Source organism: Chrysemys picta, chromosome 21 (genome assembly GCF_011386835.1).
Source record: "Chrysemys picta bellii isolate R12L10 chromosome 21, ASM1138683v2, whole genome shotgun sequence".
NCBI lineage: Eukaryota > Metazoa > Chordata > Testudines > Emydidae > Chrysemys > Chrysemys picta.
In genome coordinates this window covers 23,454,059-23,523,831 of record NC_088811.1, presented here as the reverse complement: position 1 = coordinate 23,523,831, position 69,773 = coordinate 23,454,059, and the positions used below count along the sequence as shown (strand labels likewise).

The window sequence follows — 69,773 nt, the reverse complement described above, 5'->3', positions numbered from 1 at the left end:
AAGAATGTGTTTAGCGTTTAGACTGCATTAAATGCATGTGAGTTGCTGCAGCTTTAATCTAATGTATAACATCTGTATCCTATATGGCAAGGTAGTATTTGAGCAGTTATATTGTAAGCCTCTGTAACTGTATAAATCACCCGACTGGAGAGAGAGATTAACTCGTGTGATGGACGGATCTGCAACTGAAGGTGTTACATCCTGCTTAGCAAGAAAGGCCCATGGACACCAGATGGACTATTGTGGAACATTAAAAAGGACAAAAGACTTTGTTGCTCTGCTCTTCCCCCCCCCCCCCCCGCACCAATGAAGATGAGTCATGCAATTGGATTCGTCACATCAGTAGAGTTTGCAGCTCAGAGCACATGAGAGGAGGAGGATAAAACCCCTAACAAGGAGGCGCTGATTATCTTTGTGCTGCTTGGAGTCTGGGGGGCAAGGTTTGTTAGGCGTAAGCAAGAGATCACCAGTTGCTTAGTCTTAAAGGACATATAGAGCTTGCTTATTAGAGACTTCTATTACCTTTTGAAACTTATGATTGTAACTCATTTGTGCGTGTATGTTTACCTGCTTTAACCTTGTAAATAACCTTCTAGTTTCCCTTTCCTATTAATAAATCCCTATATAGTTTATTATAGGATTGTCTACAAAGGTTGTCTTTGGTATGAGATTTAAGGTACAACTGACATGGGGTAAGTGACTGATCCTTTGGGACTGGAGTAACCTGAATATTGCTGCGTCTGACGAAGTGGGTATTCACCCACGAAAGCTTATGCTCCAATACATTTGTTAGTCTTAAAGGCACCACAGGACTCTCTGTTGCTTTTTACAGAATATTGCTGTGATTCTTGGTGTAAGGGACCATCTATCACAAGGGTGGCTCATCTGCGTGGCAAGACAGATTGGAGTACCCACGGGGACTGTCTGTGACTCCATGGTTAGGCTTTTTTAGCGCCTGAGGAGTTTGCACTTGATGATTGGCTGGTGAAATCTAAGTGGAGACCTCACAGCCAGTTTGGGGTTTGTGCCCTGGGGTTGGTACACACGCTCTTGGGGCCCGGCAGGCAGCATGACAGAGATTAGCTGTAGGAGTAACAGTTTACAGAGGTGCTGAGACAGGTTTTCTAACCTTAGCAGTAGATGGGGCTGTGACCGCAGCATGGCTCAGCCCAGGCATTCGAGCACCACTAGTCAGCCTGGCTTCAAAACCATGAGATTTTTTTCCTAAAGTTACACCTGTCTCCCATCCCGTAGTGTTGGAGCATCCCCCAGTCTCTACAGTATTTACCCTCACAGCACCTCGTGCGGCAGGGCTGGTATCCCCATTGGACAGCTGGGGAGCTGCGGCTGAGAGAGACTAAGGCCCAGATGCTCAAAGGTGTTTAGACTCAATGGAAATTAGGTCCCACAGGGAGTCTGTGGCAGCGCAGGGGCCTGAAGCCGGTCTCCCTGTGTCCCAGGCTGGAGCGCTGACCTAGGCCCACCACCGCTGTCTTTTATTTGCCTTCTGCTTTTTGTACCTCGAGGGGTCACGTTTCAAAGACAAACGACAGCCGAGAGTCCCCTGGGATCACAGGAGTCTGGGTCCTGGGTCTTTAAGCAAAAACACCAAAATCACGAGCTGCCCGTGCTGTGACACTAGTTTTGTAAACTAATAGACCCTCTGGTGACGTCTTCAGTTGGATTCTCACCTAAGCTTTGCCCCTGTTACGATCCCGCGTCCCAGCGATGTTCTTACACTACGTCATTGCACGGCTGCCCCGGGGATCTTCTTTAAAGGGTTAAAAAAGCCATTGCCACTTTGAGCTGAACCGCCCCCTTCATTGCTTGGCTGCAGGGCTGTGCGCCACAAACCCTGCCGGTGCCCGTCCCGCTGCAGCCTTGTTTGCACTATTGCTACCGTAACCCACAGTCACATGGTGTCTCTGTCCCCCTTTAGTGGCCAGGCCATACACAGCGGTTTGCGTCCCCTCCAGCGCTCCAGCTGGCTCCTTTAACATGAGCAGCGGCCGATCCTGCTTTTAGAGCCAGAGTCTCAAGTCCCTACCAATGGTGCCCCGTCCAGTACATTGGCCCTGCTCTGATCTACCTCTCTCGGACGTCAGCTGCGGACGCTGTTTGAAGCGCCCGATCCATGATACCTACTCTGAGCAGGGACAGCTAACACGGTGTCTAAAAAAACCCTCAAGCTCCCACGGCCGCTATGACCCATGGGGCTGGCCCGGTGCTGGTGCTGGTGGGAAGTGTTTGCAAACTTTCCCTGGCTTAGACAGAGTTAAGGAAGTTCAGAAACCAGGATCCTGACATGAACGTAAATCCCGACCCATTGCGACTTAAACACACTCCTTGCAAAAACGTATTGGTGACTGGGGGAGCGGAAAAGCCCCCGACAGCTCGTGCCCTCACGGCTAACGGCTGCTGCATACGGACCACAAAGGCAGCAGGCCCGGAAAGAATTTGTACCACCAGTGTCAGAGATCATTGCATCTGGGAGGCAGCAATGCCAGCAGACGCGCTGTATTTACACAGGCAGTCACTAGAGGGCGCTGGCGCCATTGTATTGTTGCCTTGAACCTGTTGCCCAAAGCACCTTGCGCTTAGGCTGAGATTCATTTTTACCATTGCCACAGGCTGGGTCCTGCCATTTGGGCCCTGTAGTGAGTCGGTGTGGCTCCCCTCCTGCCCAGAAGAGGGAGCCCACGTGCAGGCACCAGAGTGGGTGGGACCACCACCGCCTGTCCCCGCCCCCCGGAAGTCAAGGGGCGGGACAGGAAGTATAAAGGCCGGCCGCCAGGGCTCAGTCGGTGGCCAGCCACCACAGGGAGCAGACCATCGAAGACCGAGGCCTGGACCCTAGCTGGCCTGAGCTACCCCGGGCCCGCTACGAGGAGGAGCCGCTGGAGCCCGTTCACGCCCGCCACTGGGAGAATCCCTGGGAACCGCACCCCACTAACCCTGAGGGTGGGACTGGACCCGAACCCCTTCGCCCCTGCTGCTATCCAGAGGAGCTGCCTGAGGACCATTGGCCGGACTTCCCGGCAGAGCTACCGGACTTGCCGCCGAGCCCGGGCAGAGAGGAGCCCATGCAGATGGACTGGCCCGATCCTGGCGCAACGAACGAGGTAGGCTTTGAGGGGGATCATGGAAGCAGCCCGGGGGTAGCCGACCCCGGTCCGGCTGTAACCGAGTGTGAGCCTATGTCAGTGTGTTGCGGTCTGGATACCCCACTGACCAGCAGCGGTAGCAACCGCTGTTAGGGCCCCGGGCTGGAACGCAGTGGAGTGGGTGGGCCTGCGTTCCCCCCTGCCACCCTCCACTCACGGGTGGCAGGCTTCCCCCTCACCCAACGCTCGGCTACAGAAGCCTAGGCGTGCCTTATTTGAACTGTCTGCTCGCTCAGCCCCTGTAAACAAGGGCCTGAGCCTAACTGTGTTTGCCCCGCCCTGAGCCAGGGCCTGGGCTTTGAACTATTTGCTCGCTCAGCCCCTGCAAACAAGGGCCTGAGCCTAACTGTGTTTGTCCTGCCCTGATCCAGGGCCTGGGCTTTGAACTATCTGCCCGCTCAGCCCCTGCAAACAAGGGCCTGAGCCTAACTGTGTTTGCCCCGCCCTGATCCAGGGCCTGGGCTTTGAACTATTTGCTCGCTCAGCCCCTGCAACAAGGGCCTGAGCTAACTGTGTTTGCCCTGCCCTGATCCAGGGCCTGGGCTTTGAACTATTTGCTCGCTCAGCCCCTGCAAACAAGGGCTTGAGCCTAACTGTGTTTGCCCCGCCCTGATCCAGGGCCTGGGCTCTGAACTGTCTGCTCGTTCAGCCCCTGCTACAAGGGCCTGAGCTAACTGTGTTTGCCCCGCCCTGATCCAGGGCCTGGGCTTTGAACTATTTGCTTGCTCAGCCCCTGCAAACAAGGGTCTGAGCTAACGGTGGTTGCCCTGCCCTGATCCAGGGCCTGGGCTCCTGAACTGCTTGCTCGCTCACCCCCTGCAGTCCAGGGCCTGAGCTTTAACGGTGGTTGCTCCAACTCTGCACCAAAGAGCCGGAGTTTCAGGACTAATTGACTGCTTGTTCCCACAGTAGTGAGTCGGTGTGGCTCCCCTCCTGCCCGGAAGGGTCGAGCCCCGGCAAGGACATATTACAGGCCCTGTGCTGCGTCGGGGCTGTGCGGGGCTGTGATGACTGTGATGCCGGAAGCAAACCCCTCCCACACAGCCTGGCACGCAGCACGCTCCCTGCACCATCCAGTGCCCACAGTGCCCCTCTGCAGACCAGCGGGAACAGCCAGGACCCTGTCCCTCCCCCACACTAGGTGGGGGCTGTCTACTACGTCCATGTGCCTCTAGGGGAACAATCTACTGCTCTAAGCCATTGTTCCTGGCAGCCTCCTCCTCCAGGAGAGGCCAATGGGCAGCTAGTGACCCTGTGCTGGAGGAGCTGAGCTGGCCGGTGGCGGCAATGCTGCGGAGTGGCAGGGATGGGGCTCTCAGAGTCTGCTGCTCTGCTGGTCAGTCTCTCCAGGGGAGCAGAGCCGTGGACTGGGGACCTGGCTAGCAGGGGCGTAGCCAGGTTCTAGGAGCAGGGGGAGCGAACACACACAAAACGGCGCCACCCGCTGCCAAATGCTTCAAGATGTTCAGAGAGAAGCATACGTACAAAGTACTATCATGAAGGACCCGTGTCATCTCCTTGTAAGTGCCCCCTGCTGGTCACCCGCTAACATTGCTGTGAGGGGCATTCGAGGCTATGAGCGCTTTATCCCTGGGATAAAGAACAGAATCCAGCCACTGCCCCAATCTCGGGATCCCTGGGCCCACCCTTAGGGCACAGACTTCGGTGCATGTTGGAAGCTGCTATCCAGCTACCTAGTCCCTCTGGTTGCATCCCTGACCCCTCTGAGTTCCTGATATTTAAACACACCTCTCTCCCAGAACTCCAAACGGTGTGATGCATCAGTTTTAGCATTGAACCCCTCGGGGGCATGCAGTAGTGGTGAAGAGCGAGACACTTTCCTGAGACTCTAACACATTAATGCACTTTTATACTTCATCACGTAGAGCACAGGAGAGCGCAGATCATACAAAACAATCAACACGAAACTCATGTTCCTCACCGCTCCAGGGCATTCTCTGGGCTGGGGTCCAAGTCCCTCGGGTTGTCTGCAGGCCTTGGGCTCAGGAACGTGGGTAACAGTAACTGGTTGCTCCCAAAGGTGCTGAAGACACAATGGAAGAGAAAATCCTTTGGCCTGGATTGAAATTATTCCGACTGAAAGTGAATGAGAGAAAATAGGTCCAGAGTTCTCTTCCTAGCAGCAGAAAATGTAGCGATTGATAGAGGTTCAGGTCAGAAAGGACCATTATGTGCATCTAGTAGCCCCTCCTGTATAACTCAGGGCCTAGAATGTCACCAAGTGGTTCCTTCAGCCAACCATAGCATGGGACTGAGCCAGAGCACGTCTTTTGGAACGACATCCACATGCAGGAGAGCCAGCTGGCTACCAGAAAATCTCTCTTCTGCAGTGACGTGGGGTTAAGGGACATGGTGGAAAAGACATGGAGGCTGTGACTAAACTTAGAGCAGGGTGGGAAACGGAAACGCAGTTGGGACCTGTCTACACTACAGGTCTGTCGTGCGTTTGTAATCTGCTGACCCCCACATGTTGTTCAGAGCCTATGGACAACACGGCTCCTAAAGGTACGTTTGTTCTGTGCTTATCCCCTATGTACCAGCAGGGCTGGACAGCATTTCTCACTGTGATGTGGGGAGCAGGTCCTGGGTATTAAGGATCTGAAGAAGCTCTCAGGGACTAATTTTTTAAAATAATTGTTATCAATGACTTGGGAGAAAACATACAATCACTGCGGATAAGATTGGGGGGTGACAAAATACAGGCAGAGTGGTAATTCCTGATGGGGAGAGGGCAGTGATACAGAGCGATCTGGCTCATTCGGCCAGCTGGACCCATTCAAAGAAAACAAGTTTGAGCAGAGCCCAATGCAAGGTCCTATACGTGGCAACAAGGCACGCCGGCCACACCTCCAGAATGGGGACGTGGATCCAGGAAAGCAGTGACTCTGAAAAGGATTTAGGGGCCAGAGTGGAGAAGCCACTCAACATGAGCTCCCAGTGTGATGCTGTGGTGAACAGGGCTAAAGCCATCATTAGACGAAGGAGCAGAGCCGTGAGTAGGATAGGGAGGTGACACAGCAGCAGTGAGACTGCTATTGGAATACTGCCTCCAGTGTTGGTGTCCTCCTTTGAAAAAGATGGTCTTAGAAATTGGAGCTGGGGCAGTAAAGAGCCAACAAACGTTCTGAGGGCTGGAGAAAAATGCCTTCTAGTGAGCTATTGAAAGAGCTCAACCTGTTTAGCTTATCAAATGAAGATTGAAAGGTGACTTCACTGAAGTGTTGAAATGCCTTAATGGAGAGAAAATATTGGGTATTAAAGGGCTCTTTAATCGAGCAGAGAAAGGCAGAACAAGACCCAATGGCTGGAAGGTGAAAAGAGACAAATTCCTATAACAAATAAGGCACAAATATTCAACAGCGAGGATGACTGAACAGAGGAAGAAGCTACCAAGGAAAGTGGTGGATTCTCCATCTCTTGATGTCATTAATAAAGACTAGATGCCTTTCCGGAATGTGTTTGCCCCAAAAGTAGCTATTGTGGTAGACAGGAGGCCTGTGATATGCAGGGGGTCAGATTAGATGCTCTAACTGTCTCTTCTGGCCATAAAGTCTACTCATTTCTGAGAAACCAAGTGTAGCATTCGGAGCAGCTTGTGATGTTTTACTGTCTGGCCGGCTTAGTTCCTAGATTGAACACTCATTGAGCGGGGTGATCCACAGGGAGTAGCTCAAACCTCCAAAGGGTCTGTCCTGCGGCAGGACATTAGCACTGCAGGGGAGGGGTGGGTGTGGCAGTGACATCACAAAGGCCTTTTGCAGGACCTCAGCCTATTGGTCAAAGGTGCAGGGGAGGTGGTGACCTCACAGAGAGATGCTGACATCAACCAGGCAGGACAGGGGCGCAGGGCCAGGGAAACCTCAGAGACCCCTGTGGCTTTCCTTCAGCAAGTCTCCTTCTCGAGGTCTCTCTTTGAGGTCTGAGAGAGTATTTGGGTTCATGTACGTGAGCACCAGGAGGAACCTCTTTTGAGTTTTCTCCTTTTTTTTCCTGATTTCACTAGAAAACTGATGTCCCTGTTTAGAAGGTAAGAGCCTCCGAGAGATTTGGAACCTGTTCAGTCTGATGCATCTGGCGCCAGCTGAATTTTAGGCATGGAAAACACTAGCTTAAGGTGGCCAAATTTTATTCCCCACCTGGGATTTTGTCCCTTAGAATCACTGGGGACATTAGGGTTTGTCCTTTTTCTTTTACCTTTTCCTCCATCCCTCCCTCCCTTCTCTTACGTCTTCTGTCCTTTCCTCTGTTCCCCTCCCACCACCAGGAGGACTCTGTGCGTGTGTCGTGGGGGGTGCTCTGCAGTGGGAACAGGGACAATTCTCCAACTTTGGGCAGTCGAGAGCCTGGGTGAGATAAGTGGCGTTAAAGCCCTTTGTGAAGGAGAAAGGGGAGTTTCACGGTATTGAGCACCAAGGAATTCTAAACTTTGCTAAAACACCTAGTCTGCAGAAACCAGAAATGGTCGGGGCGAAGAGACGGGAGAAATTCGGAGAGTGGTCACTATTGGGCAGGAATCGGAGGAGCGGGAGGCAGGTGGGGGGATCCTGCTGGCTGTGTGGGGCCCTGGCTGTGTAATCTCCTCACTGGGAAGTGTCAGTGTGGCCCGAATCTCACACACTCCTTTGTCTCCTTTGGGTCTCACAGGAGCTCATTGAGGAGCTGCCTGATAACTCTCCACCCGGCGCCGTCCTCGCCAACTCCCTGATTGCTGTGGGCAACCTCAGGTACCGAGACCCTCCCGCCCGGTTCCCCTAACCCCAGTGCTGCTCAGGCCCAGGGCTGGGAGTCACTCCCCCTCCCACTCCCAGGTCACCGCCCAAGGGTGGCTCCTCTGGCAGAGGTGCGGGGAAGGGTCACTCTCTCCTGGCTGGGCTGTTCTTTTCACTCCAGTAAAATTGCAATGGCTTTGGGGAGAGGCTCACTCTCAGGATCAGATACAGGAGGGGCAGCAGGGTGCAGGGAACAGGGGCTATTCCTGCCCTGCCACTGTCTGTCTGAGAAACCTTGGCCTTGTCATTCCCTGGCTCGGTGCCTCAGTTTCCCTTCTTGCCAGCCTGTGCCTATTTCGCTGCAGTTTCACCTGAGTGTTGGTGCCAGTCCCATCCCCGCACTGCACAGTCTAATATCGGCTCCTCTCTCTTGCCAGCACCATGACGCCTGCCCTGAAGCCAGAGCTGGAGACCCACCTCCTCCGAGCTGCCCTGCACGCCGTCTTCACCCTGGGCATGGAGAAGGACACCACCCAAGTGCAGGTAGATCATGCTAAAGTCATGGATTGAAGAGCCAGCTGTCATCCTGCCATGAATCCTTGCTAATTGCCTGCAGTGGGATGTGAATGAGAGAGGCCAGGATATGTGTTTGGGGTCTCACCAGTGCTTCCCAGAGACCCCACTTCTCATCCTGTGGCAGATGTAGCCCCAGTTTCCCTAACTCTGACCCATGGCTCTCCCTTGCTTTCAGGATCTGCCTAGGGTCTTGCCAGACCTCCTGGACGCCATGCTGGGGAACCTGCTGGCAGAGTCCCCAGACACCGACAGGCTCCAGTACATCTTGGAGGTGAGCCCGACGAGAGGGGTGGGGACAATTTTACCTTCACTCTTAGATCCATTTTCCAGTCTGTCCTCCTAGCCGGGCCCCCAGTGGGCATCCTTGGTCAGGGCAGTCAGTGCAATGCCTCCTTTCCCCACAGCACATTAACTACTGGATCGTGTCCAGGGTGCCGCGAGAGAGAGCCAGGGCCGTTAAGAGCAGCACGGCCCTGCTCAGATCCACCATCACCCTCCCTGAGTTTGACGTAAGTGACCTCTGACCCCAGCTTCCTGACTCCAGGGGTAGGTGGGCTGGCTCCGACGGGCTGTAGGATCTGCTGCTGCAGGGGCTGTGGGTTAGGAGTGTTCCTCTTGGGGAGGCAGAGTCAGAGCAGAGAGTGAGCCTGGCTTGAGTCAAGTTCTTCTTGTCTAGTTAAGTGGTGACTCTGGGCTTTTAAGGGGACTGTGCTCCAGGTTCATGCCTCCCTGTCATCCTGGAGCAGCTGGGGAAGCAAGTCCTCATGGAGGGCCCTGCTCACAGCCCTCTGCTCCAGGCTTCCTTGGGGGCAGAGGAAATTAAGGGTCTGGCTCTAGCATCTCCTACAGAGGGGCTGAGGGGAAGGAGAGTCCTGGCCCGGGGGGGACTGGGAGCTGACAGGAAAATGCTGATGGAGTCCCCTCTCTCTCTCCCGTCCATTAGAACTCAGCGGAATTCCCCAGGATGGGTCACCACATGGCACAGCTGGCTCTGTCCGTCAGTGACCCAGCCAAGGACATCAGCCGGCAGGCCAGGGAGGGGGTTTACCGGCTCTACCAGCTGCTGCTGCACCAGAGGGGTAAGGAACCCAGCTGGGAAATGGCACCCGCTAGAAGAGTGAGACTGGGACCCCAGCCAATTTCTCTCAGACTGACCCCGGCTGGAGGATGAGTCTCTCTATCTCTTTCTGTGTTCCACACCACGCCCTGCAATTCTGTTTGGCCGGGCACGCAGCGAGGACTCTGCCACTGTGCAGCCACCAATGGGATTGGAAGGACACAAGCCCTGCAACCAGAAGGACAAATGTGTGTGTGTCTCTCTCACTGTCACCTACTCCCTCCTGGGGGAAACCCAGCAGCTGATGGGGGGACAAGGTGAGCAGCTGCATTAGACTCAGGAGATTGGGGCGGGGCCCAGGCCTCATTCCCATCCTGTGGCCATTCGCTGGCCTGGCACAAGGAGCCTGGTGGGGAATGAAAGGGAGAGCAGGTGCTCCTGGGAAGGGAGATGAATTCACCTCCATGAGCAGGAGCGAGCCAGCTTGTCCCCGGAGCAGCTCCACCCAGCTCTTTAGCCAGGCTAATTAATGACAAGCTTTGCCTCATCCCAGACTTATGTTCTCAGGACACGGTGCTATCGCTCTTGGGAAAGGCAGGGGAGTCCCCCAAGTGCCCTCTGCGAGACTCTCCTGTCCCACAGGGCTGCACCCAATTCCTAGTGGTCTGGTGTCTGTGTCACCTGAGCCACCACCCAGAGTTGCTCCCATCACTGGCAGCCTGGGAGGCCAAGGACTGACGGGTGATGGCGTCTGACCAGGCAGGGCTGAGGCACATGGGGAGGGGACGCTTGTCCTGCTGCTGGTAAGGCTGGACCCGTTCTGGAGAGAACAGGAGGATTCAGTCAGCAGTAGGGTTACCATGTCTAATAAATAAAAAAAGAGGACCCTCCACGGGCCCTGGCCCCGCCCATTTTCCCCACCCCTAGCCCCGCCCCAACTCCGCCCCTTCCCCACCCTAACTCCGCCCGCTCCTCCCTCCCACTCCCAGCCATGGGGAAAGGGCTGCCCCAGCGCTACCGGCTTCACGGTTTGCCGGGCAGCCCCCAGACCCTGCACCCCTGGCTGGCGCTTCCCCCGAGACGCCGGAGCAGAGCAGCTGGAACCGGGAAGGGAAGTTCCTGGCCGGCGGCTGGGGGTCCGGAGGCGGGGGGGCTGCCCGAAGCCAGTAGCGCTGGCTCGGGCAGCTCGGCTATTAAAGTCGGAGAGGGGAGGAGCGGAGCAGAGCAGCCGCGGGAGGGGAAGTGCCCGGCCGGCATTTTCCCGGACATGTTTGGCTTTTCGGCAATTCCCCCCGGACGGGGGTTTGATTGCCGAAAAGCAGGACATATCCGGGAAAAACCGGACATATGGTAACCCTAGTCAGCAGGGGCTGCCGATCCGTCCCATTCACCAGGGCTGCCATCGTGCGGCTTCCGCATTAGTGGCTGGGGAAAGGGAAATGGGATGGGGGTGACTTGGGGAAAGGTCTCAACCTCCCCACATCCCACTTCACTGCTGCCAGAATCCCTCCTGCCCCCCCGCTACAGTCCCCTCCCTACCCAACCTGGGTGGGGCTGGAGGAGAGGGGTCTGAGAACTTGAGCTGTGGATTGGAGGTGGAACAGCTGTCAGGGGCACTGAGGGGGAAGTGGCAGGAGCTCCCCGTACAAGGAGGGGGTTGCCACTGGAGGTCACTAGGAAGGACAACAAGACTCCATCCTGGGGGTCAGGAGGGGAAATCCATCCCTCAGAGGTGGGCAGGGGCTGGGTGGAAATGCTGCTGGTTCCAGGGGCCGTTAATCCCCCCTGATTCCTCGGAGGTGTCTGAGTCTCAGACAGGTTCTCGTTCCCTTGCAGCAGGAGGACGTCACGGCCAATGTGATGCGCCAGCTCCGTATCATGCGGCACTTGCGCCAGGTGCCCGAGGCGCTGCAGGGCCTGTGCCTCTGAGGCCACCAGCAACTCCCGCTCCCTGCTGCAGGTACTGCTCTAGCTCTCTGTAAATTGGGAGCTAGTGGAAGGGGAAATGGAGCCCCCTGGCACTCACAGAAACCCTCTCCCCTCTCTGTGGAGCAGGGTCCTTTCCTCTGCCCCCAAATTCCTTCATCTGGGACAGGAGCTCTTTCCCTCACACCCATTCCCCTCCCCCCTTTCCTTGATCTACCCCCATCCCATTCCCCCTGCACCCAGGCAGAGCTCTGCCTGCCCCATATGGTGCAGAAAGGCCTGTGATATGCAGGGGGTCAGATTAGATGCTCTAACTGTCTCTTCTGCCCATAAAGTCTACTCATTTCTGAGAAACCGAGTGTAGCATTGGGAGCAGCCTCTGCTGTTTTACTGTCTAGCCGGCTTGCTTCCTAGAATGAACACTCATTGAGCGGGGTGATCCACAGAGAGTAGCTCAAACCTCCAAAGGGTCTGGCCTGCGGCAGGACATTAGCACTGCAGGGGAGGGGTGGGTGTGACAGTGACATCACAAAGGCCTTTTGCAGCACCTCAGCCTATTGGTCAAAGGTGCTGGGGAGGTGGTGACCTCACTGAGAGATGCTGACATCAGCCAGGCAGGACAGGGGCTCAGGACCAGGGAAACCTCTGAGTTCCCTGTAGCTTTCCTTCAGCAAGTCTCCTTCTCGAGGTCTCTCTTTGAGGACTGAGAGAGTATTAGGGGTCACGTACGTGAGCGCCAGGAGGAACCTCTTTTGAGTTTTCTCCTTTCTTTTTCCTGATTTTACTAGAAAACAGACGCCCCTGTTTAGAAGGTAGGAGCCTCCGAGAGGTTTGGAACCTGTTCAGTCTGATCCATCTGTTCCACAAGTCCTTCAGTCCAATCCACTTCCCTAACTAATTTCCTTAATTTTTTAAAGTTAGCACTTTTGAAAAAAAAAAAAACCTAGTCACAGATCTATTTTTGTTTACCCTTCCATTTAGTTTAAACTGAATTAGCTCATGATCGCTCAAACCAAGGCTGTCCCCTACAACCATTTCTTCTAAGAGATCTTCACTACTCACCAAAACCAAATCTAAAATGGCCTCCCCTCTTGTTGGTTCAGCAACTACTTGGTGAAGGAATCCGTCAGCTATCACATCTAGGAAAATCTGAGCCCTATTATATTACTAGCACTTGTCCTCCACTCTATATCTGGGAAGTTAAAGTCTCCCATGATAACACAATTCCCATTAGTATTTACTTCATTAAAAACATTGAAGAGGTCTCTATCCCTATCCAAATCAGACTCCTGTTCTAACAGACAGCAACCCCCCCCCCCCCCCCCCCGAAAGGCAGAGATAGAGCCCAGGAATCGAGATGGTGGGGAAATTTCATTGAAACCGTTTCTGACCGAAAATCCTATTCAAACTAAACCAGTTTGTTTCTTGAAGTCATAACAAGTGGCAATGAAAATTCTTTGTCACAATGTGTTAAATTGTCTCATCGCACTCAAAGAGGAGACACTTAGATCTCAAAAATTAGATAAGATGCTTCAGTCTGAGTTAAGTAGTTGCTGCTCTTAACAATTGCAAAATAACACAATACAAATAAAATAAACTATTTCAGCCATTCTATTATGTCCTAATCTGATCTGAGTAAACATGATAGGACACCTCATCTTATACACTGCTCCTAGTGACACTCTCCAATAGACCCAGCAGTCCTTATTTCCAGGCCCCTTCACTAACCACTGCTGCACACTCCCTCCCACAGCTGGCAATTACAACCAGGCCCTCATGTCCGGTCCCCCTGCTTTGAGAGGGAGTGTGCTCCGCTGGAGTGATTGGAGGAGGGAACTGGGAGTCAGGACTCCTGGGTTCCATTGCTGGTTTCCTATTGACCTGTGGGACTTGGGGTAAGTTGCTGCCCCCTCTAGGCTCTGTCCACAGCAGTCAAATGGGGATTTCATACTTTCCCACTATTGGAAAGTGCTGAGAGAATCCCCCAGCAAAAGCTGCTCTGACAGTGCTAAGCAGCATCTGTTTGCTTGTGAGAATGTCCTATGGGACTGTGTCAAAAGCCTTATTAACACCAAGATAGATCACATCTACTGTTTACCCACCTCCACTAGGCCCCTAACCCTGCCAAAGAAGGAGCTAGGATTGGTCTGGAATGATTTGTTCTTGACAAGTCCATGCTCACCAGTCCTAAGAACCAAATTGTCCTGCAGGTGCTGACAAACTGATTGTTTAAAAAACAGAGGCTGTTCCGAATGCTACACTCGGTTTGTCAGAAATGAGTAGACTTTATGGACAGCAGAGACCGTTAGAGCATCTAATCTGACCCCCTGCATATCACAGGCCTCCTGTCTACCACAATAGCTACTTTTGGGGCAAACACATTCCGGAAAGGCATCTAGTCTTTATTAAATGACATCAAGAGATGGAGAATCCACCATTTTCCATGGTAGCTTCTTCCTGGGTTCAATCATCCTCGCTGTTGAATATTTGTGCCTTATTTGTCATAGGAATTTCTCTTTTCACCTTCCAGCCATTGGGTCTTGCTCTACCTTTCTCTGCTCGATTAAAGAGCCCTTTAATACCCAATATTTTCTCTCCATTAAGGCATTTCAACACTTCAGTGAAGTCACCTTTCAATCTTCTTTTGATAAGCTAAACAGGTTGAGCTCTTTCAACAGTTCACTAGAAGGCATTTTTCTCCAGCCCTCGGAACATTTGGTGGCTCTTGGCTGCCCCAGCTCCAATTTCTAGGACCATCTTTTTCAAAGGAGGACACCAACACTGGAGGCAGTATTCCAATAGCAGTCTCACTGCTGCTGTGTCACCTCCCTATCCTACTCACGGCTCTGCTCCTTTGTCTAATGATGGCTTTAGCCCTGTTCACCACAGCATCACACTGGGAGCTCATGTTGAGTGGCTTCTCCACTATGGCCCCTAAATCCTTTTCAGAGTCACTGCTTTCCTGGATACACGTCCCCATTTTGGAGGTGTGGCCGGCGTGCCTTGTTGCCACGCATAGGACCTTGCTTTGGGAGAAATGCCGTCCAGCCCTGCTGGTACATAGGGGATAAGCACAGAACAAACGTACCTTTAGGAGCTGTGTTGTCCATAGGCTCTGAACAACATGTGGGGGTCAGCAGATTACAAATGCACGACAGACCTGTAGTGTAGACAGGTCCCAACTGCGTCTCTGTTTCCCACCCTGCTCTAAGTTTAGTCACAGCCGCCATGTCTTTTCCCCCACGTCCCTTAACCCCACGTCACTGCAGAAGAGAGATTTTCTGGTAGCCAGCTGGCTCTCCTGCATGTGGATGTCGTTCCAAAAGACGTGCTCTCTTTATGCCCGAGGGGCCGGAGCCTCCTACTGGAAACGCTCTCAGGAGTCCAGGTTCGAGGACGTCTCTGGGGAGCCTCTTCTTAGGAACAAAACCAGGGTGGCACGATGATGGAGGCGTCTCTCTCCCAGAGCTGGGAGCCAGGGACAGGGGAAGCTCCCAGCCAGGCTGTGCATCGAGGATCCCATTTCTCCACCAAGAGACCCACACGCCCCAAGGAGTAAATGGCTCTTACCTCCATGAGAGAGCAGGGTCTCCCATCTGAGCCTCTCTGACCCCCAGCATTGCTTGCTTGGATGGGACGAGGTGACCTGTCCCCACTGCTCCCTGACGTGGCTCAGCTGCAGGCTGTGCCCGTCTGGGAGGCTGGGCCAGATCCCAGGGCCTGGCAGACAGCTGGGAATGAGGCTCCAATTCCTGTCACGCCCAGAGACCCCATAGAAGGGCCAAGGGGAGAATAAAGGGCAGGAGGTGAAGCTAGCCCTGAGCCTCTGTCCCACCCCCACCTCCTCAAAAGTGGAGCTTTCCGAGCTTCAGTGGGGCTAGGGGTGGGGCCTGACACAACGGCCTTTCTGCACCCTATGGGGCAGGCAGAGCTCTGCCTGGGCGTAGGGGGAATGGGATGGGGGTAGATCAAGGAAAGGGGGGAGGGGAATGGGTGTGAGGGAAAGAGCTCCTGTCCCAGATGAAGGAATTTGGGAGCAGAGGAAAGGACCCTGCTCCACAGAGAGGGGAGAGGGTTTCTGTGAATGCCAGGGGGCTCCATTTCCCCTTCCACTAGCTCCCCATTTACAGAGAGCCAGAGCAGTACCTGCAACAGGGAGCGGGAGTTGCTGGTGGCCTCAGAGGCACAGGCCCTGCAGCGCCTCGGGCACCTGGCGCAAGTGCCGCATGATACGGAGCTGGCGCATCACATTGGCCGTGACGTCCTCCTGCTGCAAGGGAACGAGAACCTGTCTGAGACTCAGACGCCTCCGAGGAATCAGGGGGGATTAACGGCCCCTGGAACCAGCAGCATTTCCACCCAGCCCCTGCCACCTCTGAGGGATGGATTTCCCCTCCTGACCCCCAGGATGGAGTCTTGTTGTCCTTCCTAGTGACCTCCAGTGGCAACCCCCCTCCTTGTACGGGGAGCTCCTGCCACCTCGACCTCAGTGCCCCTGACAGCTGTTCCACTTCCAATCCACAGCTCAAGTTCTCAGACCCCTCTCCTCCAGCCCCACCCAGGTTGGGTAGGGAGGGGACTGTAGCGGGGGGGGGCAGGAGGGATTCTGGCAGCAGTGAAGTGGGATGTGGGGAGGTTGAGACCTTTCCCCAGGTCACCCCAGCCACTAATGCTGAAGCCGCAGGATGGCAGCCCTGGTGAATGGGACGGATCGGCAGCCCCTGCTGACTGAATCCTCCTGTTCTCTCCAGTAGGGCCGGCTTTAGGAAGGGCGGGGCCCAATTCGAACATTTTTGGCGGGGCCCCGGCAGGGATGACTAACAAAAAAAATAATGTAAAAAAAAGCCTTTCATTTCTTCCATGTATTATTTACTTTCCATAACTATATAAATAATAAAATTCTATATTATGTACATTGCATCATATATGCTGTTGATCGGTTATTAATGAGCTCCGTTTCACGTGTGTGGGTCCCCGCCATTCCCTGGGGGTGTGCTAGGGTGACCAGATGTCCTGATTTTATAGGGACAGTCCCGATTTTTGGGTCTTTTTCTTATAGGATCCTATTATCCCCCACCCCCTGTCCCGATTTTTCACACTTGCTGTCTGGTCACCCTAGTGGTGTGCACATGTGTGGGTCCCAGCTGCTCCCTGCCCCCCTCATTGAAGCAGGTGGGCAGGGTTACTGCCCTGGGAACTGCAGGGCACCAGTGGACATGGGACTAGCTGGAGGCAGGGCAGGGGCTCACTGGAGGTAGGGTCTGGTTGCAGGCAGGGCAAGGGGTGCGGGGCTGGCTGGAGACAGGGGTGTGTGGGGCTGGCTGGCTTTGGGCAGGGCCGTAGGGGGGTGCAGCAGGGGTTGCCTGGAGACAGGGCAGGGGGTGCGGCAGAGGCTGGCTGTGGGCAGGGGGTGCAGGGCTGGCTGCAGGCAGGGCAGTGGGGCGGGGCTGGTGCGGGCAGAACACGGGGGGCGGGGCTGGAGGTAGGGCAGGGGTGCAGCAGGGGCTGGCTGCGGACAGGGGGTGCAGGGCTGGCTGGAGACGGGGCTGTCTGCGGGTAGAGCAGGGGGTGCGGGGCTGGTGCGGGGACAGGGTGCAGCAGAGGCAGCTGGAGCCCCGGCCCTTTAAATAGCCCCCGAGCCCCCCGCTATCCCAGGGCTCTGGGGGCTATTTAAAGGGCCCAGGGCTCCCCTGCTTCTACCGCCCCGGCCCTTTAAATAGCCGCGGGAGCCCTGGGGAAGCAGCGGGTCTCCAGAGGCTATTTAAAGGGCCGGGGCGGTAGAGGCAGCGGGAGCCCCGGACTTTTTAAATAGCCCCCAGAGCCCCGCAGCCCTACCCCAGAGCTCCAGCAGTGGGGGTCTGGTGGCAATTTAAAGGGCCTGGGGCTCCGGCCCCTGCTGGGAGCCCTAGGTCCTTTAAATTGCCCCCCTGGGGAAGCCGGGCCACCCTGGTACAGAGCACCGGCTCTTGCCGGTACACCGTACCGGGGCTTGGGCCCGGGGCCCGATTCAGGGGAATTGGTTGAATTGGCCTAAAGCCGGCCCTGGTGGGGGTATGGCCACAGAGCCGCAGGGAGGGGAACCCTGAGGTGTGGGGGCTGGGTGGGTACTGGGAGTTCCTCCTGAAGGGACAGGGGTTGGCCAAGGTCACTCAGCCCCGGGGTGTGGGAGGGGGACTGGCTGAGGGCATTCAGAGCCCCAGGAAGTGGGGGGGGGCTGAGGGGAGGGACTGGCCAGGGGCACTAAGAGCCTTGGGGGGGGGAGCTATCCGGGGGGGGCACTCAGCCCCAGGAGGTGGGTGGGGGAGGGGCACACAGGATTTCAGGGATTCCCTGGCAGTGAAGAGCTGCTGGCGGCAGGGAGGAGCCAGCCGTGACAATCCCCACTTGGGATCCCTGGCTGGGCTAGTGGCTATGGGGGCCCGTGGCCAAGCTGCAGCGGAAGGTGACCTGAAGGAAATGCCTCGGCCTCGGCCTCCGGCTAGGAAGGGCCTGGGCCAGACAATGACCCACCGCGCAGTGTCCCAGCTCCCTGCCCCACACCTGCGGGGCACGGCCCCTCCTCTGTAGGGAGGTTGGCATGTACCTTAGTGCTGCTTCCTCCATCCCCAAAGGCCTCTCCCAGCCAGTCTCTGGCAACCCCTGCCGTTCAATACGCACATTACCCTGCTGTGACATACCGGGGGGGGAACCCCTCGGGGATGGGGGGGCTGTCACACAGCTGGGCAATGTAACCCAGCTGGGCCGGGGTGACTGTCTCCCTGGAGCTGGGGTCTCAGCCCAGGTGTCTCTCTGCCCTTCCCCCTAGTCGCCCCCGGGCGAGGTGGGAGTGCCCCACGTTGCGTTCCAGCCCCACATTTGCACCCACAAGTGCTGGTGGGTTCCAATCCCAGCTGAACACGCCCACCCGGCCCTAGTGCGGAGCAGAAGGCCCCAGCGCTGCCCCACAGACCCTCTGGCTCTCCGAGCCCGCTCTTACCCATCACCGCAGCACGTCTGGCCCAGGCTGAACGCTGCTGCTCTGTGCAGAGAGGCTGGCACTTCTCGCTCCTGCCGTACGAGGGGCAGGTGCTGCTACCGACTGCTCCCCCTAACCCCGCCCTGCTGCGCTCTGGGGATGCTGCCCTGCTGTGGAGCTCTCAGGTGTCTTGAACTGGAATTTGTTTGGAGAGAAACTGCTAAGGAGCCTTATCAGCCCCGAGCAGAGAGTACCTGGGAGCCTGCCTGGGTCAGGCGGGTCTGGTACAGCCTCCCCCAGATAAGGCTCTTCCCTGGACCTGCCACCCATTGGAATCTGGAACGATTCCCTCTGAGGTAACACCCGGGGCAGCCAGGGCAGGGCAGGGCACGGCCTGCTCCCCGGGAGCGTTAGGGCTTTCAGGAGTCAGAGGTGTCAGCGGAGCAGGTTGTGGTTGTACGTTAAAGCAGTGAAGAAAGTTGGGGGGGCAGAGGAATTGGGTGCTTTGGCCCCCCCATGCCTGGGGCCTATTTGAAATGCAGCTGTCACACTGTCCCCTTTATCGGGAGTGCCCACTACACCCATCTCATGTAGTCCTCGGCACGGGGAGGGGGGAGCATGTTCCCAGCTGAACGGCGTTCGTCCAGGACTCACTGACCCCTATTCCAGGATGGGGGAGTGACCTGAGAGAGAGGTCACCATGTAGCCTGCAATTATCAGTGGCTTCTGGATTTCTCTGGGAAAGGGTTAACCAGGGGCTTAGTTTAGTCCACACTTGGCTTTCTCGGCAGTGCTGGACTCTGGTGGCAGGGAGGGGTCCAGCTCGCACCCTTTCACCTGGCAGGGAAAGTGCCCTAAAGGTTAGGATGTTCTCACAGGCTATCATAGTTACTGGGACCTTGGCAGGGAGGATTGGTGGCTTGTGGGGCATCGGATACCTCCCCTCCTCCTAGAGCTGTGCAGTAACCAGAACATTACCCCTGCGAGGAGAAGGTTTCGGGGACCCTGGGATCTTGGGAGCCAGGGCTTCTCTCGGCAGCCTGGAAGCCCAGGCCCCCCATCAGCCTGTCAAGCAGGTGGGCAGGCGGGCAAGCTGGCAGGGAGCCAAGCAGCTTTCCGTGCGAAACCTGCCTGCTTTCTGTCAGAAGGTTTGTCCAAATCGACGTGTTCCCACGAAGCGTTTGGATTTTGACAAGCTGGCAATTTCTGATGGAAAAACAGTTCCACTGGCAAATTCTGACCAGCGCCTCTCCTGACCGCACAGCTCCCTGCATCTTTGCTGAGCGTGGAATCCGAATGGACTTGACACAGGTGTTTGTGCCCTGGGATGCCATCTCAGGCCAGCTCCCCCAGTGCTCCGGCGCTCACATTCTCCTAGTGGTGACGTCTGACCCTGGGGAGATGAAAGGCCTCTGCAGATTGTTTCCAGCAGTGTGAGCTTTGGCTGCAGGCTTCTGTCCCCAGCCATGGCACGAAGGAATCTGTCTAGCCAGGCTGGGCGTCCTCCCTCATCTGTGGTCAGAGCTCACACGGGCCCTTCCAGTGACAAGGTGGCAGCATCTGGCCCTGGGAAAACAGACATCTGCTGTGTGCTCACCCCAGAGATTTCTTTCTTTCTGCAAACTGAAGAGGCCTCTGTCCTGTAGCCTCAGGAGAGGCTGCGAGGAGGCCAGCAGGCCCTGTGGCCCCCCGCAGACTGGGGGAGGCCCTGACCAGTAGCTCTAAAGGCCCCACAGGACAGGTGGGGAACGGGACTGTGACGTTACGTTGCTGTTCCATGGTTCCTTTCTCCTCAGCTGAAGAAGAAACTGAGCCCTGAAGCAAGGCACCAGACTGGCTTGTCCGTGCGGCTGACCCAGTATTCACCAGAGTGGGGAGAAGGAACAGTGAGGCTGGTGGGTTCCTTCTTCTAAAAAGAAAACAAATCAGAGCATGTTTTTACATCCGACTTTTGACTCCCCGGCCAACGGGTGTGAGCATCCCAGGTAGAAAAGTCAGCCTGTAATGCCCGGCTCCTGCTGGCTGCCCCGATGGAGACTCCACTTCCCCTCTCCTCCCCGTAAGGCAGGCGAACTGCCAGCCACTGCCTGGTACTGTCTGCACCCAGCAGCAACACTCCTCTGCCTCCCGCCGCCCTCTCCTCTGCTGAGGTCCCCCGTGCCCTGCCCTGGCACCCTCTCTGCTATGGGGTCAGACACGTGGGGAGAGCAGGGCAGGTCTGTGCCCTCAGCCCCGGGGCTCTCGCACAGAGCTCTGCCCGCAGGCCCAGCCCTGAACATCACGGCGTCAAAGGAGCTTCTCCCACTATCACGGCAGCTCCTCCTGTTGGTGCCCAAAGCCCGGGACTCGCACTCAGCCCCTGAAAGCAGGGCCGGCTCCAGGCACCAGCCGACCAAGCACGTGCTTGGGGTGGCACCTGATAAGGGGTGGCCAATCTTGGGGTGGTGGGGATTTTTTTGGGGGGGGGGGAGTTTGGTCGCTGGGGGTGGGGTGGGTTGTTTTTGTTTCGTCGGCTGGGCGTGTAGGGGGCACTGGGGGGTGGGATTCGGCAGCAGTGCTCCGTGGGGGGGGGGTGGCGGCACGGCGGGGCGCTCCCACGGGGGCGGGGGCGCTGTTTGGCAGCACGGCTCAGCGGTGGGGTGTTTGGCGGCGCTCGGTGGGAGATATGTGTGGCGGTGGGAGGCTTCAGCAGCACGGCGCGGCGCCCCGCGGGGTGGGGGGGGGGGGTGGGTGTTCGGTGGCCCTCGGTGGGGGGGTTCGACGGCACGGCATTTGGCGGCGCTCCGCGGGGGGGGGGGTGTTCAGCTCCGCGGCACTCCGCGGGGGGGGGGGTGTTCGGCTACGCAGCACTCCGCAGGGGGCTGGCGGGGTCGGCGGCGCTCCGCGGAGGGTGGGTGTTGGGCGGCACTCTGCGGGAGGGGGGTGTTTGGATGCGTGGCGCTCCTTGGGGGGCTGAGGGGTTCGGCGGTGCGGCGCTCCGCGGGGGTGGGGTGTGTTAGGCAGCGCTCTGCGGGGGGGGGGGTGTTCGGCGGCGCTTCGCGGGGGGGCGGGTTCGGCTACGCGGCGCTCCGCGTTGGTGGGGTGGCGTCGCGGTGCTGAGGGCGTGTGTTATGGCGGCGCTATGGAGGGCGGCACTCTTTTTTTTTGCTTGGGGCGGCAAAAAAATTAGAGCCAGCCCTGCCTGAGAGTTGGGAACGTGGCAGCACGGCCCAGCCCCGGCTGCTGGGAGAGGAAGGCCACCCCACCTCCCTGGCTGGGAGAGCTGCCATGATCCCCCCATCTGCCAGCCCCAGTTGTTCCCTATGAATTTAAAGATGCGTTAGGCTCCTTGATTTCCTCTGCAGGAACAATGTTCTCATGAGTGTGTGCGCGCGTTCCCCTCCCTGACAAGCATGCAAAGCTGATCCGTCCACGGCCGAGTTCTCAGAACAGTAATGTTCTTCTCTCTCTATTGAGCCCTGATGTATTAGAAGGTAAAACTCCTGTGAAAGGTGCGCTAGTAATGTTCAAAGCCGGCCGGCAATGCAGGTACTGCCACCAGGCTGCACGGTGATTCATCTCAGAGACATCTCATTAATTTAGCAAATACTGCCTGAAAGGAAGAGAGCGCCGGCCACCCAAACTGTTCACACAAATAAAATCCATATCAGACGCCGCTCACCTTTCCGAGGCGGCTTTGCCTTCCCCTCCCCTCTCCTCTGAAATGTGCGTGGATATAGGTGAGTAAGCAAAGGCGCACTCACACACAAACACACCGTGACACATCTATAATCATACAGTGCATCACTCTGTTCCTAGGATCTCAACAAAGTTCACCTCCGCTCATTAAAGGTGACATGCTAAACAATTGGGTTTGAGCTCTTATTTTTTTCTTCTTTATGGTGGATAAAGAAAGCATGAAAAGGCTTTTTTTTTTTTAATTGTTTCTTTCTTGTTTTTCACTTTAGACATACCCAGTCTTAGCTTCCCTGTTTCTGCTGGTGGGCTCCAGAGGGAGTTTTCTAATCCCTCAAACCAAAGGAGCATGACCACTGAATATTTAGCAAAGAGAGCTTTTCTCCCTACTGTGTGTTCAGCATTTGAGTGAAATGGGTGCCAACCAGAACAACCGACCTCCTCCCCATGCACCTGTTTCAAGCAGCCTGACCAAAACCCCTTCCTTCCTCCCTTGATCACTCAGGTTTCATATCCTTGGTACTTGTGAGAAAGCTGTGCAAATCTGTGATCACACTGAGTGTACTGTGCACGTCTTAGTATACTTCTCTGTCACCCTGTTTGGACTGTAAGTTCTCTGGGGCACAGACTGTGGGTGATAGTTTTGCTTCTCTGGCACAGTAGGACGCTATAACAAGAGACAGGTTTCAGTGTGGTAGCCATGTTAGTCTGTATCAGCAAAAACAACAAGGAGTCCTTGTGGCACCTTAGAGATTAACAAATATATTTGGGCATAAGCTTTCGTGGGCTAGAACCCACTTCATCAGATGACTTCATTAGACTGACCTCCCACTTGGTAAGACAACTCCCATCTTTTCATGTGCTGTGTATATACCTGTTAGTCTCTAAGGCGCCACTAAGGACCATCCCAAACCGCCCCACCATCCGCTCCAATGCAAGGCATTTCTTTACAGCGCCTTCTCTGATATACACACACACACACGTTGCTGTGTGTGTATTATTAAAAAGCCCTCTTGATCGGGCACACTTCTCACCCTTGGGAGAGGGCAAGGGAACAAATATGTGATGGGTGTTAGTCATGTAGCGTAATGCACCACTGGAAGGTGCTGTGATACTGTGATGAGAACGTGGTATAATGACCTGCACAGAACAGAATAGCACGGGAGTGACACTTGAGGTACGTCTGTACAGCCCCAGCAAAAGTAGGGCCCAGCTGATAATGGTCTTTCAGCACTACCATAGAGCCAGCCACGAAAAAAGAAGGGTGGACAAGATCTGCATTTCTAATGTAAAAGCAAATCAAACCCCACACGGCTTTAACAACAACTACCCTTTATTCATCAGAAAGAAGCCAAAAGGAACGTGCCCTGTATTTGGTTCCGAGCACAGGTCCCCGTTTGAAGGATGTGCTGACCTCAGGATAGCCGTATAGGTTTGGTTGAGGGCACAGGCCTGGGCGTCAGGACACCTGGGTTCTATTCCTCACCTGCTCTTTAGCTTTGGTCACTTCTGTGACGAACTGGGACTGTTCTTACTGTGGTGTGTGAATGCTGACAGGGGAGTGTGGCTAGGATAGTCTGCATTGGGGGATGGGAGACTGCCCGAAGGCGAATACCTGAGCGTGTAACATGAGAACCCAGGAAGGGGTTGGAGGCCAGGTGACACCTTGGCCCGGGAAACTGAACAAAGGCTGTGGGAGGGGTCGCTGAAGGCAGAGTGTTGGAAGTGGGCTGGAGAGATGGCTGGGAGGCAGAGATGGCTCTGACCCCCCAAAGGGGGGGGGGCTGGGATGCCCTGGGACCCCAAGCTGGACCTCACTGAGGGGGGCCCTGTTGTCTGTGCCTGTCTTGGACTGTATTCCTGTCATCCAAATAAACCTTCTGCTTTACTGGCTGGCTGAGAGTCATGGTGAATCGCAGGAAGCCGGGGGTGCAGGGCCCTGAGTTCCCCAATACTCCGTGACAACTTCATTTCTCCGTGCCTCTGTTTCCCCACCCACTTTTTGTCTGTGTAGACTGTAGGCTCTCTGGGGTGGGGCCAATCTCTCATCATGTGTTTGGACAGCGCCTAGCACCAGGGGGCCCTGGTCTCGTTTGTGGCCCCTAAGCCCTACCGAAATGCATTACCTAGGGAGGTGGTGGAGTCTCCTTCCTTGGAGGTTTTTAAGTCCCGGCTTGACAAAGCCCTGGCTGGGATGATTTAGTTGGGAATTGGTCCTGCTTTGAGCAGGGGGTTGGACTAGATACCTCCTGAGGTCCCTTCCAACCCTGAGATTCTATGATTCTATGATTCTATGACTGTCCTCTGCGCACAAACCCTAGCCTCTCCCCTGCCCCCCACATCTCCCTGAGCCTCCCTCCTGCCTCCCTTAGCCTCCTTCCTGTCCCCCCTCAGCCTCCCTCGGCTCCCCACACCCCGGCCCCCTTAACCTTCCCCCACATTCTTCTGCCCCCTGCCCCCACATGCCCTGCACCTCCCTCAGCCGCTCTTATATCCCACATGATCACCTCCAACCCCCTCAGCCTCCCCTCTGCCCCATCCCCATTCCCCCCTCAGCCTTCCCCCTGCCCCCCACACTCCCTGGCCCCCTCAGCCTTCTTCCTGCCCTCCACACCTACTACCCCTGTCAGCGTTCCCCCTGCACACTCTGTCTCCCTCATGCCCATATCCCTCTGTCCCCCTCAGCCTGCCCCCTATCCCTGCCCCCACACCCCCCTGCAACCCGCTCAGCCTTCCCCCCACATCCCCTCACAGTCCCCATGCGCTGTCCAGGCCCTGAACCATGGCCTCAGCCAGTCTGCCTGTGGGCTCGGCTTCAGCCTCCTGGAGCCCAGCGGGAGGTGGCAGCCAGCGTCAGGAGGGCAGCCTGCCTGCCACATGCAGACAGAGCGTGGGGACGGGGCGGCCCTCGCGCAGGCCTCAGCCCCGCTGGCAGCAGTGGGAGATGGCGCCATTTTGATGAAGGGACAATTGGCGCCTTTGGCCACGTTTCCATGGGACAGGTGAGAAGCCCCCACAATCCCGAGTCACAATCAGAGCGCGAGGGTGGCCGCGCTGCTGCCCCTGTTGTGCATGGGGTCAGGCCAGCACGCCCAGCTGATGGGGGTGATCCTGTCACGGAGTGTGGGGGGACTCAGGGCCCTGCACCCCCGGCTTCCTGTGATTCACCATGACTCTCAGCCAGCCAGTAAAGCAGAAGGTTTATTTAGACGACAGGGACACAGTTCAAGACAGGTCCCGCACAGAAAACAGGACCCCCTCAGTTAGGTCCATCTTGGGGTCCTTGGGCACCCCAGCCCCTTGGGAGGTCAGAGCCCTGTCTGCCTCCCAGCCATTCCACCAGCCAGCTCCTGAAACTCTCCCTTCAGCGACCCCTCCCACAGCCTTTGTTCAGTTTCCTGGGCAAAGGTGTCACCTGGCCTCTAACCCCTTCCTGGGTTCTCATGTTACATGCTCAGGTATTCTCCGGTCAGTCTCCCATCCCCCAATGCAGACTATCCCAGCCACACTCTCCTGTCAGCATTCAAAGACCACAGTAAGAACAGTCCCAGTTCATCACAGATGCGTAGCCAGAATCAGCCAGAATCCACTGGAAGCTGCTTTACCAGTTTGTTGGGGCAGCCAGACTTATGGGGCCGGCTGCAGCTGGCATTCGGGGTGTGCGGGCGGGGGGGAGGAGGCAGCATGAATTGCATGTGGGAGATTCATTCGTTGTTTGTGTGACAGCACAAACTCCCCCTCATCCCAAAACCTGGTCCCCAAATGAGCAGACTGGAGCACATCACACTAAGCAAACTGGTGCCACGTTCAACAAAATAAACAGGTCCCATCTCGTGTCCTTTGTTGCACATTTCGATGGCGTGTGCCAGGTGCTGGCAGGTTGCAGGGTCGAGAAGCGTGCATGCGGGTGAACCGCCTGGGTGCTCTTTTCCAGAACTATACGGACGTGGAGCTGTTCCCTCTAATGCACCAGTTCCTGCCCCCTGTATCCCAGCCAGAGAGCTGGGACACAGAGAGCAGCTGCCTTGACAGTCGCTGAATGAATCCAGTTTGATCCTCTTCCCTGTGGGACAGATGCAGCAGCAGCGCAGTCTCGCTCCAGCCCATCCCACTCAGGTATCTCCTCACCCGGCCATGACCTGTCGGGACAATGGCGGGAGCGGGGGTTCAGTCTCTGTAACCCCACGTGCTAAGCAGGGGTTAGTGATACCAAATGGAACTGAAAGTCTGAGGGGGGTGGGGAGAGGGGTTCCCACCGGGTGTGTGGGTTTGGTGAAAGGCGCCTTCAAAACGTTGGGTCTGCCCAGTGCTTAAAGACAGAGCTGACTGGACTCAGCTGGAAGTCCTGGTTTCTTCTCAGTGATCCCTAGAGCTGAAAACACTGTGAAGCCGGTTTGCCTGGGCACCATAGAGCCGGTGCTGTGGTGAAAGACAGTACAGGGGGGAGCAGCAGCGAGGTTCCCCCTAGCCAGGGAAGTCACTAAGAGCTGGACTCACTCCGGACTGGAGGCCCCTCAGAGCATGGCATCGCAGCTCCAGGCAGAGACGGCAGCATGGAGCAGCAGCGGTGCAGAGCAGAGGCAGAGGCATCCTTGGCCCACCCCTTCTCTCCCTGGGGCAGGAGGCGAACCCCCCCCCCTGAACCCTCCCTGAACTCTCAAACTCTGCTGAGCTGGGCCCGTAAACCGGGTAAGGGGACAGCAGAGGGAAAATGGGAGGGGTGTGCCAAAGGGACATTCGTCCATTGGACTCTCTCATCCCAAGCTGGGAAACTGAGGCAAGGGGCTGCTGCCCAATGGACTGTAGAGCGGGCGTTTCACTCACAGTTCACATACTGCTGAGTCACTCTTGTGGTGGTTTCCCCAGTTCATGCTGCGTTTCTTTCTCCTCTAAATAAAAGTTCTCGTGTGTTAGACACAGACTCAGCGCTCGCGACGGGGGAACAGCTGCCTGTTAGGGGCGTGCTGGTCAGTTTCCCAGATTTCTGGGAGGGGCGCTCCAGCTGGTTCTGCTTTGCAATGCTAAGAGGAACCCCGAGATCCTGATTCTCGTCCTTGTCACTGCCAATACCACCTGGCACAAGCATTACACCCCCATCGCGTTCTGCACAACCCCCGTTCCTGCCATCTCCTCTGGCTTGATCCTCTCCATTTAGTGCGTCCTTCGTCTGGAAGGCCGATGATACGGTAATGCCGCAGAGTGCCACTGAGAAATTAAATCCCTGGCTCACACCTGCCCGGCTTCAGAAACGTTGGCATTCTCGGGGAGGAGGGAGGGAGCCCAAGAAATCTGGTATCTGCGGTAAATAAAGGCTGGGCAGACGTTCCGGAGGGGGCTCCCTCCCTGCCCACAGGCCAGGCTTGAGGCCAACGGTTGAAAAAGCAAGATAAGCTGGGTGTGGAGTGGCGCTTTCCCCATAAAGGCATGGAGCCCCGGCTCTGGTTTCTGATGTGGAAGTGGGGGACGCTTCAGGTTGCTAACTCGCCCGCTCAGCTGCAGCCTCGGGATGGGTGAGTTTTATTGAAATGCCCAGTATTTCACACAGCCTGGAGATGGAGGGCCAGAGCCTGGTGGTGGGCACCAGAGCCCCAGGCGGTGTGGGCACGTGGGGGAGGTGCAGTGGCAGGGCATGCTATGTGGCCCCTGTGGGATACCATGTGCCCTGAGTGCCCGGGCACAGGAAGGAACGTGCCCAGACAGACGCAGTAACTACTGCATAGAGAGGGGCAGCCTGCACTCCTCTCAGTGCCGTCCCTCAGCCCGGGCAGGTGCACAAGGGGGAGGGGAGCCCTGGTGCATCCTCTGCTTTCCCGACCCTGCCTGGCCGAGGCACAAGGGATGGGGGCGCAGTGAGGTACATGCTGCTTTTCCTTTGAAACGGAGCAGCATTTCCCCCAGCAAGTGCATGCTGCAGCATGAGCCTGGCTAGCTAGGAGTGTGGCAGTGCCTCCTGGTGGGTAAAGAGTGCCCCCGGGGCCATGGGGTACCAGGAGCCTGGCGTGGATCCCCTGCCCAGCGCTCTGCTGGACCCTAGGCAGGAATCCTCCCGCCCTGCCCCAGGTACCTTTGGGCATTGGGGCCAAAGTACTTTAGAACACAAAGGAACTAGCATAAGCCATGTTTTAAAAATGGGGAAACTGAGGCATGGTGCAGTGTAATGAGTTTTCCAAGGTCACAGGTTGAACTCAGGCCCTCTGTGTCTTAGACTATTACAGTGTGTGAACGGCTGCTAGCTGGCAGCGTCCCCTCTCCTCTGGGGCGTCAGGAGAAGGGGAGGCGTGTTTTCAAGGATGAGTGACTCCAGATTGGTATTTCACTTCAGTTCCAAACATTGTAGTTCTGGCTTGTCAGACTCACTGAAATCCTTCTCCTTTAAAGCTTTAACCCTTTGCCTGCCATGGGGTTATGCCTCTCTCCTCTCTCTCACAAGGATACCTGAGATTGCTGACAGCGTGTAATAGTTACTTGAGCTGTGACTTTGTCTGAAGAATTTGGGGTCCAGGCAGCTCCAAAAAGAAGGTGTTTCCAATGAAATCTGTCTGGGGATCATGTCTGGGCAAAGTGTTTCCATTGCAACAGTGTGTTTCGGTGTGTCGTTTACACGGTGTTCTCTCTCTCTCTCTCTAATTCATTTGCACGTTTTGGGGTTAGCTGTGGACTTTCTAACTTTGCAACACCACATGAATACAATGATGGCTGACAGAAAGCATGGTGCCGGACTCCAGTGCGGCTTTAGCCGGTTCTGGTTTGACACACACACACAACCTATTTACCATTGGGGGCTGCATATGCCGTGCTCTGCGTTATGTGGGCTGTAGCTACACAAGATGTAATACCAGGGCCGTGATAGATATACCTGGGGGGCGGGGGGGTGAATGAGCTGGTTTCTGTCCAAGAGTCTGGATTGCTCTGGGCTGCTGATCCCGGCAAGGTCATTGTGAATCCCTGCGCTGAGTGCTGAAGGTGGCCTGGGAAAAGCATGTGTGGGGAGGGGGAGGGGTGTCTATGTTAATCCCGGCTGAAATAAATGGCCATGCCCTTGCTAGGGCAGCGCTTACAGTGCACCCCTCAGGGACCCGGCTCCATTTTGAACTCTTTTTGGCCAGGACTGTGGCCCCTGGCGACTCTGCCCACTTTAAGCCTGGCCTGAGCTGGGCCCACAGAACAGCTGCAGTGTCAGCAGCGTGTCCCCCTCTGGGCTGCTGGGCTGCAGTGCAGGGGGCAGCATGCCTGACGTGGGGCACACAGCAACTCTGTGCCCTGGGCCCCTCTCACCTGGCGCTCATCTGAGGGGGGCAGAGCCCTGCCGGAGGCTGCCCAGCTGCTGTCTCTGTGTGGGTGAGCGGGCACTGCCCTCCGGCTGGTGGCAGTGACTGTGGACGGCGGGAGCTGGGACAGAGGGGGTTGCTCCGAGCAGCACTCCCCTTGCAGCGGTGCAGCGCGGGGAGAGAGGAGGCAGCTCCTTCCCCACCACAGGGAGCGCTCCAGCCGGCCCTGACCCGCCCAGGTCCCGGGAGCCAGGCCATCGGAGCCGCAATCTTTGAATGGTTTTTACCATGCAGCTGGGTCCCAGCTGTGTGCTAATCGGGCCGGCTGCAGAGACGGAGACAGTGGCCGGGCCGGGGGAGAGGTGAATGGTGGGCTTCACCCTGTCTCCAGAGACTTGGGCCCACCCCCATGCTGAGCCCCTTTGAACATCCAGCCATGTCCTGCGGTGCCTACCTGGGAGCTGAGCTCTTCTGAAAATCTGGCCCAGTAGTTGAGCCCTCTGAAAACTCTGGCCTTAGCGTCTAAGGGTAACATTTTCAAGAGTGGCTAAGTCACTTAAGTGCCTAAATCCCAGTGACTTCTAGTGGGATTTAGGCACTTGTGAAACTCTCTCCTGGTCTCATGTCCAGCGGTTTCTGTCCCCTGCAGGGTTCCAGTCCAGCTCTCTCCTGCTTCTGTCTGCGCTGTCCATGATGGCGTTCCTTTGCGTAGCCCCCGTGCAGGGCAACGGGGCCCTGGCCCACAAGAAGGTCGAGAGGGGTGAGTAGAGAACCCGTCGGAGAGCTTCTATCATCTACCATATCCGAGATCAGGGCATCGTGGGCCTGATTCTGCTCCTCTCCCCCATGCCGGGGTCACCCCTAGATCCACTTATCCACTGAATGCACCTTCCAGCCCCCCCGCCAGCGCTGGGCCCAAAGAAACGCTGAGTTCTCCGAAGGGGATCGCAAGGCCGGCCTGCGCTAGTGAGCCCACTACTCCCATTCGGAGGCCTCCTGCGCCTGGGAATGGGCCAGCTGGGGTGGGGGAGGTGCTGCTCGACTGGCTGTTTGCTTTCCACAGCTTCGTTATCCCTTTCTCCGGTAACGGCTGCCAAGCCCCCGGCAGTGACTGAAGAGCGCTGGTGCCAACCGCAGGGCAGCGTGTGGGAACCAGGCACCCCCCCCAAATTGGCTGGGAGTTCTACCCTTCAATCTCACCAACTCCTATACTAGGGCTAGCCCCGGCTAACAGCTGGGGATCTCTCGCTCATGCCTAGAAGCCTTGCCCCCAGAGTCCAGGCAGCAGGGAGAGCCAGTTCCTCCTTGTCAGGGGTTTTCATTCCCTTCTCCCCACACCTCCAGCGGCTCTGGGAGCTGCTCAGGGGCTTGCCCAGGCAGGCCAGGGGCCGAGCCAGCTCCAGAGGTGGCCCTGAGCCCCTGCCCCCTGCAGTACTCAGCAGCTCCTCCCCCTCGGCTCAGCTATGGGGGAGGGGCACACAGGGGGATTGTCTGGGGGGTAGGGGAGCTGGGGAGCTCAGGCTCGAGGGATGACCCTGGGGAGGGGAGGGGCAGTATAACCACAGTGCTTTCATTCTACCAGGATAGTTCGGGACAATTTCTGCCCCAAAGACAAGCCCCTCGATAGGATGTCTGGAATTTTCAAAGGCGCCACAGGGAGTTGGGTGCCCAAATCCCACTGAATTCCAATCACAGTCGGGTGTCAAACTCCCTTAGGCTCTTTGAAAACTCCCATTTAAGTTGTCACTGATGGGTTTCATAATTAACATTCGCTGAGATGGATCTGGCAGCGTCTCCCCCACCCTCCCCAAACGATTTCTTCAGCAGTACGGACTCAGGAAGGATACAGAGCCTTGGTTTACACTTGATTCATCTCTTCAAGGTTTCTTCAAAACCAGCAGAGCAAGAAACTATTCTTATTTTATTTTATTGGTAAAATGAAAGTGTAAGATCTGGAGCCGGATTCTGTGGCTGTAGTATTGTGAAATACACAGGACCTGCCTCTAAAAACCCAGCCTCCAGTTACCCCAGGCTGATTTGATCGAGCTAGCTAGCGCTCTTTCCCCCCCTCCCCCCCGCCCCCTTAACCTGGTGTTCGTGGCATTTCAGGGTTCCTCAAAGACTGCAGCAACATTCCCAGGGACAGCCCCAGCGGGGTCCATGTCATCCAGCCAGCAGGCTCTCCCCCTCGAGTGGTGTGGTGTGACATGGACACCGAAGGCAAAGGCTGGACCGTTGTCCAGAGAAATTCTTACAACACAGAGATCACCTGGAAGGAGTCCTGGAGCACCTACAAGTATGGCTTTGGGAACGTGCAGCAGGATTACTGGCTGGGCAACGAGTACCTGTCCCTGCTCACGCGGCAGAACATCTACAAGGTCCGCTTTGTGGTGGAGGACAAATCCAACAACACCCGCTACGCAGAGTACGACATCTTCAGTGTCGAGGGTGAGCCCAGCGGGTACCCGCTCAGGCTGGGAAGGTACTCTGGGGACGGCGAGGACTATCTCACCACCTACCACTCCGGCCTGGGGGGCATACACGACAACATGAAGTTCAGCACGACTGACAAGGATCAGGACCAGACCAGTGGGAATTGCGCAAGTAGCTATGGAGGCTGGTGGTACGACAAGTGTCAGAACGTCCTGCTCAATGGGAAAGGCTACATCTACTGGGCAGGGTTCTGTAAGAGTGGGGAGTGCAAGTCTTCCCTCATCCTGGTTAAGCCAACAGACGTGTGCTGGGTCCGGCAGGAGGAGCCCATCCTCCTTGGGAGCTGGCGCCGCTGAGAAGGGGAGACAATATTAGATCAGACAACGCGCCATCCCCCACCTAATCAGTGCAGTCCCTGCAATGCCTCCACTCTGCTCACCCGCTTCCCTGTTGGCTTCTGCACGGTAAATCCCCTGGAATAAATGCTGAGAGCCGACCCCGCCGGTGCGTTCGAATGACATGAAGAGTGTGATTGGTGTGTATAACTGGACTCCCACTTCCACTCTGCCTCGCTGGAAGCCATGTCACTCACTACGACTTTAGACCCACATTAACCTCTGCTTCTCCCAGCCCTGCCACTGCCCCTTGGCATTAGTGATCAATGAATCATGACACTGGATTTCTAGCAACTGTCATTGAGCATTTAAATGGGGGATGACTCAAAGCCAGGACTTTACATCTGAATCCTGCATGTATTAGCAGTGGTGAGTTTGGGTTCAAAAACCTGCCCTCTGTGTTTTTAATAAATATGGTTATCACATGAGAAAACATTGCAACAGTAATTAGTTGCTGATAAACCACTGAGATTAGATAGACGTGCAACGAAACCGCACAATAAAGATATTGGTGTCCCTCTTCAACCCAAGGGGCTAGTCAAAGTTTGGGGCCCTGGGGATGTTCCAGTGGGGAGCAGAAATTGGCAGTGGAGTCTGGTAATTTTTTGATGTCTTGTTTATTGACAAGGAACATACAGAGTCCTGCTTCTCCAAACACAGCAGGAACCAACAGCAGGGATTAGCCTCCCTGCTCTCAGCTCCAAGACTCTTTAGCCAGCACCTGGCCCAAAAGCTCTCTATGCTCCTCCCAAGATCACACCATGCTCACAGGCTCTGCTCGGCTTTCCTGCTCTGCCTCCGTGTCCTGGCTGCACTGCCCGGCTTGTCTCTGTCACACACGCACCAGCTCAGAACGATACTCGGTGGCATCCTCTGCCCACCTGGGGCTAGTTTCTGGGCACACGCTGTTGTACTTAAAGTACTGCACAGGATCTTTTCAGGGGGAATAAGACAAAACGCCACATTTATTAGTAATACATGCATTCATTAACACTGTATTATATGCATATAATATATTACACTCACACACACACACAAACACACTCCGTCTTGTTGTTACCAATTAGTTGCTCCCCTTAACTTCACTGGCCAGGTGAGTTAGATGGGGGGAGGGGGTAGAGCCGGGCTTCTGCCGATCCGGATCGATGCTCCCATGTTGACAAGACGAGACCCGGGGTCCTCTGCAAGACACCTCACTTTTATAGCAGCTTTCCTCTTATGCAAATCTATACCAGATTCAAACTCTGTGTCTGTGTCCATTGGTCCTTTGTGCTGCTTTCTTTTGAGTGTTGTCCCAATGCTGCAAAGAGGGTGTTTCCAAAAGAAGGTGCTTGCTTCTAACCCCCGAGGCCATGGGTATGTCTGCTTGTCTTTAATGAGCCCACTTGACACGTTTTATTGTTCTTGGGTCTGGCTCCCAGCCCCTCTCCAACAGTTGAGGCTGTCTGGAGGTGCTGCCTTCCATGCCTTGCTCATCCACACCTCATTCATTCAATAGGGCAATTGATTAAGAGTGTGTGGGGGGGGAGAGCTCTTGTTCTACTGCTAGCAAAAAGAAATTTTTCTTCTATCTTATTCTATCCTTAGGGGCTATAATATTATACCAAGGGCAATGCAAAGTTTCTATATGAGGCTTTGATACAAAGTTCCATGAAAACAGAGATCACAAGTGGGTAGACCCACCACAAGGTTATATGAAGAGGCACAATGTAAAGTCATATGAAAATTATCAGAGATTGATCTACATTGTCCCCCTTTTACAGTGTTAATGAATACATGTATTACTAATAAATGTGGCGTTTTGTCTTATTCCCCCTGAAAAGATCCTGGGCAGTACTTTAAGTACAACAACGCCATCATGGCTTTTTCTACACGAGGCCCCCTTACCTGTTGCTTCCAGCTGTCTTAAATGAAGAGTGCATCCTCACAGCTGTGTCAATGAGATTTTAACTCCACCCATCACATGGTATAATCCAGCTCCTAGCAGTGTATTTATCTGTCAGGCTGACGTCCTCTGAGCATCTCTGAGCATTTCCTGCCTGTTTGGCTTCAGTCACTTCAATCAAAGTTCATTGTGACCAGATGCTGAACACCATTAATGCTAACAGCCAGGGGCAGGAGCACCCCGAACAGGGAAAGAACAGGCTAAAGAACAAGTCAGCTGGGCCTGATGAAGTTCACCCTCAGGCAGGGCTTCCAAATCGTGGGCTGTAGCCCAAAGATGGGCCATGACGTAGTCCTGGCTGGTCCACTGGCAGGGGTGAAGATGGGGGGGAATGTGAAGGGGCATTGCCCCCCCCCCCCAACTGCATCTTTCCAGTCCCCTCCTGACCATGGCCCTTCAGTGCATCCCCAGGACACAAGTCCCTGTCTAATTGGCCTTCCTGACAGAGCCTGCATGGAGAGCGTGCCTAGGGGGGAGTTTGGGGGGCAGGTTTGGAAAGAGGGATGTTTTTAGCGGGAGGGAAGCTGGGAGCCGCTGAGGTGCAGCTGGAAGGTTTCCTCCTCCCTCCTCAGCATCTGGGGTGCAGACGGGGGGGGAGGGGGTTGCTATTTTGCAGTTGGGAGTATCAGGGACCCCGCCCCCCCGTGCACTAAGCTGTCCCCTCCATCTCGGTTGCTGGTGGTGAGGTGGGGGTGTGCTGTTTTGCAGTGGGGGAGCGGGGGATCCCCCTGCCCAGGGCACTGACCTCTCCCCTTCCCGCCTCCCATCTCCACTGTCCGTGCTGGGAGCCCCACCCCCACTCTGCCCATTGCAGGCTGCGCTTGGTGCCCTCCCCAGCCAGCCATCCCTCGCCAGGCTGGAGCATGACGCTGCAAGCGGGGACATCCTCAGCCTGTCCCGGGCAGCCAGCTTGCTCAGCCGTTTTGCTGACTGGGGGCTCCCTGCCAAACCCAGGGTTCCCCTGCACCATTCCCCCCAACTTGGGGTCCCACCCACACCCCAACTCCCCCATGAACATGGCTACCCCTTCCCTTCCAAAACAACCTGAACTCTTCATACGCCACAGCCCACCCCCCGCCCCTCCCCATGAGCCACCTGGCAGCAGTGCCCTCCATCGGACCAAACTGCTCTCCGTGTCGCCCTCCCACCCCCACCCCCCAGGGCCAGGCTGGCGCTCTCTGGGGCTGGACCCCGGCTGTGACTGGGGTTTCAGCACTCCTGCTTCACAGATGTATACAGAGCACTGTATAACCAGAGTTGTCATAACTATAAAGGGAAGGGGTAACAGCTCTCCTGTGTACAGTACTATAAAAATCCCTCCTGGCCAGAGACTCCAAAATCCTTTTACCTGTAAAGGGTTAAGAAGCTCGGATAACCTGGCTGACACCTGACCCAAAGACCAATAAGGGGACAAGATACTTTCAAATCTTGGTGGGGGGAAGGCTTTTGTTTGTGCTCTTTGTTTGGGAAGTCATCCTCTCTTGAGACTGAGAGGGACCAGATATCAATCCAGGTTCTCCACATCTTTCTGAACAAGTCTCTCAGATTTCAGACTTGTAAGTAAACAGCCAGCAAGGCGTGTTAGTTTTTACTTTGTTTTCTCAACATGTAAATGTACCTTTTACTAGAGTGTTTACCTCTGTTTGCTGTACTTTGAATCCGACTTCTAACGCAGCGTTTTGCTCTGGCCTATTGCTCTTTAAGTTTGATTACCCTGTAAAGTTATTTTCCATCCTGATTTTACAGAGATGTTTTTTACCTTTTTTCTTTAATTAAAAGCCTTCTTTTTAAGAACCTGATTGATTTCTCCTTGTTTTAAGATCCAAGGGGTTTGGATCTTGATCCACCAGGAGTTGGTGGGAGGAAGGAGGGAATGGTTAATTTCTCCTTGTTTTTAGATCCAGGGGGTTGGATCTGTATTCACCAGGGAATTGGTGAAAGGTTTCTCAAGGCTTCCCAGGGAAGGGAATCCACTTGGAATGGTGGCAGTGGACCAGATCTAAGCTGGTAGTTAAGCTTAGCAGTTTTCATGCAGGCCCCCACATTTGTACCCTAAAGTTCAGAGTGGGGAAGCAGCCTTGACAAGAGTCTAGTGACTCTCTCACCCTGGGCTCTCCCCAGTATAGACTCTTGTTCACACTAGTCAAATGATGTTCAAATGCTGAGAAGGAGCAGGGAAGAGGCACAGAAATGACTTGTGGCCTGGCCAGCACACCTTCGAGCAGGCAACCCAAGGGGGCTGCAGCTAGTCAGCTTGACTAAGCAGTTCTGAGCTGTGTCATTAAGGTCTATAGTCACCCAGCAGGAGGAGGTAGCTGCATTTCAGGTTTTTGCTCTAGCAGACAAAGGTGTAAGGAGAGCTGGCAAAGCTGATGTTAGAAAGATTGACATTGGAAATCCATGTAAGTGTAGAAGAGTGACGGAACCAATCGTGCGGGGACGTGGGAATTCACTCTCACCTGGCCTCTGGGGCTGGAGGCAGCACGTGGCTGGCACTTCTCGCTCCTGCCGTATGAGGGGCAGGTGCTGCTACCGACTGCTCCCCCTAACCCCGCCCTGCTGTGCTCTGGGGATGCTGCCCTGCTGTGGAGCTCTCAGGTGGTCTTGAACTGGAATTTGTTTGGAGAGAAACTGCTAAGAGCCTTGTCAGCCCCGAGCAGAGAGTACCTGGGAGCCTGCCTGGGTCGGGCGGGTCTGGTACAGCCTCCCCCCCAGATAAGGCTCTTCCCTGGACATGCCACCCATTGGAATCTGGAACGATTCCCTCCGAGGTAACACCCGGGCAGCCAGGGCAGGGCACGGCCTGCTCCCCTGGAGCGTTAGGGCTTTCAGGAGTCAGAGGTGTCAGCGGAGCAGGTTGTACGTTAAAGCAGCGAAGGCAGTTGGGGGGCAGAGGAATTGGGTGCTTTGCCATTGCACTTGATCAGCTCAATTGGAAAATTCTTTCAAAGGAAATCCAGTGTATACATCTGACTGGGGTACATGTACACACATACACACGCATACTCACATGTGCACACACTCATGTGCACATACACGTACACACATACATACGCACATGTACACATACATATATATACAGACGTACACATACACGCACACACGCTGTCCCTGGAGCGCCCTAGGATGCCGACTGACAGGGTGGTTGGCTATTATGGAGGCAGAAGGGGTTTGGGAGAAATAATCAAGAAGAACTTTTGCTGAAATGCAAACCTAAGCTGGAAATCTGTGCAGGGCTGGGCTCAGCGAAAATGATCTTTAGAGCTGCTCTTATTAACCGTGGTCCTGTACTTCCTGGTTTGCGTCGGACCCAGGCAGGAGACTGGGCTGCTCTCAGCTGTAGAAGCCATTGGAATGAGCCAGGTCGGAATGAGCCAGGCCCTCAGAGCCTTCTGCCACCAATCGCCCCAGCAGTCACTGATCCACACCAAACCACGTCCTTCCAGTCAGGCAGTTTCATATGCACACGTCAAACCCTTGGTTTGCCACTCAGACACCACGGTGATGGGCACAGTAAGGACCGAGAGACGCTAAACAGCAGACAGACAAGGAAATAGTGGCCCTGCCTACAGTGTGTGTGTGGTGCAAACGGATGAACACCAGTTGCTGGCTGAAGGCACAACCTTAATTCCCGCATCTCCTGTCTGTCAGCTATCGTTCGCTTGGCAGCCTGAGCTCCGATTTCTAACGCAGCGTTTTGCTCTGCCTATTGTGGTTCTCATGTCTGGGGGCGCCTTGGCCCCTGGTATCAGGAGCGGTGCTAAGGAGGCTGCTTTTCAAAGGTCCTTAAGTAGAGTTGTCAACTTTCTACTTGCACAAAACGAAACGCCCTTGACCCAACCCCTTTCATGCCCTTCCCCAAGGCCCCACCCCCACTCACTCCAGCCCAGCCCACCTCCCTCAGTCGCTCGCTCTCACACTCTCACTCACTTTCACTGGGCTGGGGCTGGGGGTTGGAGTGCAGGGAGGGGTGAGGGCTCCGGTGGGGATGCGGGCTCTGGGATTGGTCTGGAGATTAAGGGTTTGGGGTGCCAGAGGGGGATCCGGGCTGGGGCAGAGGGTTGGAGTGCGGACTCTGGGAGGGAGTTTGGGTGCGGGAGGGGGCTCAGGGCTGGGGTAGGGGATTGGGGTGCGGGTGGGGGTGTGGGGTCTGGGAGGGATTAGGGTACAGGAGGGGGTTCCGACCTGGGGCAGGGGGTTGGGGTGCCGGGGTGTGAGGTCTGGGAGGGAATTTAGGTGTGGGAGGGGGTTCTGACCTGGGGCAGGGTTTCTGGGTGCGAGCTCCGGCCAGGCGGCGCTTACCTCAGCCGGCTCCTGGTCAATGGCACACCGGTGCTAATGCAGCCTCCTGACCCCTGGTCTCCCTCCGCTGGCAGGCTCTGAGCAAGGCCTGCCCAGAGAACATGGATGACGAGCTCTCCATCCTGCTGACAGCACCCCCCAGCACAGACAAACTCCAGCACATCTTGGAGGTGAGCAGAATGGGGAGGGGCAGCAGGGGTTTTACCGTAACCCTGGGGACTCCTAGAAAGAAGAGACTGGAAAATCCATGTTTCTATTGGATCCTTCCGAGTATGCATTTGTGATATAAACTCACTGGGTGACCTTGGGGTAACTCACTTCCCCCTTACGGCATCAGTCTTCTCCACTATCAAATCTACACTGGGGAAGAAGGACAGAAGCCCCGACAATCACCTTCACCTCTGGGTGTCTGGTCCTGGGAGCCGAAACCAACTGGACTATCTGCCCCATCTCCTATACTGCCCTGTCTTTCCCTCCTAGGGCCTGGTCCTTAGTGCTCAGCCTGGCCCCTTCCCAGCTTGTCCCTGACCTTTAAAGGACTCTCCAAGCCCCTCCCATGCCTGCTTCCTTTGGGGTCTCTCTCCTGGCTGAGCACAGGCTGCCCTTCTATCTCTCAGCAGGCCTGGGTCCTAGTCACAGGCTGCGTCTTGTCACGTGACCCCCACACTTATTCCCTTCGCCCTTGGGAGCTGCATCACCTGGGCCAGGTGCAGTTGAGCTCCAACCACTTTCCTGGCCATCTCACCCTGGGACAGGTTGAAACTGGAAACCTGTGGGTAACAGTAACTGGTTGCTCCCAAAGGTGCTGAAGACACAATGGAAGAGGAAATCCTTTGGCCTGGATCGAAATTATTCCGACTGAAAGTGAATGAGAGAAAATAGGTCCAGAGTTCTCTTCCTAGCAGCAGAAAAAGTAGCGATTGATAGAGGTTCAGGTCAGAAAGGACCATTATGTGCATCTAGTCGCCCCTCCTGTATAACTCAGGGCCTAGAATGTGACCAAGTGGTTCCTTCAGCCAACCATAGCATGGGACTGAGCCAGAGCACGTCTTTTGGAACGACATCCACATGCAGGAGAGCCAGCTGGCTACCAGAAAATCTCTCTTCTGCAGTGACGTGGGGTTAAGGGACACGGGGGAAAAGACATGGAGGCTGTGACTAAACTTAGAGCAGCAAGGCCAGGATAACTGGGGCTAGGTCCCAGGCCTGGCTATCAGATCTGCTGTTTTCTATTCCTGGCTTTGGGACCATGAGCGAGTCTCTGCACCGCTGGGTGCCTCGGTTTCCCCAGCTATCAAATGGAGCTAATCAAGGTTTTGTTTGTTCTCCCCATTTTACAGGGTGGGAAACGGAGACACAGTTGGGACCTGTCTACACTACAGGTCTGTCGTGCGTTTGTAATCTGCTGACCCCCACATGTTGTTCAGAGCCTATGGACAACACAGCTCCTAAAGGTACGTTTGTTCTGTGCTTATCCCCTATGTACAAGCAGGGCTGGACAGCATTTCTCACTGTGCTGTGGGGAGCAGGTCCTGGGTACTAAGGGTCTGAAGAAGCTCTCAAGGACTAATTTTTTAAAATAATTGTTATCAATGACTTGGGAGAAAACATACAATCACTGCGGATAAGATTGGGGGGTGACAAAATACAGGCAGAGTGGTAATTCCTGATGGGGAGAGGGCAGTGATACAGAGCGATCTGGCTCATTCGGCCAGCTGGACCCATTCAAAGAAAACAAGTTTGAGCAGAGCCCAATGCAAGGTCCTATGCGTAGCCACAAGGCACGCCGGCAACACCTCCAGAATGGGGACGTGTATCCAGGAAAGCAGTGACTCTGGAAAGGATTTAGGGGCCAGACTGGAGAAGCCACTCAACATGAGGTCCCAGTGTGATGCTGTGGTGAACAGGGCTAAAGCCAACATTAGACGGCATTAGCCATCATTAGAGCAGAGCCGTGAGTAGGATAGGGAGGTGACACAGCAGCAGTGAGACTGCTATTGGAATACTGCCTCCAGTCTTGATGTCCTCCTTTGAAAAAGATGGTCCTAGAAATTGGAGATGGGGCAGCAAAGAGCCACCAAATGTTCTGAGGGCTGGAGAAAAATGCCTTCTAGTGAGCTATTGAAAGAGCTCAACCTGTTTAGCTTATCAAAAGAAGATTGAAAGGTGACTTCACTGAAGTGTTGAAATGCCTTAATGGAGAGAAAATATTGGGTATTAAAGGGCTCTTTAATCGAGCAGAGAAAGGCAGAACAAGACCCAATGGCTGGAAGGTGAAAAGAGAGAAATTCCTATGACAAATAAGGCACAAATATTCAACAGCGAGGATGATTGACCACAGGAAGAAGCTACCAAGGAAAGTGGTGGATTCTCCATCTCTTGATGTCATTAATAAAGACTAGATGCCTTTCCGGAATGTGTTTGCCCCAAAAGTAGCTATTGTGGTAGACAGGAGGCCTGTGATATGCAGGGGGTCAGATTAGATGCTCTAACGGTCTCTGCTGCCCATAAAGTCTACTCATTTCTGAGAAACCGAGTGTAGCATTGGGAGCAACTCGTGATGTTTTACTGTCTAGCCGGCTTGCTTCCTAGAATGAACACTCATTGAGTGGGGTGATCCACAGGGAGTAGCTCAAACCTCCAAAGGGTCTGGCCTGCAGCAGGACATTAGCACTGCAGGGGAGGGGTGGGTGTGGCAGTGACATCACAGAGGTCTTTTACAGGACCTCAGCCTATTGGCCAAAGGTGCTGCGGAGGTGGTGACCTCACAGAGGGATGCTGACATCAGCCAGGCAGGACAGGGGCGCAGGGCCAGGGAAACCTCAGAGACCCCTGTGGCTTTGCTTCAGCAAGTCTCCTTCTCGAGGTCTCTCTTTGAGGTCTGAGAGAGTATTTGGGTTCATGTATGTGACCACCAGGAGGAACCTCTTTTGAGTTTTCTCCTTTCTTTTTCCTGATTTCACTAGAAAACTGATGTCCCTGTTTAGAAGGTAAGAGCCTCCGAGAGGTTTGGAACCTGTTCACTCTGATGCATCTGGCGCCAGCTGAATTTTAGGCATGGAAAACACTAGCTTAAGGTGGTCAAATTTTATTCCCCACCTGGGATTTTGTCCCTTAGAATCTCTGGGGACATTAAGGTTTGTCCTTTTTCTTTTACCTTTTCCTCCATCCCTCCCTCCTTTCTCTTCATCTCTTACTTCTTTTGTCCTTTCCCTGTTCCCCTCCCACCACCAGGAGGGGTGTGTGTGTGTCGTGTGGGGTGCTCTACAACTCCCATTGTGGGAGGTCCACCGAAAAATGTGGGGCTGAAATAGTGCTCAGACTGTGATCCCCAACGGTGACCTGGGCCATCCTTTGGGCTCTCTGGTGAGAACCCTCATCCTCCCGCCCCTCGGTCTCTACCCTGATTGGCTGAGCAGGGGGTTATTGACAGGGAGGAGACTCAGGTCCCTGTTGTTTTCTTTTAAGACCAAGTAAATAGTCATAACCAGTCATATGTTCGACAAATTTTGCTGCTTCTCTGCAGTTCATTATTTTCTCTACCATTCCAGTTCTCCTAAAATACTTGCTGAATAATTACTATGAACTCTTGCTGGTCTGGAACTCACTTGAGAGCACTTTATTCAGATCATTCAATATCTGAAATTCAAGATCCGATGGTTAGTTTGAAAATCAGGGCTCTTGGGTCCTATTCCCAACTCTGCCACGGACTGGCTGTGTGACCTAAGACAAGTCAATTCTCCTTTCTCAGCCTTAGCTTCTCCCTCTTTCAAGTAGGGATAACAATCCGCTCCTACCTACCTCCCGGCCGGTGGAGGATGGGGATCTATTGGAGAGTGTCACTAGGAGCAGTGCATAAGATGAGGTGTCCTATCGTGTTTACTCAGATCAGATTATGACATAATAGAATGGCTGAAATAGTCTATTTTATTTGTATTTTATTATGTTGCAATTGTTAAGAGCAGCAACTACTTAGCTCAGACTGAAACATCTCATCTAATTTTTGAGATCTAAGTGTCTCCTCTTTGTGTAGCTCAAACCTCCAAAGTGTCTGCCCTGTGGCAGGACATTAACACTGCAGGGGAGGAGTGGGTGTGGCAGTGACATCACAAAGGCCATTTGCAGGACCTCAGCCTATTGGTTGAAGGTGCTGGGGAGGTGGTGACCTCACAGAGAGATGCTGACATCAGCCAGGCAGGACAGGGGCGCAGGGCCAGGGAAACCTCAGAGTTCCCTGTAGCTTTGCTTCAGCAAGTCTCCTTCTCGAGGTCTCTCTTTGAGGTCTGAGAGAGTATTTAGGTTCACGTACATGAGCGCCAGGAGGAACCTCTTTTGAGTTTTCTCTTTTCTTTTTCCTGATTTTACTAGAAAACTGAGGTCCCTGTTTAGAAGGTAAGAGCCTCCGAGAGGTTTGGAACCTGTTCAGTCTGATGCATCTGGCGCCAGCTGAATTCTAGGCATGGAAAACACTAGCTTAAGGTGGTCGAATTTTATTCCCCACCTGGGATTTTGTCCCTTAGAATCACTGGGGACATTAGGGTTTGTCCTTTTTGTTTTACCTTTTCCTCCATCCCTCCCTCCTTTCTCTTCATCTCTTACGTCTTCTGTCCTTTCCTCTGTTCCCCTCCCACCACCAGGAGGACTCTGTGTGTGTGTCGTGGGGGGTGCTCTGCAGTGGGAACAGGGACAATTCTCCAACTTTGGGCAGTCGAGAGCCTGGGTGAGATAAGGGGTGTTAAAGCCCTTTGTGAAGGAGAAAGGGGAGTTTCACGGTGTTGAGCACCAAGGAATTCTAAACTTTGCTAAAACATCTAGTCTGCAGAAACCAAAAATGGTTGGGGCCACATTGTAACCATTGTCTTTTTTAAAGCCCATTGAGGGATGTGAGTCCCACCCTTTTAGGTATCTGGGGTGCTGGGAGAAGAAAAGAGGTGCCTGTCTCCATTTTATGGCCTCAACAAACTAAGTGCTGTGCCCCAGTTCTCGTCAGAGATCCCTGAAAAAGAACTTCTTCCCATCCATTAACATACCTGGAAAGATACTGGAACTCCTTATTAAACAATCAGTTTGTCAGCACCTACAGGACAATTTGGTTCTTAGGACTAGTGAGCATGGACTTGTCAAGAACAAATCATTCCAAACCAATCCTAGCTCCTTCTTTGGCAGGGTTACGGGACTAGTGGAAGTGGGTAAACAGTAGATGTGATCCATCTTGGTGTTAATAAGGACATTCTCACAAACAAACTAGGGAGATGTGGTCTAGATGCAATTAGTATAATATGTGTGCACAGATGGTTGCAAGCCCGTACTCCAACAGCCCAGAACCAAACAGCAGGAAGCAGATCATGCAATGAACTCCTGCCAGTGCGTGTAGATTGCATTACATGCACCCCTGTGCGGGGAGGAGGAGCTGCTCTGGCTGGGGCAGGGATGGGGAGGGACCAAACAGGCTGATTAGTGAGAGGCTGCCTTGACCCCAGACTCACGCCCGCTCCCCGCTCGGTTCCAGGATGGCCAGGCTCCTGAGGATGTTCAGGAAGAAGGCTCTGCAGGTGGCCCCAGAGCCTGAGGGAAGCAGCTGCCATCTTCCCCGGGAGCAGAGCGGCTCCTCCGTCCCCACTGGCGGGGAAGGAGCTCCCGGCCAGGCCAGGAGGTGGAAGTGCCCAGCCTTCTGGCGGAGAAAACCCGCTCCCAGCGCAGGCGCCGAGGTGGGAGAGGCCAGGTCGAAATGGAGCTGGGCCAGGCTGCGGCTGGGCAGGCAGGACCCAGCGCAGGAGGGGAGCCGGGCAGGGTGACTCTGGGGCATGTTGTGTGGGCAGCAGCAGCCCCAGGAGCCCAGCCCTGATTCCCAGCAGGAGGCATCGCCCTGCCCGGTCACTGAGGACCTTCCAGCCTCCCCAGGGCAGGAGGTGGAGGATCCCTGTCCCACCACCAGCAGCTCGGCCCGCTCCCCATGGGACAGCAGCAGTGACTGGGACTCAGGCAGCAGCGAGGCCGATGGGCGCTGCAGCTTTGTTCCAGGTGAGAAGTCATGCTGGGCTCCGGGAGCGGTGAGGGCGGGGCTGTGAACACCCTGGGCCCAGGCCCTCGATCAGTGCTATGGGGGCGGGTCCCCAGCCCAGGGGTTTGGCCTGAGCCACATGAACCCCACTGACACTAGATGCTGCCACTTTGGTCCTTGGTGCTCCAGTTGGGGGGAGGCACCTCTCAGGGAGTCCAGGACAGTCTGGGGGGGTCTCTTTGCTATGGGCTCCTGAAGGAGTTGGCTTTGGGGAGAGGCTCACTCCCAGGATCAGATACAGGAGGGGCAGCAGGGTCCAGGGAACAGGTGCTATTCCTGCCCTCCCACTGTCTGTCTGAGAAACCTTGGCCTTGTCATTCCCTGGCTCGGTGCCTCAGTTTCCCTTCTTGCCAGCCTGTGCCTATTTCCCTGCAGTTTCACCTGCATGTTGGTGCCAGTCCCATCCCCGCACTGCACAGTCTAATACCGGCTCCTCTCTCTTGCCAGCACCATGACGCCTGCCCTGGAGCCAGAGCTGGAGACCCACCTCCTCCGAGCTGCCCTGCACGCCGTCTTCACCCTGGGCATGGAGAAGGACACCACCCAAGTGCAGGTAGATCATGCTAAAGTCATGGATAGAAGAGCCAGCTGTCATCCTGCCATGAATCCTTGCTAATTGCCTGCAGTGGGATGTGAATGAGAGAGGCCAGGATATGTGTTTGGGGGTCTCACCAGTGCTTCCCAGAGACCCCACTTCCCATCCTGTGGTAGATGTAGCCCCAGTTTCCCTAACTCTGACCCATGGCTCTCCCTTGCTTTCAGGATCTGCCTAGGGTCTTGCCAGACCTCCTGGACGCCATGCTGGGGAACCTGCTGGCAGAGTCCCCAGACACCGACAGGTTCCAGTACATCTTGGAGGTGAGCCCGATGAGAGGGATGGGGGCAATTTTACCTTCACTCTTAGATCCATTTTCCAGTCAGTCCTCCTAGCCGGGCCCCCAGTGGGCATCCTTGGTCAGGGCAGTCAGTGCAATGCCTCCTTTCCCCACAGCACATTAACTACTGGATCGTGTCCAGGGTGCCGCGAGAGATAGCCAGGGCTGTTAAGATCAGCACGGCCCTGCTCAGATCCACCATCACCCTCCCTGAGTTTGACATAAGTGACCTCTGACCCCAGCTTCCTGACTCCAGGGGTAGGTGGGCTGGCTCCGACGGGCTGTAGGATCTGCTGCTGCAGGGGCTGTGGGTTAGGAGTGTTCCTCTTGGGGAGGCAGAGTCAGAGCAGAGAGTGAGCCTGGCTTGAGTCAAGTTCTTCTTGTCTAAGTTACGTGGTGACTCTGGGCTTTTAAGGGGACTGTGCTCCAGGTTCATGCCTCCCTGTCATCCTGGAGCAGCTGGGGAAGCAAGTCCTCATGGAGGGCCCTGCCCACAGCCCTGTGCTCCAGGCTTCCTTGGGGGCAGAGGAAATTAAGGGTCTGGCTCTAGCTCCTATCCTCTAGCATCTCCTGCAGAGGGGCTGAGGGGAAGGAGAGTCCTGGCCCGGGGGGGGGACTGGGAGCTGACAGGAAAATGCTGATGGAGTCCCCTCTCCCTCTCCCGTCCATTAGAATTCAGCGGAATTCCCCAGGATGGGTCACCACATGGCACAGCTGGCTCTGTCCGTCAGTGACCCAGCCAAGGACATCAGCCGGCAGGCCAGGGAGGGGGTTTACCGGCTCTACCAGCTGCTGCTGCACCAGTGGGGTAAGGAACCCAGCTGGGAAATGGCACCTGCTAGAAGAGTGAGACTGGGACCCCAGCCAATTTCTCTCAGACTGACCCCGGCTGGAGGATGAGTCTCTCTATCTCTTTCTGTGTTCCACACCACGCCCTGCAATTCTGTTGGGCCGGGCACGCAGCGAGGACTCTGCCACTGTGCAGCCACCAATGGGATTGGAAGGACACAAGCCCTGCAACCAGAAGGACAAATGTGTGTGTGTCTCTCTCACTGTCACCTACTCCCTCCTGGGGGAAACCCAGCAGCTGATGGGGGACAAGGTGAGCAGCTGCATTAGACTCAGGAGATTGGGGCGGGGCCCAGGCCTCATTCCCATCCTGTGGCCATTCGCTGGCCTGGCACAAGGAGCCTGGTGGGGAATGAAAGGGAGAGCAGGTGCTCCTGGGAAGGGAGATGAATTCGCCTACATGAGCAGGAGCGAGCCAGCTTGTCCCCGGAGCAGCTCCACCCAGCTCTTTAGCCAGGCTAATTAATGACAAGCTTTGCCTCATCCCAGACTTATGTTCTTAGGACAGGGTGCTATCGCTCTTGGGAAGGGCAGGAGAGTCCCCCAAGTGCCCTCTGCGAGACTCTCCTGTCCCACAGGGCCGCACCCAATTCCTAGTGGTCTGGTGTCTGTGTCACCTGAGCCACCACCCAGAGTTGCTCCCATCACTGGCAGCCTGGGAGGCCAAGGACTGACGGGTGATGGCGTCTGACCAGGCAGGGCTGAGGCACATGGGCAGGGGACGCTTGTCCTGCTGCTGGCAAGGCTGGACCCATTCTGGAGAGAACAAGAGGATTCAGTCAGCAGTAGGGTTACCATGTCTAATAAATAAAAAAAGAGGACCCTCCACGGGCCCTGGCCCCGCCCATTTTCCCACCCTTAGACCCGCCCCAACTCCGCTCCTTCCCCGCCCTAATTCCGCCCCCTCCTCCCTACCACTCCCAGCCATGGGGAAAGGGCTGCCTCAGCGCTACCGGCTCCACGGTTTGCCGGGCAGCCCCCAGACCATGCGTCCCCGGCCGGCGCTTCCCCAGAGCACCTGGAACCTTAAAGTCTGAGAGGGGAGGAGCGGAGTAGCTCAGCTGGAGCCGGGGAGGAGAAGTGCCTGCCCGTGGCTCAGGGTCCGGAGGCAGGGGGGGCTGCCCGAAGCCAGTAGCGCTGGCTCGGGCAGCTCGGCTCTTAAAGTCTGAGAGGGGAGGAGCGGAGCAGAGCAGCCGCGGGAGGGGAAGTGCCCGGCCGGCATTTTCTCGGACATGTTTGGCTTTTCGGCAATTCCCCCCGGACGGGGGTTTGATTGCTGAAAAGCAGGACATGTCCGGGAAAAAAACGGACGTATGGTAACCCTAGTCAGCAGGGGCTGCCGATCCGTCCCATTCACCAGGGCTGCCATCCTGCGGCTTCCGCATTAGTGGCTGGGGAAAGGGAAATGGGATGGGGGTGACTTGGGGAAAGGTCTCAACCTCCCCACATCCCACTTCACTGCTGCCAGAATCCCTCCTGCCCCCCCGCTACAGTCCCCTCCCTACCCAACCTGGGTGGGGCTGGAGGAGAGGGGTCTGAGAACTTGAGCTGTGGATTGGAGGTGGAACAGCTGTCAGAGGCACTGAGGGGGAAATGGCAGGAGCTCCCCGTACAAGGAGGGGGGTTGCCACTGGAGGTCACTAGGAAGGACAACAAGATTCCATCCTGGGGGTCAGGAGGGGGAATCCATCCCTCAGAGGTGGGCAGGGGCTGGGTGGAAATGCTGCTGGTTCCAGGGGCCGTTAATCCCCCCTGATTCCTCGGAGGCGTCTGAGTCTCAGACAGGTTCTCGTTCCCTTGCAGCAGGAGGACATCACGGCCAATGTGATGTGCCAGCTCCGTATCATGCGGCACTTGCGCCAGGTGCCTGAGGCGCTGCAGGGCCTGTGCCTCTGAGGCCACCGGCAACTCCCGCTCTCTGCTGCAGGTACTGCTCTGGCTCTCTGTAAATGGGCAGCTAGTGGAAGGGGAAATGGAGCCCCCTGGCACTCACAGAAACCCTCTCCCCTCTCTGTGGAGCAGGGTCCTTTCCTCTGCCCCCAAATTCCTTCATCTGGGACAGGAGCTCTTTCCCTCACACCCATTCCCCTCCCCTCTTTCCTTGATCTACCCCCATCCCATTCCCCCTGCGCCCAGGCAGAGCTCTGCCTGCCCCATATGGTGCAGAAAGGCCTGTGATATGCAGGGGGTCAGATTAGATGCTCTAACTGTCTCTTCTGCCCATAAAGTCTACTCATTTCTGAGAAACCGAGTGTAGCATTGGGAGCAGCCTCTGATGTTTTACTGTCTAGCCGGCTTGCTTCCTAGAATGAACACTCATTGAGCGGGGTGATCCACAGGGAGTAGCTCAAACCTCCAAAGGGTCTGGCCTGTGGCAGGACATTTGCACTGCAGGGGTGGGGTGGGTGTGGCAGTGACATCACAAAGGCCTTTTGCAGGACCTCAGCCTATTGGTCAAAGGTGCTGGGAGGTGGTGACCTCACAGAGAGATGCTGACATCAGCCAGGCAGGACAGGGGCGCAGGGCCAGGGAAACCTCTGAGTCCCCTGTAGCTTTCCTTCAGCAAGTCTCCTTCTCGAGGTCTCTCTTTGAGGACTGAGAGAGTATTAGGGGTCACGTACGTGAGTGCCAGAAGGAACCTCTTTTGAGTTTTCTCCTTTCTTTTTCCTGATTTCACTAGAAAACAGATGTCCCTGTTTAGAAGGTAGGAGCCTCCGAGAGGTTTGGAACCTGTTCAGTCTGATCCATCTGTTCCACAAGTCCTTCAGTCCAATCCACTTCCCTAACTAATTTCCTTAATTTTTTAAAGTTAGCCCTTTTGAAAAAAAAAAACCTAGTCACAGATCTATTTTTGTTTATCCTTCCATTTAGTTTAAACTGAATTAGCTCATGATCGCTCAAACCAAGGCTGTCCCCTACAACCATTTCTTCTAAGAGATCCTCACTACTCACCAAAACCAAATCGAAAATGGCATCCCCTCTTGTTGGTTCAGCAACTACTTGGTGAAGGAATCCATCAGCTATCACATCTAGGAAAATCTGAGCCCTATTATATTAATAGCACTTGTCCTCCAGTCTATATCTGGGAAGTTAAAGTCTCCCATGATCACACAATTCCCATTAGTATTTACTTCATTAAAAACATTGAAGAGGTCTCTATCCCTATCCAAATCAGACTCCTGTTCTAACAGACAGCAACCCCCCGCCCCCACCCCGAAAGGCAGAGATAGAGCCCAGGAATCGAGATGGTGGGGAAATTTCATTGAAACCGTTTCTGACCGAAAATCCTATTCAAACTAAACCAGTTTGTTTCTTGAAATCATAACAAGTGGCAATGAAAATTCTTTGTCACAATGTGTTAAATTGTCTCGTGGCACTCAAAGAGGAGACACTTAGATCTCAAAAATTAGATAAGATGCTTCAGTCTGAGCTAAGTAGTTGCTGCTCTTAACAATTGCAAAATAATACAATACAAATAAAATAAACTATTTCAGCCATTCTATTATGTCCTAATCTGATCTGAGTAAACATGATAGGACACCTCATCTTATGCACTGTTCCTAGTGACACTCTCCAATAGACCCAGCAGTCCTTATTTCCAGGCCCCTTCACTAACCACTGCTGCACACTCCCTCCCACAGCTGGCAATTACAACCAGGCCCTCATGTCCAGTCCCCCTGCTTTGAGAGGGAGTGTGCTCCGCTGGAGTGATTGGAGCAGGGAACTGGGAGTCAGGACTCCTGGGTTCCATTGCTGGTTTCCTATTGACCTGTGGGACTTGGGGTAAGTTGCTGCCCCCTCTAGGCTCTGTCCCCAGCAGTCAAATGGGGATTTCATACTTTCCCACTATTGGAAAGTGCTGGGAGAATCCCCCAGCAAAAGCTGCTCTGACAGTGCTAAGCAGCATCTGTTTGCTTGTGAGAATGTCCTATGGGACTGTGTCAAAAGCCTTATTAACACCAAGATAGATCACATCTACTGTTTACTCACCTCCACTAGGCCCCTAACCCTGCCAAAGAAGGAGCTAGGATTGGTCTGGAATGATTTGTTCTTGACAAGTCCATGCTCACCAGTCCTAAGAACCAAATTGTCCTGCAGGTGCTGACAAACTGATTGTTTAATAAACAGAGGCTGCTCCCAATGCTGCACTCGGTTTCTCAGAAATGAGTAGACTTTATGGGCAGCAGAGACCGTTAGAGCATCTAATCTGACCCCCTGCATATCACAGGCCTCCTGTCTACCACAATAGCTACTTTTGGGGCAAACACATTCCGGAAAGGCATCTAGTCTTTATTAAATGACATCAAAAGATGGAGAATCCACCACTTTCCATGGTAGCTTCTTCCTGTGATCAATCATCCTCGCTGTTGAATATTTGTGCCTTATTTGTCATAGGAATTTCTCTCTTTTCCCCTTCCAGCCATTGGGTCTTGTTCTGCCTTTCTCTGCTCGATTAAAGAGCCCTTTAATACCCAATATTTTCTCTCTGCCTTTCCAGTCTCTTCTTTCTAGGAGTCCCCAGGGCTAAGGTAAAACCCCTGCTGCCCCTCCCCATTCTGCTCACCTCCAAGATGTGCTGGAGTTTGTCTGTGCTGGGGGGTGCTGTCAGCAGGATCGAGAGCTCGTCATCCATGTTCTCTGGGCAGGCCTTGCTCAGAGCCTGCCAGTGGAGGGAGACCAGGGGTCAGGATTATGGAACCTGGGGTGACACCTGCCAGGATGACAGCAGGCTCTGTAGTCCTTGCCCAGAGCAGCTCTCTGCAGAGGGCCTGGTGCACAGCAGTGTAAGGAACAGCCAAGCTGCTAGGGATGGGAGCTGGGCTTCCTGGCAGAGTCCAGCACCCAAAGCCCAGCATCTGCAAGGAAGGGATTCCCCACAGAGGGGCAACATCATCTCCCACACACAGGGAGTCTCCCCCTGACACTTGATTCATCCTATGGCCTGTTCCCATCTCTGCCCACCACACTCCCAACTCAGCAGCTCCAGCTACCGAAGGGAGCACGAACCAGAGGCCTTCCTGCTCCTGGGACAGAGGAGTAGGTTGATGATCTACCTGGATGTGAGCGTTGGCCTTCCCCATGCCCAGGGTCTAGACTCCATTCAGGGCAGCGCACAGGAACTGCGATTCCTATTCTGGATCTAGTGGCAGCTTCAGTTTGCTGGCAGGAGACTGTACATGAGACCTTGCAGTTGTGGGGGTGACACAGGCACTAACATGTGCATGGGAGTTTGAGCAACAGGGCAGAGGCCTGTGTGGGGCAAGGAGGGCAGGGATTTGGGAAGCAAGAGCAGAGGATCAAACCCTTTCTTAATGTGGGTTGGGATGATCCCCATTTCAAAGATAGAGAAAGTGAGGCACCAGGTGGGAGAGTGACCTGGCCAGGATCACGTTACCGCTCAGTGGCAGGACTGCAGACAACCCGTTCCCTGATCTCCTCACTGGACGCTGCTGCCCCTCCTGTATAACCCCTCCAGCCATCCTCTCCCACAGGCCATCCCCACCACTCTCCAATACCAGGCTGTTTCCACAATGGAAGCAGGCTTGTAACAGAGTTCACTCACCGATAGGTGCCCCTTCCTTCAAGGCCTGGGGTCACAGATTTCTTGGGCTAGCACGCCCGCCAGCAGGTTTTGGGCTGGGAACTCAGCCCTTCGGCCAGGCGACCATCTTTTAGTCCCACTCCTTCCTGGGTCACGCTCATCCCAAACGAAAAGTCAAAAAATGTCTTTAACTGAAACAAGATCCTCTGTCCCTTGGGGGCTTTTCCTCAGCCCGACTTTGGCTCGGCCTGCCCTTGCTGGCCTTGGTAGCCCTTTCTATGGCCCTGTACATCCCCTTCCTTAGAGACCGTAGGAGAACCAGTCCTACCCTGGATTCTAGGTTCTTTCCCAAGGCCCTGTACCGAACAGCTAGGCCTGCTCCTGTACCTTTGTTGCGGTTTCCCCTGGTTTCCCCTCAGCTGGAGCTCACTCTGTAATCCATTTGGCCTAGCTCCAGGCTTTATAGCCCACAGGCCAAGCCCCCCGTTATATACCCTCCTCCTTAGAACCTGGCCCACGCGGGGGCAAGTTCTATTCTTCTCCAAGCTTCATCCCTCCTCATCTCATCGCTGTCACCGGCTGCGCGCTTGTACAGCCTGTGCGCAGTGTCTGCAGCTCCACTGCCAGCTCGCTCGGGGCAAACCTTCTCTTCTGCAGTATCCCGACGCTCTTCCTGCAGCCACTCAGTCTCATGAACAGCTGCTTGCAGAGCCTCTTCTGAAGCCTTTAGCGTCTTCTGTTGCCTTTTTGCTACTGCCGCTGCATCTGCCAAAACCTTTTCGGTCAGGGTCTGAGAACCCACCATGGACTGCTCCACCCTTGTGTTTGTCCCTCCTCCAGTCTGCTTCATCTCTGGGCCAATCATTTCGTCCTTCATCTCCCTGCAGCACCCGACAGGGTGTGTTGGTGGAGGGTCTGCAAGGTCCATGGCCACCCCAGCCACCTCCACCTTGCCCGCCTCATGGGGGTTTGTGTCAGAGGACACCTTCTCCTTTCTTTCTAACTTCTTAGGGCCCTGGCCCCTCGTTCAGCCACTCAGCAATTTCCTAAGCAGGCCGTGTCTTTTGATATGGCCTGCTTCTCTGCCCCCAAACCAAAGAACTCTTGCTCCCATCTTGGCATTAGGCCACGCTTGTACACTTTCTCATGCCCTTCTCCCTGGGCTAACCTTCTCAGCACAGCCCAGGCATGCTCTCCTTCTCTGCTCTTTTTGTCCATGGGCATAGCAGACCCTGGGTTGATTTCCCTTTGCAGGATCTCTCACAGGTATTGCTGCTGCTGAGTCTGTAGCTCCACCTGCACTTCCTTCTGCGTCTGTTGGTTTTCTAGGAGCTGCTGGAGAACCCCCTAGATCTGCTTAGCCAGTCCCTGGAACTGAAGTGGGAAATCCAGCGACCAGCTTGGTCCCTTGATACATCTGCTTGGGGGAGGGATAGCTCAGTGGTTTAAGCATTGGCCTGCTAAACCCGGGGTTGTGAGCTCAATCCTTGAGGGGGCCATTTAGGGATCGCGGCAAAAAACTGTCTGGGGATTGGTCCTGCTTTGAGCAGGGGGTTGGACTAGATGACCTCCGGAGGTCCCTTCCAACCCTGATATTCTATGATTCCTTCAGCAACCAAGACTTCCCTCACGGATCACAGGGGGAACTCAATCCTGCCGACTATGCCAATCATAAATGAATCTACTCATCGTTAGGTGCCCCCCGGCGGCCAGGCATGGCATCACAGCCCTCTCGCTGGGCTAGCGTCCCCCATCCATGGTCGCTCCAGCACCACGGCAGTTTCTCTGCCTGGTAACTCCGGCCAGGTCACCACCTTTAGTCCACTCTTCTGGGGCCCAGCTTGCCTCACACTAAAAGTCCAAAGAGGTCTTTCCACAGACAGAAGTCCTTCTGCCATCGCTGGGGCACTTGCTCAGCCTGTAGCCCCCTTGCTGGGCTTGGGAACCCTCTCCAGGTGCGTGTACGCCGCCTCCTCTGGGGCCGATAGGGGAACCCAGTCCCACCCTGACATTGATAGCAGCTCAGGGCCCTGGACCCAACAGCTAGGTCTGCACCTTTCTCTTTGCTGCACTTTTCCAACCTCTCTTCTCAAGTTCCCCTCCAGGCTTTCCTTGCTGCTCTGAACTTCCTACCTCGTTCTCAATCCTGTTGCTACCCAAGCTGGGCTGTATCACCACCGAAGTCTGGCTCTTTAGGGGGGCGGATATGGTGCCTCTCAGTTCAGGCTCATTCTGTAATCAGCTTGGCTAAGCCCCAGGCTGTGCAGCCCAGGGGAAAGCACCCTGTTACAGGCCTGCTCTGCCCACTCCTCCTGTTACTGGGCTGGGGTCCTTGCTCCCCATTTCACACCTGGAGTCCAGAGGGGCTGAGTACGCACAGGCTCCTCTGCCTGGAACTGGAGTTTGCTCGTTCTGGTGACTCTGACATTCAGGCCCTTCATCATCAGAGGCTGACAGGTGTGGTGAGGGAGCTGGAGAAACCCCACTGCTGAGCGGAAGGGGGTCAAAGAGTTGGGATTCTGGGAGCTGATGGCTTCGTTTGCCCTGCTGCGGGAAGTGGAGCTGGAGACCGGAGATGCCATGTGAACGAGACTACCTGATGCTCTCTTTATGCCCGAGGGGCCGGAGCCTCCTACTGGAAACACTCTCAGGAGTCCAGGTTCGGGACGTCTCTGGGGAGCCTCTTCTTAGGAACAAAACCAGGGTGGCACGATGATGGAGGCGTCTCTCTCCCAGAGCTGGGAGCCAGGGACAGGGGAAGCTCTCAGCCAGGCTGTGCATCGAGGATCCCATTTCTCCCCCAAGAGACCCACACACCCCAAGGAGTAAATGGCTCTTACCTCCATGAGAGAGCAGGGTCTCCCATCTAAGCCTCTCTGACACCCAGCATTGCTTGCTTGGATGGGACGAAGTGACCTGTCCCCACTGCTCCCTGACGGGGCTCAGCTGCAGGCTGTGCCCGTCTGGGAGGCTGTGCCAGATCCCAGGGCCTGGAAGACAGCTGGGAATGAGGCTCCGATTCATTTCACACCCAGAGACCCCATAGAAGGGCCAAGGGGAGAATAAAGGGCAGGAGGTGAAGCTAGCCCTGAGCCTCTGTCCCACCCCCACCTCCTCAAAAGTGGAGCTTTCCGAGCTTCAGTAGGGCTAGGGGTGGGGCCCTGACACAACGGCCTTTCTGCACCATATGGGGCAGGCAGAGCTCTGCCTGGGCGCAGGGGGAATGGGATGGGGGTAGATCAAGGAAAGGGGGGAGGGGAATGGGTGTGAGGGAAAGAGCTCCTGTCCCAGATGAAGGAATATGGGGGCAGAGGAAAGGACCCTGCTCCACAGAGAGGGGAGAGGGTTTCTGTGAGTGCCAGGGGGCTCCATTTCCCCTTCCACTAGCTCCCCATTTACAGAGAGCCAGAGCAGTACCTGCAGCAGGGAGCGGGAGTTGCTGGTGGCCTCAGAGGCACAGGCCCTGCAGCGCCTCGGGCACCTGGCGCAAGTGCCGCATGATACGGAGCTGGCGCATCACATTGGCCGTGACGTCCTCCTGCTGCAAGGGAACGAGAACCTGTCTGAGACTCAGACGCCTCCGAGGAATCGGGGAGATTAACGGCCCCTGGAACCAGCAGCATTTCCACCCAGCCCCTGCCCACCCCTGAGGGATGGATTCCCCCTCCTGACCCCCAGGATGGAGTCTTGTTGTCCTTCCTAGTGACCTCCAGTGGCAACCCCCCTCCTTGTACGGGGAGCTCCTGCCACGTCCCCCTCAGTGCCCCTGACAGCTGATCCACCTCCAATCCACAGCTCAAGTTCTCAGACCCCTCTCCTGCAGCCCCACCCAGGTTGGGTAGGGAGGGGACTGTAGCGGGGGGGCAGGAGGGATTCTGGCAGCAGTGAAGTGGGATGTGGGGAGGTTGAGACCTTTCCCCAAGTCACCCCAGCCACTAATGCTGAAGCCGCAGGATGGCAGCCCTGGTGAATGGGACGGATCGGCAGCCCCTGCTGACTGAATCCTCCTGTTCTCTCCAGCAGGGCCGGCTTTAGGAAGGGCGGGGCCCAATTCGAACATTTTTGGCGGGGCCCCGGCAGGGATGACTAACAAAAAAAATAATGTAAAAAAAAGCCTTTCATTTCTTCCATGTATTATTTACTTTCCATAACTATATAAATAATAAAATTCTATATTATGTACATTGCATCATATATGCTGTTGATCGGTTATTAATGAGCTCCGTTTCACGTGTGTGGGTCCCCGCCACTCCCTGGGGGTGTGCTAGGGTGACCAGCTGTCCTGATTTTATAGGGACAGTCCCGATTTTGGGGTCTTTTTCTTATAGGATCCTAATATCCCCCACCATCTGTCCCGATTTTTCACACTTGCTGTCTGGTCACCCTAGTGGTGTGCACATGTGTGGGTCCCAGCTGCTCCCTGCCCCCTTCATTGAAGCAGGTGTGCAGGGTTACTGCCCTGGGAACTGCAGGGCACCAGTGGAAATGGGGCTGGCTGGAGGCAGGGCAGGGGCTCACTGGAGGTAGGGTCTGGCTGCAGGCAGGGCAAGGGGTGTGGGGCTGGCTGGAGACAGGGGTGTGTGGGGCTGGCTGGCTTTGGGCAGGGCCGCAGGGGGGTGCGGCAGGGGTTGCCTGGAGACAGGGCAGGGGGTGCGGCAGAGGCTGGCTGTGGGCAGGGGGTGCAGGGCTGGCTGAAGGCAGGGCAGGGGGGCGGGGCTGGTGCGGGCAGAACAGGGGGGGCGGGGCTGGAGGTAGGGCAGGGGTGCAGCAGGGGCTGGCTGCGGAGAGGGGGTGCAGGGCTGGCTGGAGACGGGGCTGGCTGCGGGCAGGGCAGGGGGTGCGGGGCTGGTGCGAGGACGGGGTGCAGCAGAGGCAGCTGGAGCCCCGGCCCTTTAAATAGCCCCCGAGTCCCCCGCTAACCCAGGTCTCTGGGGGCTATTTAAAGGGCCCAGGGCTCCCCTGCTTCTACCGCCTCGGCCCTTTAAATAGCCGTGGGAGCCCTGGGGAAGCAGCGGGGCTCCAATGGCTATTTAAAGGGCCGGGGCGGTAGAGGCAGCGGGAGCCCCGGACTTTTTAAATAGCCCCCAGAGCCCTACCCCACGGCTCCAGCAGTGGGGGTCTGGTGGCAATTTAAAGGGTCTGGGGCTCCGGCCCCTCCTGGGAGCCCTAGGTCCTTTAAATTGCCCCCTGGGGAAGCCGGGCCACCCTGGTACAGCGCACTGGCTCTTGCCGGTACACCGTACCGGGGCTTGGGCCCGGGGCCTGATTCAGGGGAATTGGTTGAATTGGCCTAAAGCCGGCCCTGGTGGGGGGATGGCCACGGAGCCACAGGGAGGGGAACCCTGAGGTGTGGGGGCTGGGTGGGTACTGGGAGTTCCTCCTGAAGGGACGGGGGTTGGCCAAGGTCACTCAGCCCCGGGGTGTGGGAGGGGGACTGGCCAGGGGCACTCAGAGCTCCAGGAAGTGGCGGGGGCTGAGGGGAGGGACTGGCCAGGGGCACTCAGAGCTCGGGGGAGGGCTGTCCGGGGGGGGCACTCACAGCCCCAGGAGGTGGGTGGGGGAGGGGCACACAGGATTTCAGGAATTCCCTGGCAGTGAAGAGCTGCTGGCGGCAGGGAGGAGCCAGCTGTGACAATCCCCACTTGGGATCCCTGGCTGGGCTAGTGGCTATGGGGGCCCGTGGCCAAGCTGCAGCGGAAGGTGACCTGAAGAAAATGCCTCGGCCTCGGCCTCCGGCTAGGAAGGGCCTGGGCCAGACAATGACCCACCGCGCAGTGTCCCAGCTCCCTGCCCCACACCTGCGGGGCACGGCCCCTCCTCTGTAGGGAGGTTGGCATGTACCTTAGTGCTGCTTCCTCCATCCCCAAAGGCCTCTCCCAGCCAGTCTCTGGCAACCCCTGCCGTTCAATACGCACATTACCCTGCTGTGACATACCGGGGGGGCGGGACCCCTCGGGGATGGGGGGGCTGTCACACAGCTGGGCAATTTAAGCCGGCTGGGTCGGGGTGACTGTCTCCCTGGAGCTGGGGTCTCAGCCCAGGTGTCTCTCTGCCCTTCCCCCTAGTCGCCCCCGGGCGAGGTGGGAGTGCCCCACGTTGCGTTCCAGCCCCACATTCGCACCCACAAGTGCTGGTGGGTTCCAATCCCAGCTGAACACGCCCACCTGGCCCTAGGCAGAGCAGAAGGCCCCAGCGCTGCCCCACAGACCCTCTGGCTCTCCGAGCCCGCTCTTACCCATCACCGCAGCACGTCTGGCCCAGGCTGAACGCTGCTGCTCTGTGCAGAGAGGCTGGCACTTCTCGCTCCTGCCGTACGAGGAGCAGGTGCTGCTACCGACTGCTCCCCCTAACCCCACCCTGCTGCGCTCTGGGGATGCTGCCCTGCTGTGGAGCTCTCAGGTGTCTTGAACTGGAATTTGTTTGGAGAAAAACTGCTAAGGAGCCTTATCAGCCCCGAGCAGAGAGTACCTGGGAGCCTGCCTGGGTCGGGCGGGTCTGGTACAGCCTCCCGCCAGATAAGGCTCTTCCCTGGACCTGCCACCCATTGGAATCTGGAATGATTCCCTCCGAGGTAACACCCGGGGCAGCCAGGGCAGGGCAGAACTCGGGGCTGGTAGTGCCCGGGCCAGGCCAAGGCTCTATCATTCAACCATTATTCCTGCCAATGTGTGACACGAACAGGCCAAATGGGTGACACACGCCTGCAAACAGCTGGGCTTTGGTGCTCCCCCTGCCGTAGCTGACGGGTTCTAACGGGCTGAAGGATGTTCTCTTGCTGGGTGCTTTAAATAAACAAAACTAGAGCTGCACATTCCAGCCCACAGAGGTGCCACTGCCCATCCCCTATGGCCTGCAGACCCCAGAAGTTGTGTTACAAGCCCTACGCAGTCAGGCCCCAGCGGGAGCCACGGGCTCCCAGCACCCTGCATGCTTTGGGCCAGGTCCCTACTGCAGATGCACCCTGCCACCGCCAGCTTCCCCGGGCCCCCGTTTCTCTGCCTGGCCCACAGCTGACCCCCACATGGTCAGGAAAAGCCATCAAGTGCCCCAGACACATTCAGGCTTCTTCTCACCAATGAGTCCCAGAGATGGGGCACCGGCTGATTCATCACCTGCCTGAGAGCAGGCAAACGTGCGAGATTTGTGTGTCCTGGTGACATTAAAGCTCACAGTGTAAAGTGCTTCTGCTTGGCAACTCCCTCCCCTCTCGGTCAGAGATGGGTCGCCCTTCCCGGCCCTTTGCGAAGCCCCTCTATATGCGCAGCGTTCGGTGAGGGCTGAAGCAGGAGCGGGGGTGCTTGGCGGAGTCTATTTTGGGAGATTAGGGGTGGCAGAGTTGTGCTTTATTTGCAGTTTTCTTTCTTTCTTCCACTGCCTGGGGACTGTAGCAGGGAAGGCAGTATCAGATACTAGGGTGGTGGGCACCCTGATCAAAGCCTGGACAGACAGACAGACAGATGTGCTGCAGTTCCGTATTTACCTGGGTTTGGTGTTGGAGTTGAAGGCCAGAGCGCCTAGAGTCTGGGATCGACGTCCTAGCCTGGCTCACGGTTGCAGTCCAGATAACCACAGCAGCCGGTCCTTGGACCGTTCATCTGAGCCTCTCGTGGCATTTGTGCAGAACTCCTCACCCCCAGGAGCCGCTGAGGCCAGGAACACCGCCAGGCTCAATAAGGGATCGGATATTTGTGTGCCCAGCCAGAACCTCCAGGGTTGGACGTGTTACTGCTGCACATCCTGGAAGGGACATTGACCCTCCAGCTCTGGCGCGTTAGCTGGTCTCTGGCTAGGACCTCCCTGTACCTTCCTATGCAGCATCCGGCTGTTGTAAGACACCAGAAGGATCCCAGCTCAGCTGTGGTCTGGCGTTTCCCCTGCTCCTCCTGGGTCAGGGCATTACCCAGCACTAACTAAAGGGCCTGAGATGGGGCAGATCATCCCACATCTGTTCCTGTGGGGTTCTCACCCCTTTCGGTGCAGCAACCAGTGCTGGTTGCTGTCTGAGAAGGTCACTGGCCCACGTGGACTTTGGATCACAGCCAGGCTGGCAATTGCCACATCTCTACGTGTGCTTTTCTGGGAAAACCCCTTTCCTTGTACGCTTGGGATGCGCTGCCCGACGGGGGAGGTGGCATGTGGGAGGGAAAGTAGCCTGGGCCCAGATGCTGCCAGGAGCTCAGGGTGGGCACTGGGGATCCCGTACTGCTGCCTGCAGTGACAGCCTGACCCCTAGTGGCTGCAGTTCATTGCTGCAGCGTGTGCTGAGAGTGGGAGACAGGCGCACCCAAAGCATGAGGCAGGAGAGAAGAGGAGTCGGGGAAGGGGCAGCCTTTCCCAGCTCTGGTTCTGCTGATCGCTGTGGCTATCATCCCAGCAGAGGACAAAGTGGCCAATTTAGTCCCTTTGGGACTTGGTTCATTGCTTACTGGTAAGGGACTTGCGTGAGTCTCACTGCTCCAGCCCAAATTTGAGCTTCTGTTTGCATTGCTCCTTTGTGTCTGTGGCATAATTTTATTCTTTCTTTGCTCTTGTGTTCTCATTAGCTCACGGGCTGAACTCTGGTGCTGTTGACGGGACCAGTATCATTTATCTGAAATATTTATCAGCTACTTCTCTCACTGTTGGAAATTGTCATTGGAATCAACAACACTGGAATTTGTTTTTTCTGTTCTGAAAATGAAACAAGTTATGTTTAAACAAATTTTAGAATATCCAAATATCGGTAAGTCATTTCCCATAGTACAGCCGTTTGCTATGAAGTGGTTTTAAATTCAATGTTTAAGACGCAGGACATTTTAATACAGGACATATCAGTATGCAATATTTAAAGAGTGAAAGCTGCATATGGTCAATCATTTAATTTTGCCATAACAAGAAATAACAACTGTTTTGTTACCACAGATATACACAAAAATATAGACTGAATCTTGAATATGTTCCTTTTTTATTTTCCAGAATTTAGACCTTGGGTGCAGAATTGGTAGAATGAAAAGAGATGCAAAAAAATTATGTTAAGAGGAAACAGACACAGTTTAATGAAAGTTAATCATAAAAAGACCCTGCTTGCCCATGTCAAAGTTAGAATCAGGACTCACAATTTTGTCAAGACCACTCTGTTTATTAGCACAGCGCTCTGCTAATACATTCAGATAATGTGAGCCCCCATGCAAGACCCAAACGGTCTTATTTATACAGATAAAAGGGTGCGAACTAAACAAAGGGACAGAGAGAGCAAAATTGTAAAATTTGTATGGGGCACAATATGCATATCCTGTTTCCTATTAACTCTTATCGATCTAAGGCTAATGCTTCACCAATTGTCCTTAGTGGGGCAATTCATTAAGCAGTTAATGTCTGCTTTCCTGCCCCCTGGCTTGCAGCATTTCTCATTTCTACTTAAAGGTACATACAGCATTCTTTAATTCTATTTCTTTAATAGAATTCATTTCACTTTCACAATCCCTCCTTTTGGTCAAGTTTACGCAAAGACCAACAATTACTGGGTTCCACATATTAATCATTCTTTATCTCTTCGTTCATCAGTGATATTTAACATCATCATATTAGCACTCTATTTTGGGGCCATCACCTGGGTGGCATACCTTACACAATTCTGGATGCAAACAGGAGATTAACTGAAAACATACAAAAATCATTAGGATTCCAAACAGGATAGTCAGGGCTCCCTGAAACAACCAGTTTCCTATGCCAGAGACATTGAACAGGTTACTTAGCCACTTCCATAAAGAACTCGGCTCTTCATGGGGAAGATATGCGATTTGTTCTAAGTGACTAGCGCGATCTATTACCTCATTGGTGTCATCAGGTATGAATCATAGAATCATAGAATATCAGGGTTGGAAGGGACCTCAGGAGGTCATCTAGTCCAACCCCCTGCTCAAAGCAGGACCAATTCCCAGCTAAATCATCCCAGCCAGGGCTTTGTCAAGCCTTACCTTAAAAACCTCTAAGGAAGGAGCAACAGAGGGTCCCGTGGCACCTTTGAGATTAACAGAAGTATTGGGAGCATAAGCTTTCGTGGGTAAGAACCTCACTTCTTCAGATGCAAGTAATGGAAATCTCCAGAGGCAGGTATAAATCAGTGTGGAGATAATGAGGTTAGTTCAATCAGGGAGGGTGAGGTGCTCTGCTAGCAGTTGAGGTGTGAACACCAAGGGAGGAGAAACTGCTTCTGTAGTTGGATAGCCATTCACAGTCTTTGTTTAATCCTGATCTGATGGTGTCAAATTTGCAAATGAACTGGAGCTCAGCAGTTTCTCTTTGGAGTCTGGTCCTGAAGTTTTTTTGCTGTAAGATGGCTACCTTTACATCTGCTATTGTGTGGCCAGGGAGGTTGAAGTGTTCTCCTACAGGTTTTTGGCGTACGTCAGCAGCAGATGCCAACACCTGACGGTATGCAATCAGTTCAGAGAGAACTAGGAGTATTATGGATCTGTCAACATTTCTTCCAAGCCTCGGATATGTACGTGAGCCCGAGACGACTACGGGACAAAGCTGCAGGCTGGACATGGGCGCTTTAGCATGATGTAGCCTGCAACGTATCAAGGAGCAGGTGACCAACTATCCCGCCCTGAAATACTAGGATGTGAATGGAGAGACAGCCTGGCAGTGGAATGGGGCTGAAGGCTGAGAGTTTACACAAATCCCCTTTTGCCAGCAGCCGGCTCTCCTACCAGCAGCTCCCACCCTGCCCCAGCTCGGGGCTCCTGTCCTGCAGCTTCTTCGCTTTCTTTCCAAATTTCCCAGGCTGCCCCACACCATTCGTTCAACCTCCCAGGGTCAGAGTTAATGCTGTGTGTTTGAGTGGCACTCCCCCAGCCAATCAGGTTTTTTCAGTGTAGCCTGGGGGGCGGGAGCGCTCTCCCAGCTTCACACCAGAAAGTGTCTACACACCAGCTGGTGGCCCCCAAGGGCCTGCCCTACATGTGGCTGATACCGCGATGCCACAGCTCTTAGCCATCAGCTATGAGAAAGGGGCTGGGATGTGCATCACTGACTTCTTACCCAGAGCATTTATTCTGGCACTTTCCACTCAGAACCACCTCCATTCCCTGCAGCCTGGCTGGGGGGGGGGGGGGGGGGGCGGGGAAGGAGAACAGCTGCACTGCACTGCACAGCTGGAAAGGCACCCCCTGGTGGGTGCCCGGGGCAAGGCCCCTCCAGCTAGAAGACCTGCTCTTCACCAGAGGAAGCTGGGTTGGGATCCCTCCCACAGCTCTGCCCCAGGGGCCTTGGCAGGTCTCTGACTTACAACAGGGCTGGATGGGAACTGCAAGGAGACAATCTCCCCAGAGGAAAAGATTCAGTGTTAACGTCCCAGAGACTGGGGAGACCTTGGTGCCTCTGTCGGCGATGGGGCCATCCATGGGCCAGAGTGCCCAGGGCTGGGGAGCTCAGGGACAGGGGGGCAGGTGTATCGGGCTGGGAGGACCCACTGGTGGGCATCACACTTCTGAAAAGGGGTTCGGATCCCTTGGGACCGGAATTGGAGGTGGAGTTGGGTGCAGGTGGCACAGTTACGCGGCATTGGCTGGGGTTGGCCTGAGTTACGCCTTGAGAGGCTTTTGTTGATTTGGTGTCTCTTTAGGGGACAGCTAGATCCTGGTGAGGCCTCAGAGACCTCCAGGGGGAGGAAGAAAAGCAGCCAGGAGCCACCATTAGACACTCCTGACCGGGGTACACTTGCCCCCCATCTCTTCCTCCCCACATGGAGCCTGCAGCTCTATTTGTGGGGTCAGGGTGGGGTGAATGGCGGCACAGCAAGGAGGCCTGCCTGGGGCCCGTGGGCAGCGGGGAGTGGTGGTTTGGAGGATTAAAACGGGCTGGGGAAGGCATCTCAAAGGAGCTCTGTGCTGGGGCCGGGCTGTGTACGGTGTGCTGGGTTCAGCCTCGCTGTCTATTTCTGTTTGTCTGTTTAGACTGGCAGCCGTTCTGGTGTGGGCAGCACCCAGGAATGGTCCTGGTCCTGACTGGGCCTCTTGGCGCTACCGTAACCCAAATCAACACGAATATGAATGGTCCTGCTCGTCAGTCTGTGCCAGCACAAAGCCAGAGGCTATGGCTCCACCCTCCCTGATCGGACCCCGGATGGGCCCGCACGGGACTTGTGCAGCATAGACCCAGCTAAGTGGTTTGGCTGGGACCTCATTAACTCGGCACTCCCTGGACGGGACACGAGGAGGGTCGGCTGGACCCGAGAGCAGCTCGCACAGAACTGAGCAGTGTCATCCCAGCCGGCAATGACCTCACCCAGCTCAGAACTTCTGAGCCGTTTGGATCCAAACAGCCTGATGCCGTTGGGACCAGAACATTCCAGGACGATTTAAACCACAACAGTCTGGTATCCCTTGGATCAAACCCTTGTCTCAGGTCAATCGTGATCCTGTCTCTGCTGCCTGCACTGTGAGATCTGGGGATTTAGCTGAAGAATTGGACCAGAACCGCCATCCCTTCCCCAGCAGAGACCCGGACCTTCTGGCTGGTGCTGGGACAGAGAATCCAGGAGGTTTCGAGGACTGTGACAGGCACCAGCCTTGGCCCGAGTCCCCAGAGCCAGGACCATGGCGCACAGCCAGGGGTTTCCTGCTGACGCCCCACAGACGAATCCTGGAGCTGCCCAGGAGGGGTCAGGTGAGCAGGACGTTCCGTGGGCCCACAGGACACTCGGGGGAGAGGCTGGCAGGGGTCCTAGGTCAAGGATGAACTCAAATTCTCTCTCTGCCTGGCCCAGGGAGGTCTCAGAGGGGGAGGGGGAGAGAAACAGAGACTCCACCAGGGCACAGTGGGGGAAACAGACTCCAAGTGGGGAGAGACAGAGCCCTCTAAATGGTTAAATGGAAAAGAGGAAGGGGGAGACACAGACCCCCCCCCCCCCAGGGGTGAAGGAGACACCAGGAAGAGGAGATATCTGGGGGCACAAAATGGCTCTTCCATGTAGAGACGCCAGTGCAGAGTCCTGGGCCCTTGGGGTAACGAGCCTAGGCCGATGGGTACAGCCAGGTCTCAGGCTGCTCCTGGTAACCATGCCAGGGTCAGATGTCAGGGCTGGGGCAGACCAATGGGGCAGAGTGTCCATCTCCCCCAGGCCAGGGCAGCATCGGCACTGACAGGATGTTGTCTAGGGCTCTGTCCAACCTAGTTGCCAGTGTGTCAAGCGAGGGGGATGTGGTCCTTCCCTGGGCACAGCGTGTCAGATCCCTGACTGGTCGCTCCCCTGATATTTGTACTCAGTGAGTCCCCTTCCCCACCCCCTCCACCTGCCCACGGGGGGCCCCTTTGGGCCTGGGACACAGGGCTGGGAGCCGGAGGGGGATGCGCCGCTGGGGGCGATGGCCGCAGGAGTTGGGTTTTCATTCTGCTTTCAGAGTCACAGAGATCAGGGGAGTCGCCCCCTCGTCAGGGGTTCTCTGCCAGGAGCCCCGTTCCTGAGGAAATGGCGGAGCAGAGGGTCTCTGCCTCTGCAGGCCCCAGGGACCCAAGCCAGCAGACCACCACGGCCACATCCGTCACCAGCCACCCCTCTGCCCGCGGTGTGCAGCCTGCGGCCTCCAACCGCCTGTGTGCGCAGCCCCCAGGGGATCCACCCGGCGCCGGCATGAAGAGAAAGCGCTCGGCACGTGTCAGAGAGGCCAAGAGGGAAGGAGAAGAAAAGACCCTTTTCTACATGCAGGTCAGGGTCGTGAACGGCGTCTCGGTGGCCTGGGAGACGGGGGCCGGCTTTGGAGCCATTAGGAAGCGCCCCCGCATCTTTAAGGCCAATTACAGCGGAGGAGAAAGCTTTGCCGGCTCGGACCTGAGCAGCTCCCACACCAGGTCCGACCTGGGGGACGTGGACCCTGAGCTGGGGGACGTGGACCCCGAGGCAGAGAGCGACGCTGGGGGACCAGCAGAGGAGGCTCCGCAGCAGCCGATGGGAGCGCCCCCTGAGTGGCTCCTCACCCCCGAGCAGGGCCTGCGCTGCCTGGCCTGCTGCCGAGTCTTCCCCAGCCTGGAGGCCCTGACCCAGCATGTGAAGCAGGGGCTGCGCGAAGGCTTCAGCTGCCGCGTCTACTACCGGGTGCTGGGGCAGCTCAGGGCGGGAGAGCCGCCCCGGAAGAGACGGCAACGTGGGGGCCGGGAGTGCAGCAAGTGTGGGGGAGAGATACGGCGCCCACGCAAGGCTGCCAGATAGGCCTGGCAAGGACACGCCGGGGGAGCCCAGCTGCTGGCTGAGACCGGAGACGACTCTGCCAGCGGGTCCGGGCACACACGCCAGTCGCTGCCCCCGGCTAGGAAGCCCTGCCCGCTGCCGGCTTGCCAGCCAGACCCAATCTCCATGTGAGGCCAGGTCAACGAGAACTGGGACTCGCTGTGATACGCCCGGGCCCCTGCTTGGGAAACGCCAGCGCTACGAGCATCAGGGCTGAGAACTGGCAGCTCCAGCAGTGCCAGGCCAACGGCATCCCAGCCCAGCGCGCCAGATCCACAACAGGCTCCCCCCCGGGGCCACCAGGCCGAACCGGAGCTGCCAGGCTCCCTCCCCTCTCCCAGCCCGGCTGGAGGAGCAACCTGCAGCTCCCGCAGCAAGGCCCTGCCGGATGCCAGCAGAGCCCCAGACAGCAACGCCGAGCCCCACCCCTCCATAGGGCCTTGGCCGCACCCCACCCAGCCACCAGGGACGGGGAAAGAACTTACGACATCAGCCAGCCTTCTCCCTGCCGGGACCCAGCCTAAAGCCTTGGCCACCACCCAGAGGGCTGGAGGGTCGGTAGCAGAGCCACATCCTTAGAGACGCACACGGACTCCGGCCCATCGACGGGAGGCAGGTGATGAGAAGACGTCTCTCTGCAGCATCCCCAGAGACGGACGCACAGGGCGGCTACGACCAACAGCCCCTGAAGGCTGAGCCGTGGCCTCTGCCGCCACGGAGCAAGGAGCTGGGAGCGCGCCCCGCCGGCACAGACATCAGCTAAGTGACTTACTGCAGGGTTCTCGTCGGGGGCGGGTGTGGGGGCGCCCTAGGCTCCCGCAGCGACTCAGGGGCTTGTGAGTTAGGGCAGGTAGCTAAAGGGTCTGGGCAGGGGGCTGGAGGTCAGGAAGGCAGATGGGGACAAGGGCTGGGTGAGAAAAAGGGGTGTGTGGGTGGGGGCAAGGATGGGAGGAAGGGGGTGTGGGTGGGGGACACCTCGACCAGCCACAACTGAGCTAAAGCTCTTACCTGCATCTTCACTAGGAGCAGGTTTAGCTGACCCACATTAGATCCACCTGACCTAAACCCCAGCCCGTGTCTTAGTCCAGGCAAAGCGCCGGTGTCCTCCAGCTCGGTCAGGTGCTAAATTGAGCGAGAGGGACATAAAAATCTGCTAGGCGGCTTTGACATGCTCAGGCTGGCGCTCAGATCCCAGCTGTAAAGCAGGGGAAACATTCTGTGCTCCCAAGTGCACCAAACGCTACAGCCGCCCGCCCGCCCTTCAGCTGAGGGGACGAAAGGCTTTCACCAACATTCATTAATGAAGCTTCACGCCCCTTGGCAGGAGTGGTAGCATCCAGAGCCTTGTGCTGCTGACCGGGAAACTGAGGCACAAAGAGGCAAAATGACTCAACCGAGATCACACAGTGACTCTGGGAATCTGACATTTCTTTGTGCCAGACAAAGGCAGAACCCCTTCCATGCAAAACAGCAGCTAACCTGGGAAGGGAAGCAGCGTGTGTGACCATCAGAGCATCCCCCGTTTAGTTTGGCTACTAAGGAGCACAGCCCTAAAGTCACCATATAACCCCCTGTTCATATGTTACAGTCCATGCAGCTATCCATTCTTATCAAGGGCACGAAGCCATGTCGGAGGCAGTGGGGGCTGCCCGGCAAACCGTGAAGCCGGTAGCGCTTGGGCAGCTGTTTCGTGTGGCTGGGAGGGAGGAGGGGGAATGCGGGGTGCTCAAGGGAGGGGGCGGAGTTGGGGCGGGGACTTTGCGGGAGGGGCGGAGTTGGGGCAGGGCCGGGGCAGGGAAGGGGCAGAGTTGGGGCGTGGACTTTGGGGGAGGGGTGGAGTTTGTACAAAGGGGACACTGACCTGCACTGTAAAGCGCTTAGCGATCTATGGATGAAAAGTGCTATATCACAGCGAGGGATTAGTATTAATTCCTTTTCTCTTCCTCCCCGTTGTGAGCCCCAGCTACTGCCATGAAGACCCCTGTGTTCCAGAAAGAACGTCAACCAGATGCTTCCCGAGTGACCTACTGAGGGTGCCACTTGCCCCCATCCGGCCAGGAGGTAAATATCAGAGTGTGGCCGACCTACCAGGTTGACCAAAACAATCGCTTGCCCTTTATCCACAAACCTGATGATTCTCCGACCCAGTTTTTGGTCTCCACCAACCGTCCCGCTTGGTAGCAGAGTTTTAGTAGCAGAGGCTGTAGTGAGGACTCGCAGGGCTAAGATCATGCTAAAAACACTGTGGAACATTCATATATCAACCTAAAGGAACAGAATGCATTGTGGGATATGTTGGCCTTGCCTATCTTTATCATGTGTGCAACTTCCTGGGGGATAGGGTGACCAGACATCAAATGTGAAACATCGGGACTGACCCTATAAACCTACGTAAGAAAAAGACCCCAAAATTGGGACTGTCCCTATAAAATCGGGACATCTGGTCACCCTACTGGGGGAGGGAGCGGGGGTTGTTTGCAAATTAGCAAATAACCAAACAACAATAGTCACTCCCCGAATTAACGAGGTTTGGCTAGACAGTGACTAAGGGGCAGCTGGCGCTAGGTGCCGCTGTTGGCTAATGGTGATATCTGTAGCAGTGAGACGTTTCTGTACTTCCACAGGGCTGGGCTAGCAAGGACTTGGCCCTGCAGGGAGCAGGCAGGTGCTTTGGCAGAGCTGGGGCCGGGAGGAGGGAGCAGAATTGGACTGGCAGGGGATACTCCAACCTCGGACAGCAGTGCATTGGCAGAGCGGGTGGGAGCTGTGCTGGAGTGGCTGGGAGCGTGGCAGGCCATGCTCATGGTGTATGGACCGGTCCGTGTGGGGGGACCACAGATTGCAATAGCACAAGATGTTGCAGGTCCGATTGAGATGTGTTGTCAGAGCTGGGGGAGGCAAGTGCCCACAGCAGCAGCCCCGCAGCATCGTGCCTGGGCCCAGGCAGCTCTGTCAGCCTCCTGCGGTCAAGAGACCCGATTTCACTCCAAAGAGGAGAGCATTTCCGGAACAAGCGCCTTCGTTCCCAGCCCGCTCACAGTAACTGCCCTGGCCGCATGGCTGCCTGCCATGAGCAGAGTCTGGGTGTGACTCTGCATTTCTTAAGGGAACCTGCCTCACAGCTCTCTCTCTGTTCACAGAGTGACACTCGCACAGGGGAAGGGCCCGGAAGGAAGTCTGCGTTGATACGGTTTGCGTCCAGGTTGCGGGGCAGACACAGCAGGAGCTGACCACATCCCCAGCTTAACACTCCCCATTCTTATAGCACCGCCGGGTCCTTTGTTAAGGTCAGACGTCGGCAGCCGAAAAGGAACTTTACATCTTCTATCACAAGATCTCATTCAAACAGGAAAACAACAAAAGGCAGAAGGCAAACTTTGAGCCCTCTTTGAATTCCTCCTGGTGGTTTGACGCAAAGCAGTCACACTGAAGGCAACAATTCTCCATTCTTCAGTAGGGGCCCAATCCTGTGACATGCTGAGGGCACTTAACGGCACTCAGGAACCTTTCAGGATCAGGCCCCATAATTCCATATGCCACTGCATTGGTTCCTAGAGGCCAGCCAGGCCTGGGGCCAGTTGTGCTGGGGACTCCAACAGACAGAGCTAGTGTCTTCCTAGATGCAAACCACACATGCCCATGGGCTGAAATCAGAGCCCATGGAAAAAGCTAACGTTAGCGTGGTATCAAAGCATCACTCCAACTAGTAGAGACATTATCTACACCCAGTGGTCTCTGGTACCCATTTGTGATACGCTGCATGCACAGAAGGGAAGAAGGGAGGTTAGTTCTGTGGGACAGTGAAGAACAG

At 55.6% G+C, this 69,773-nt stretch overlaps 1 protein-coding gene across 2 annotated transcripts; it reads left to right on the top strand.

Moving 5' to 3' along the window:
- The first annotated feature begins 27,461 nt into the window (after positions 1-27,461).
- On the top strand, positions 27,462-45,255 carry LOC135976951 (fibrinogen-like protein 1-like protein). Of its 2 annotated transcripts, none has more exons than XM_065575014.1 (3): positions 27,462-27,593; positions 30,001-30,111; positions 31,461-45,255. In XM_065575014.1, the coding sequence occupies exons 1-3, from the start codon at positions 27,590-27,592 to the stop codon at positions 32,138-32,140; spliced, it is 795 nt and encodes a 264-aa protein (XP_065431086.1). In that variant the 5' UTR covers positions 27,462-27,589; the 3' UTR covers positions 32,141-45,255. The 2 variants fall into 2 exon arrangements, with proteins under 2 accessions (XP_065431086.1, XP_065431085.1); XM_065575013.1 differs by lacking the exon at positions 27,462-27,593 and adding an exon at positions 28,578-28,671.
- Positions 45,256-69,773: the final 24,518 nt, after the last annotated feature.

Excerpts from the sequence above, each read along its gene's own strand:
- LOC135976951 (XM_065575013.1), top strand. The coding sequence starts at position 28,632 with ATGTCTGGGCAAAGTGTTTCCATTGCAACAGTGTGTTTCG. Across the intron at positions 28,672-30,000 it reads CATTGCAACAGTGTGTTTCG|GGTTCCAGTCCAGCTCTCTC; the intron begins GTGTGTCGTTTA and ends TGTCCCCTGCAG. Across the intron at positions 30,112-31,460 it reads CCACAAGAAGGTCGAGAGGG|GGTTCCTCAAAGACTGCAGC; the intron begins GTGAGTAGAGAA and ends GTGGCATTTCAG.